General features: G+C 42.7%; 1 protein-coding gene and 1 long non-coding RNA gene across 2 annotated transcripts; one reads left to right on the forward strand and one right to left on the reverse strand.

The window, feature by feature from the left end:
- Nucleotides 1-23,001: 23,001 nt before the first annotated feature.
- LOC128474795 (protein N-lysine methyltransferase METTL21D-like) lies at nucleotides 23,002-24,739 on the reverse strand. Its single transcript, XM_053457193.1, has 4 exons — nucleotides 24,516-24,739; nucleotides 23,902-24,012; nucleotides 23,721-23,793; nucleotides 23,002-23,165 (listed from the first exon to the last, which is right to left on the reverse strand). Exons 1-4 carry the CDS (start codon nucleotides 24,737-24,739, stop codon nucleotides 23,034-23,036), a joined length of 540 nt encoding a protein of 179 aa, XP_053313168.1. The 3' UTR covers nucleotides 23,002-23,033.
- A 7,502-nt stretch (nucleotides 24,740-32,241) lies between these two features.
- Nucleotides 32,242-33,761, forward strand: LOC128475204 (uncharacterized). Its single transcript, XR_008346469.1, has 3 exons — nucleotides 32,242-32,351; nucleotides 33,157-33,235; nucleotides 33,742-33,761. It is a non-coding gene; the product is annotated as an uncharacterized LOC128475204 (long non-coding RNA).
- The last annotated feature ends 38,328 nt before the right edge of the window (nucleotides 33,762-72,089 follow it).

Below are 72,089 nucleotides of genomic sequence, written 5' to 3' on the forward strand. Positions count from 1 at the left end.
AAAAACAAGACTCCCCCTGAAAATGTTTGATTGGCTGAAATAGTTTTTAATGGAGTCATCACGGCGTTAACTGCCACGCTTCATAATTTTAAATAGTCTTCAGTTAGCTAAAACATCAATTTCAATTTTAAGTAAGTCACTTAAAGCCCGGCTTAATCTTGCTGAAATGGATTTTTGTTAAAAAAAAAACCTCCAAAAGGTAAAAAGTAAGATTTCATAAATAAATGGATATTTCGGTTCTGTTTCATTTCTAGCTTCCAAAGTCGCGCAGAATACACAGAAAACAAAATGATTCCTTTTTGGTGCAAAGTTTCAATGTTGATCTTATCACCGTGGCAACCATTGACTTGGTTCTTCTGCTTAGACCATTCCTATGGTTGCTATGGTGATAGAACTGATAGAACATTCCATTGGTTCCAACGTTCCAAACGTAGCAGTTGCTCTCAGTACGTTGATCAAATTAAACTGACCCGTTATGGTCTGTATCTGGAACATGGTGTGGTTTGTGCGTTCGAATGCGAACATAATCTCTAGGTAGAGGTCGGCTTCATTTGCCTTACGTCCTCCACTACGTTTTCCTAATCCAACAAGTAATAAAAGCATCATGAAGGTGCAGAGGCACCCCACGATTATCAGAAGAGTATCTAACATCTTCTCACTCGCCTGCTCTGCTGAGCAATGAGAAGTAACTGAGTTTCACCTGCTTTATATAACCTCCTATGATGACATCACAGAGGCTGATGATGCAATAGTGGGCGTGGCTGCATCAAGTGGGCAGGGTCTAAATCATTTCAGTTCCAACCACAAATGAGACAAGTCCCTTAAAGCCTGGCTTAATCTTACAGAAATGGATTTTTGTTTAATAAAAAAAAAACCAAAAGGTAAAAAGTAATATTTCATAAATGGATATTTCGGTTCCGTTTGATTTCTGGCTTGAAAAGTCGCGCAGAATACACAGAAAACAAAATGATTCCTTTTTGGTGCAAAGTTTCAATGTTGATCTTATCACCATGGCAACCATTGACCTGGTTCTTCTGCTTAGACCATTCCTATGGTTGCTATGGTGATAGACCTGATAGAACATTCCATTGGTTCCAACGTTCCAAATGTAGCTGTTGCTCTCAGTACGTTGATATTGCCCTTGATCAAATTAAACTGACCCGTTATCTTAGAACATTAACTGATAATTGCTAAATATCATACGTTATTTGTGGGAAATAATAATATTTTTAAATAAACAGCATGAACTATACTAAATGTTAACAGAATTTTATTGACACGTTAAATTGGAAGTTCAGTTTACAGATAACATGAAAATCCTCTGGTGGAGGTCAGTGTAGGATGATGGTCTTGGACTCCATGGTGTAGCCAGCGAGACAAACAGGCAGATGATGCAATAATAGGCGTGGCTGAATCAAGTGGGCGGGGCCTAAATCATTTCAGTTCCAACCACAAATGAGACAAGTCGTTGGCAAAGCAGGCTCAGGAGGGCCAACCACATATCCATACATGCGTGGTAGAGCAGCTTGTCAGCGTAACTACCAACATGTCAAGATCATGTCACAGGTGCAATCTCACCTCTCAAAGTCCCTCAAATAAATATAAAATATATTTTCTCCATTTGAGTTTTTCCTCATATTACTATGGCATTTAATTCCACCATCTAAGCGTGCCGACCCTGGCATATGTTGTGTACAGTCACCTACATAGACCTCATGTTCAATCTACATGTATGTACAAACACATGTATGGGATACATTTATAAAGGCCTTTTAAGAAAATTTTGTTTCTGTTCCTTTCTTTTTTTAACTTGATTTGTTAGATATTGGGACATACTGGGGAAAATGTTTTATGTAAATACAAAAAGGAGCACATGGGAGAAGACGATACCTGAGTCTAAGTAGCAATAGGTAATATCTATAATGCTGGAAGTGAAAAGTTATCCTAGGATGAGTGATGTTATTAAGGTGAGGGTATTAAACATGCATGGGATAGACATACGGCTCCTGAATCTAAGACAAGACCAACGACTGATTAAGGTTTGAGTCTTTACAGCAGGAGAAACGGGCGAGTAGACGGGGGCCGAATGGGGCCGATCTGTCGGCAGGTTCCATGATTCTATAATATTAGATTTAAAAGAGCAAAATGCGCTATGCGTTGCTTTGAGACCCTTTGTATCATATTTGTTCAACATTGTGGCTTCACAGAGTCACCTGTTAACCGCTACAATGTAGCAAAATAATGAAAGCATAATTCTGTATATTATGCTGTATGATGTAGCAAAAGGAAAAAAGAATGCATGCAATTTGTGACGTGTATATGTTCTGTTACACACACACACACACACTTTTTACGTAAAAAGTCTATAAGGGGAGGCCAAGGAACGGTTGGAGCCTCTCGAAAAAAACAAGACTCCCCCTGAAAATGTTTGATTGGCTGAAATAGTTTTTAATGGAGTCATCACGGCGTTAACTGCCACGCTTCATAATTTTAAATAGTCTTCAGTTAGCTAAAACATCAATTTCAATTTTAAGTAAGTCACTTAAAGCCCGGCTTAATCTTGCTGAAATGGATTTTTGTTAAAAAAAAAACCTCCAAAAGGTAAAAAGTAAGATTTCATAAATAAATGGATATTTCGGTTCTGTTTCATTTCTAGCTTCCAAAGTCGCGCAGAATACACAGAAAACAAAATGATTCCTTTTTGGTGCAAAGTTTCAATGTTGATCTTATCACCGTGGCAACCATTGACTTGGTTCTTCTGCTTAGACCATTCCTATGGTTGCTATGGTGATAGAACTGATAGAACATTCCATTGGTTCCAACGTTCCAAACGTAGCAGTTGCTCTCAGTACGTTGATCAAATTAAACTGACCCGTTATGGTCTGTATCTGGAACATGGTGTGGTTTGTGCGTTCGATTGCGAACATAATCTCTAGGTAGAGGTCGGCTTCATTTGCCTTACGTCCTCCACTACGTTTTCCTAATCCAACAAGTAATAAAAGCATCGTGAAGGTGCAGAGGCACCCCACGATTATCAGAAGAGTATCTAACATCTTCTCACTCGCCTGCTCTGCTGAGCAATGAGAAGTGTCTGAGTTTCACCTGCTTTATATAACCTCCTATGATGACATCACAGAGGCTGATGATGCAATAGTGGGCGTGGCTGCATCAAGTGGGCGGGGTCTAAATCATTTCAGTTCCAACCACAAATGAGACAAGTCCCTTAAAGCCTGGCTTAATCTTACAGAAATGGATTTTTGTTTAATAAAAAAAAAACCAAAAGGTAAAAAGTAATATTTCATAAATGGATATTTCGGTTCCGTTTGATTTCTGGCTTGAAAAGTCGCGCAGAATACACGGAAAACAAAATGATTCCTTTTTGGTGCAAAGTTTCAATGTTGATCTTATCACCATGGCAACCATTGACCTGGTTCTTCTGCTTAGACCATTCCTATGGTTGCTATGGTGATAGACCTGATAGAACATTCCATTGGTTCCAACGTTCCAAATGTAGCTGTTGCTCTCAGTACGTTGATATTGCCCTTGATCAAATTAAACTGACCCGTTATCTTAGAACATTAACTGATAATTGCTAAATATCATACGTTATTTGTGGGAAATAATAATATTTTTAAATAAACAGCATGAACTATACTAAATGTTAACAGAATTTTATTGACACGTTAAATTGGAAGTTCAGTTTACAGATAACATGAAAATCCTCTGGTGGAGGTCAGTGTAGGATGATGGTCTTGGACTCCATGGTGTAGCCAGCGAGACAAACAGGCAGATGATGCAATAATAGGCGTGGCTGAATCAAGTGGGCGGGGCCTAAATCATTTCAGTTCCAACCACAAATGAGACAAGTCGTTGGCAAAGCGGGCTCAGGAGGGCCAACCACATATCCATACATGCGTGGTAGAGCAGCTTGTCAGCGTAACTACCAACATGTCAAGATCATGTCACAGGTGCAATCTCACCTCTCAAAGTCCCTCAAATAAATATAAAATATATTTTCTCCATGTGAGTTTTTCCTCATATTACTATGGCATTTAATTCCACCATCTAAGCGTGCCGACCCTGGCATATGTTGTGTACAGTCACCTACATAGACCTCATGTTCAATCTACATGTATGTACAAACACATGTATGGGATACATTTATAAAGGCCTTTTAAGAAAATTTTGTTTCTGTTCCTTTCTTTTTTTAACTTGATTTGTTAGATATTGGGACATACTGGGGAAAATGTTTTATGTAAATACAAAAAGGAGCACATGGGAGAAGACAATACCTGAGTCTAAGTAGCAATAGGTAATATCTATAATGCTGGAAGTGAAAAGTTATCCTAGGATGAGTGATGTTATTAAGGTGAGGGTATTAAACATGCATGGGATAGACATACGGCTCCATGGACTTAGGTGGATTGTAAAGAGATCCTGCCCCAGAAAACTGCGCAAGTTTTTCAAAAGACTGAAAACAGCTTGCACTAACACCGCAAAAAGGAGTACGGATCAGAGCAAGGAGCACTCGGCCAGTAGAGTCCCTGTCCTCAAAAAGAAGAAAGAGAGTAGCAATACTCAGGAAGAAAGAGGGAGAGCGAGGAAGAGGACCAAACATACTCCTAAAGAGAGGGAGGAGAGCAGCCTGTGTGAGAGGGCAAAGGACACAACGCCCCAGAACCAGCACAGGCAGCTCCGAACATGACAAAAAGTGGTGTAGATACAGCGAGAAAAGCAGCCAGAATCTGAGGCAGCAGGAGAAAGAAAGAGCAGAGGAACATCTGGAGGAGCGCAGAAGGGGAAAGGTTCCCATGAAAAGACGCAGGAGTATGGAGGAAAGCAGTCTTAATGCGAAACGATTTCGGAGCCTTCTCCCCATGACGCTCTCCGGCTTTACCTTCCATTCAGTACTAGGAGAAGGATCATTTGGAAAGGTCATGCTGGCTTCTGTACCTAGAAAAGATTCCATGGTAGCGGTAAAAAGCCATCCGCAAGAAAGCCATAAACCCCCAAGATTTACTGAAAGAGAGGAGGATGCTGGAGATGGCTCGAGACAGCCCGTTCCTGTGTCACGGATATGCAGCCTTCCAAACCGAGAGCTGCGTATTATTTGCGATGGAATATATGGCTGGTGGAAGCCTCAAGTCATATATGAACAGGGTGGGCTGCCTCACCGACACCACAGCTGCATTTTATTCAGCTGAAATCATCTGTGGCATCCAGTTCCTCCACTCTCGGGGCGTTATACATCGAGACCTGAAGCCGGACAACATCTTGCTTGACGGAGAGGGCCATGCAAAGATCTGCGATTTCGGTCTTGTTGCAGAAGGTATTTTTGGAACAGCAGAAGCAGAAGGAGAATGTGGAACATTCTTGTACATGGCCCCGGAAATACATGAGAACCAAGCATACGGTGTTGCTGTGGACTGGTGGTCCTTTGGGGTGATTCTATTCCAGATGCTTAACGGGGCTTTACCATTCTATATAATCTATTCCATTTTACATGAAAGACCTCGGTATATCAAACAGCTCTCTGAAGAAGCTGGTGACATGTTGAAGCATCTTTTGAGGAAAGATCCTCAGTATCGCCTCTCGACTGCAGGATGTATTAAGCAGCATCCATTCTTCCAGAACATTGAGTGGGAGGATATTGAGAGCTGCCTTTCAACTCCCCCGTACCAGCCATCAACACCAAATCTCCGCTTGCAGACACTCCAAGAGATTCCATTAGTTTTGGACACCACAGAGGACTCATCATCTTATATGTCCTCTTCATGTGACATGTCCTCTGCATCTTGCACGTCCTCTTCATCAGGCAGCCAGAGTCTCTCTGGCTTTTCCTTTGTCACTCCAGACTGGATGGCCTGAAGGATGGACGGAGCCCTGGCCAAGTGTATCAAGATCGGTGGTTTCCAATTAACATCATAAAATCAGAATAAATTTGAGAAACACCTGCATTTTTTGTTATTGTTTCCTTCATGTTGTATAACTACAGGTACCATTGTTCACAGATCGCTCTACATGGCTGGGACCTTACTACAGAGCTTCTGCTTTTAAGATGTCATACACAGATTGTGTATTGTAAAACTGGATTTTAAGTAATCCACTTTATGTGGGCCCAATGTAATTTAAGTCATGTGATAGCATACCCTATAATTTCTAAAGGTTTCTATTTTCCCATAATAAGCAAATTATAGATTTTGAAATAACACCCACTACTCAGCGTTCAACCGTTATTACTGTTGTCCTTCGATTCCTTAGCATGTCTTTAATAACTTTCAAGTACTAATCCATCACATCCTTCCTCGGCATCTCTTATTTCCAGGACTGAGCCCGGTATCATTGGACCTTGAATGACGCATTTTGGACCCCTCCAATATGAATATATATTTCACTATGGATGTGTTAATGCCATTACCCTGACAGCCGTGCCAGCCAGTAACAATGTACTATCAACCTTATTGCTGTTGCACATTAGACCAATAGCTTGCAATCGCCAAACAGAAATGGCTCATCGGTAGTTGTTATCCTTAATTTCTGCCCATATGTAGTCTATGAAATAGGCATATTAAGGGGCAGGGGCCTTACCAAAAAGTTTGATTCAGTGGCCTATTGATGATCTATGTACATGGGGAAATGTTTACAAGCATCATGTTTTTCATAATCGATTAGTTGGACGATTATTGTTTCGATTAATCGGATAAAAAAATAAATGTCAATTTTTCATGTATGTAAAATAATTTATTAAACAAACAGGATGTTAAAAACAAACAGCAGAAAAAAAAAAAACTTTTTTATTTCCCAACCTGCCCCCCCAGTTATGCACATTTGAGCCCAGGCTTGCCACACTGCCTGCCAGATATGCCACATACCCCCAGATATGCCACCCTATATGCCTTATACCCTCTGATATGCCACTGTGAACCGTGATATGCCGTTCCGTCCTCCCCAGATATGCCTTATACCCCAGTATGCCTTATACCCCCAGATATGCCATTCCGTCCTCCCCAGATATGCCCTCATAGATTCAGACTCGTTCACAGCACACTGACACAATACTTTTATAAATAAGTACTGGGTTAATCTTCACTGTCCCCAGGATTTAGATTCCCTTTAGTCTGTCCCCCTTTACCTCTAACTGCGCCTTAAGTTAACTTTATTAAATAAAATTAACCCCCAGTCCTCAGCATTAAATTAACCCTAAAGACCCCATTAACCATAACTGCCCCTAAATTAACTTGTAATACCCCATCAGCCACAACTGCCCCTAAATTAGCAATAAACAAAAAGGGGGGGGGGCAAACTGAGGGGAATCAAAATCCTTGGGGCAGTGAAGATTAACCCTGTATTTATTTATAAAAGTATTGTGTTTTTTTATTCTGCTGTTTGTTTTTAACATCCCACGTTAATTAAATTATTTTAAATACATGAATTTTTTTTTTATCCGATTAATCGAAAAAATTATCGTCCAACTAATCGATTATGGAAATAATAGTTAGTTGCAGCCCTATAATCGGTTAGTTGGCCGATTATTTTTTTGATTAATCGAATAAAAAAAGTAAATGTAAATTTTTCATTTATTTAAAATAATTCAATAAACAAGATGTTAAAAACAAATAGCAGAATAAAAAAACTTTGATAAAAATGCATTTCTTGTTTTAATTTCCCAACCTGCCCCCCCCCATATTTGAGCCCAGGCTTGCCACACTGCCTCCAAGATATGCCACTCTGCCCTCCCCACATATGCTTAATATACCCTATACGCCTTATACCCCCTGATATGCTTTATACCCCCAGATATCCCATAGTGCCCTCATAGATTCAGACTCGTTCGCAGACTCGTTACAGCACACTGACAATACTTTTATAAATAAATACAGGATTAATCTTCACTGCCCCCAGGATTTAGATGCCCCTTCGTTTACCCCCCTTTACCTCTAACAGCACTGTAAGCAGGGCTGCAACTATCGATTAGTTGGCCGATTATTTTTCGATTTATCGGATAAAAAAATGTAAATTTTTCATTTATTTCAAATAATTTCATAGGATGTTAAAAACAAATGGCAGAATAAAAAAAAAAAAAAACCTTGATAAAAATGCATTTCTTGTTTTTATTTCCCAACCTGGCCCCCCAGTTATGCACATTTGAGCCCAGGCTTGCCATACTGCCTCCTAGATATGCCACAATGCCTCCCAGACATGCCTTATATACCCTATATGCCTTATACCCCGATATGTCACTCCGTCCTCCCCAAGTATGCCGTATACCCCTCTGATATCCCATAGTGCACTCATAGATTTGCAGACTCGTTCACAGTCAATACTTTTATAAATAAATAAAGGGTTAATCTTCACTGCCCCCAGGATTTAGATTCCCCTCAGTTTGCCCCCCCTTACCTCTAACTGCACCTTAAGTTAACCTCATTAACTTAATTAAATTAACCCTCAGTGCTCAGCATTAAATTAATCCTGAAGAGAAGACCCCATTAACCATAACTGCCCCTAAATTAGCCCTAAACACCACATTAACTATAACTGCCCCTAAATTAACCCTAAACACCCCATCAACCACAAATGCCCCTAAATTAACCCTAAACACACCATTAAATATAACTGCCCCTAAATTAACCCTGAAGACCCCATCAACCACAACTGACCCTAAATTAACCCATTAACTATAACTGTCCCTAAATTAACCCCAAACACCCCATTAACTATAACTGCCCCTAAATTAACCCTGAAGACCCCATCAACCACAACTGCCCCTAAATTAACCCCTTTCAACAGCCCAAATATTAACGTTATACTCACAGGACGCTATAGGAAATGGGAGGGACTGGTAAGTAGGAACTGCTGTGGGTCACAAACAGATTATAAAACGAGGGGTATTTTTCAGAGCATTTGCTCTGAAAAAACACTTGTTTTATAATCGTTAAAAGCCAATTCAACGAAACGATAATTAGTTGGCAACGATTTTCATTATCGATTAGTTGTTGCAGCCCTAACCGTAAGTTACCCTTATTAAATTGATTAAGTTAACTCTTCAGTCCTCAGCATTAAATTAACCCTAAAGACCCCAATAACCATAACTGCCCCTAAATTAACCCTAAAGACCCCATCAACCATAAACAAATGGCAGAATAAAAAAACCTTGATAAAATGCATTTCTTGTTTTTATTTCCCAACCTGGCCCCCCAGTTATGAACCATTGGTTGATGGCAGACGAGCCCCCTGCTGGCGACCAATAGAGTCGCTCGTACAGACTTTTAAACTCCTGGTGCCGTGACTTGGCCAGGAGAGACCGCTGGTCTCCCTGCTCTATCAGTTAAATGTCCGTACGAACGACCAATAAAGCCGCTTGTGCGGACATTTAACTGATAGAGCAGGAGACCAGCGGTCTCTCCCGGCCAACTTACGGCACCAGGAGTTTAAAAGTCTGTACGAGCGACCAATAGAGTCGCTCGTACAGACTTTTAAAATCCTGGTGCCGTAAGTTGGCTGGGAGAGACCCCTTGGCGCATCAAATGAGGGGCTGCATGTATTAGTAGCACAAGACTGGAGTGCACATGACAAATTAACTTGCTGCTTTTAATTTCTTTTTTGTAAGTGTGATATTCACTTATTTGTTTTGCACGTCAGATTTGTGATACAAATACAAATAAGACCTCATTTGCTGCAGTTAGGGGTGTAGTTTCTAAAAATATATAGTTTTGTTGGCATATTTTACCATCCCAGGCAGCTAGAGCTGTTTAATTGATGGCAGCCATGCATTAAATTTAAAGATGTCTTTTGTGATAGTCTAGTAAATTGACCTTTTAGCAATAAAATATTAGAAAAACAGTCTACGGTTCTAAATTCCTGTTTATTTTAGACTGGTTACCTACTACAAATATTAAGCAACACAGGTTTTGATATTAGAGTTTAGAAAAATAAAATTACAAACTAGTTTTTATTGAGTCAGAAGTGAAAAAAAATACACTTTTTTCCCCCATTTTTGGCTTTATTTTTCAAACCTAATGAGACATACACGTACAAAAATGGTATATTTGGAATCTGCTGGGTGCGCTGAAAAACAATATATGGTTTGTATAGTTTATTCCCAATAAATGTACTTCTAAACGTGTTTAACCCCTTCAGGACCGGGATTTTGATACTAACATGTCTCTAAAGGACTGGAGACGTTTTTGTGTTTTTGCTGTTTTTCTTCAACTCTAATTTCTCTCTTATCAATTAGTGCACCCACACAAATCATACAAGTACGGCTTTCTTTAGGGTTAAATTAAACCTAAAGACCCCATCAGCCATAACTGCAACTAAATTATCGCTCAACACCCCATTAGCCATAACTGCCCCTCACATTCAGAGAGCATAACAACATTGAGAATCTGCCAGTTTAAGAGTAACTTGTAACTGCCCATCTGAGTAACTACATTTAACACCAAGATGAAATCCTTTAAAACGTTTGTAAATCAGAGGGTATTTCAATCCATCACTTTGAAAGGGTGGTGGGTAAGTGGAATAGTGTCCCAAGAGAAGAGGCAGAGGTTAATGCAGTGAGAGGACAGAGTCTTGAAAAACAGACAGATTAGGTGGGCTGCATGGATCATATCTGCTGTCAAATTCTATTTCTAATTTGAAGAAGACCTTCCAGGTCTCTGTCAATGCAGGTGCTCCATAAGATTACGACGACAACTATGATTTGGTTCTCACGAGCTTGTGGGGACTAAAGGCACAAAACATCAAGAGGTAGACAACACGTAGGTGGGGAGAACATCTGAGCAGAGTAAGAACAGTTAAATAGCCTCCAACCACCACTGCTAGCCTCCAAACACCACTGCTAGCCTCCAAACACAACTATCAATCCTACAACCTGTAGATCTACCAGCTTATTGAACCTCCACACAATGTGACAACGGAAACTCCTCAAAACCTAGCATTTTAATGCATAATGCCAACAACAACATGAAACCCACATGTTGTGCACTAAATGGAAAAGTCCCTAGACAATGACACAACAGTGGGAATACCAGACCCTAAAGCTATTACTGTGGGCAAGAAAAAAATTCCCCACTGGACCATAATATTAACAGTGCAGTAGTGTCATGTATACCCCCCTCTATAACGTCTTACAATAGGGAAAGATGTTACTGTGGAAATTTAAAGATATAGCGCCTCAAATATTAGCCCATTGGTTAAAAACTGACATTTTTCATTCTATATGGGGTAAAAAAGAATTACCCCATTATACTGATATATTTACACTCCATATTCCTCACTTATCCCCCTACAATATCTTACAATATGATATAAATTTACTGTGGAAATTTTAAGATATAGAGCCCCAAATATCAGCCTATTGCTTAGAAACTGGCATGTTTCAAAATTCTATAAGGGGTAAATCTCCATTCACCAATATATTTACACTACCATATATCTCACACACATCCGCCTCTATAATATCTTACAATATGGTATTACTAAACTGGAAATATTAAGATATTGCGCCCAAATATGAGCCCAGTAGTTACTGATATTTTTCAATATTCTATATGGGTTAAAAAACAAACAAAAAAAGACAAACAATGCAGTGTCACACATACCCTCCCACTGTTAATATCTTACAAGGTGGAAAGATTTTACTGTGTAAACTTACAGATACAGCATCCCAAATATCAACTCAGTAGTTAGAAACTGACATTTTTCAACATTCTACATGGGGTAAAAAAAAAAAATTCTTCATTGGACCGATATAATTATACCACATATACCTCACACACAAATCCCTACAATATCTTACAAAATGGCATTTTACTGTGGACATGTAAAGATATAGCGCCACAAATATCTGCCCAGTAGTTAGAAACTGACATTTTTCAATTTTCTATATGGGTAAAAAGCATCGCATATACCCTCCTCTGTAATATCTTACAATATAAAAAGATCTAACTGTGGAAATGTAAAGGTATTTGGCTTCCATGCCTACAGGAGTCATCAAAGAGCTTGTGGGGGCTCGTTTTTGCTGTTGCTGGTCTGCCCGGGCATCCAGACAGACCACCAGCAGCAGAGCCCCGCACAAAACGGGAATTAACCCCTAAAATGCCGCCATTGCGGCATTGAAGGGGTTACCGCTGCACTGTCACTCTCATGGAGCTATCAGGCAGCAGGGGGGTGTTGTGTCAGGTCCCCACACTTGTGTGGGGACCCAATCAACACACCACCCCCTTCCCTGAAGCTGCCTGTGGCATCTGAAAACGCGATTGCTGGTTTTCCAGCAACCACGTTTTCAGCCTACAGCAGCAGCAGCGCCCCCTTGTGGTGACGCAGCCTCTTACATCCACAATTTTTTCACAAAATGTTTAAGGCTGACAAACACCTAGGCGCCAGGACAAAATTCTGTCGCCATGGCGAACTGGCGCCTGGGATTTGTCGAGCCCTGACATACACACATACCCACATACATATGCACATAAACGCATACACATACCCACCTGTATACATACATATGCACATAAACACATACCCACCTGTATACATACATATGCACATACACATACCCACCTGTATACATACATATGCACATATACACAAACCCACCTGTATACATACATATGCACATAAACACACACCACCTGTATACATACATATGCACATAAACATATGCACATACCCACCTGTATACATACATATGCAAGTAAACATATACACATAACCACATGTATACATACATATGCACATAAACATATACACATAACCACATGTATACATACATATGCACATAAACATAGACATACCCACATGTATACATACATATGCACATACCCACCTGTATACATACATATGCACATATACACAAACCCACCTGTATACATACATATGCACATAAACACACACCACCTGTATACATACATATGCACATAAACATATGCACATACCCACCTGTATACATACATATGCACGTAAACATATACACATAACCACATGTATACATACATATGCACATAAACATATACACATAACCACATGTATACATACATATGCACATAAACATATAGACATACCCACATGTATACATACATATGCACATACCCACCTGTATACATACATATGCACATATACACAAACCCACCTGTATACATACATATGCACACAAACACACACCACCTGTATACATACATATGCACATAAACATATGCACATACCCACCTGTATACATACATATGCACGTAAACATATACACATAACCACATGTATACATACATATGCACATAAACATATACACATAACCACATGTATACATACATATGCACATAAACATATAGACACACCCACATGTATACATGCATATGCACGTAAACATACACATACCCACCTGTATACATACATATGCACATACCCACCTGTATACATACATATGCACATATACACAAACCCACCTGTATATATACATATGCACATAAACACACACCACCTGTATACATACATATGCACGTAAACATACACATACCCACATGTATACATGCATATGCACGTAAACATATACACATACCCACATGTATACATACATATGCACATATACACAAACCCACCTGTATACATACATATGCACATAAACATATGCACATACCCACATGTATACATACATATGCACCTACCCACCTGTATACATACATATGCACATATACACAAACCCACCTGAATACATACATATGCACATAAACACACACACACACACACACACACATGTATACATACATATGCACATAAACACACACCACCTGTATACATACATATGCACGTAAACATACACATACCCACATGTATACATGCATATGCACGTAAACATATACACATACCCACCTGTATACATACATACATGCACGTAAACATACACACATGTATACATACATATGCACATAAACACACACACACACCACCTGTATACATACATATGCACGTAAACATACACACCCACATGTATACATGCATATGCACGTAAACATACACATACCCACATGTATACATACATATATGCACGTAAACATACACATACCCACATGTATACATACATATGCAGATACCCACCTGTATACATACATATGCACATATACACAAACCCACCTGTATACATACATATGCACATAAACACACACACATGTATACATACATATGCGCATAAACACACACCACCTGTATACATACATATGCACGTAAACATACACACCCACATGTATACATGCATATGCACGTAAACATACACATACCCACCTGTATACATACATATGCACATACCCACCTGTATACATACATATGCACATATACACAAACCCACCTGTATAAATACATATGCACATAAACACACACCACCTGTATACATACATATGCACGTAAACATACACATACCCACATGTATGCATACATATGCACATAAACATAGACATACCCACCTGTATACATACATATGCACATAAACATACACACATGTATACATAAACATACCCACCTGTATACATACATATGCACGTAAACATACACATACCCACATGTATACATGCATATGCACGTAAACATATACACATACCCACCTGTATGCATACATATGCACATAAACATAGACATACCCACCTGTATACATACATATGCACATATACACAAACCCACCTGTATACATACATATGCACATAAACATACACACATGTATACATAAACATACCCACATGTATACATACATATGCACAAACATACCCACCAATAAACATACATATGCACATTCACATAGATACATACATATGCACGTAAACATATACACATAACCACATGTATACATACATATGCACATAAACATATAGACATACCCACATGTATACATACATATGCACATACCCACCTGTATACATACATATGCATATACACACACCACCTGTATACATACATATGCACGTAAACATACACATACCCACCTGTGTACATACATATATGCACGTAAACATACACATACCCACATGTATACATACATATGCACATATACACAAACCCACCTGTATACATACATATGCACGTAAACATATAGACATACCCACCTGTATACATACATATGCACCTACCCACCTGTATACATACATATGCACATAAACATACACACATGTATACATACATATGCACAGAAACACACACACATGTATACATACATATGCACATAAACACACACCACCTGTATACATACATATGCACGTAAACATACACATACCCACATGTATACATGCATATGCACGTAAACATATACACATACCCACCTGTATGCATACATATGCACATAAACATAGACATACCCACCTGTATACATACATATGCACATATACACAAACCCACCTGTATACATACATATGCACATAAACATACACACATGTATACATAAACATACCCACATGTATACATACATATGCACAAACATACCCACCAATAAACATACATATGCACATTCACATAGATACATACATATGCACGTAAACATATACACATAACCACATGTATACATACATATGCACATAAACATATAGACATACCCACATGTATACATACATATGCACATACCCACCTGTATACATACATATGCATATACACACACCACCTGTATACATACATATGCACGTAAACATACACATACCCACCTGTGTACATACATATATGCACGTAAACATACACATACCCACATGTATACATACATATGCACATATACACAAACCCACCTGTATACATACATATGCACGTAAACATATAGACATACCCACCTGTATACATACATATGCACCTACCCACCTGTATACATACATATGCACATAAACATACACACATGTATACATACATATGCACAGAAACACACACACACATGTATACATACATATGCACATAAACACACACCACCTGTATACATACATATGCACTTAAACATACACATACCCACATGTATACATGCATATGCACGTAAACATATACACATACCCACCTGTATACATACATATATGCACATAAACATACACATACCCACATGTATACATACATATGCACATACCCACCTGTATACATACATATGCACATATACACAAACCCACCTGTATACATACATATGCACATACACATACACACATGTATACATACATATGCACATACACACATGTATACAAAGATATGCACATAAACACACACCACCTGTATACATACATATGCACGTAAACATACACACCCAAATGTATACATGCATATGCACGTAAACATATACACATACCCACCTGTATACATACATATATGCACGTAAACATACACATACCCACATGTATACATACATATGCTCATACCCACCTGTATACATACATATGCACATATACACAAAACCACCTGTATACATACATATGCACATAAACACACACCACACTTATGCACGTAAACATACACATACCCACATGTATACATGCATATGCACGCATACATGCATATGCACGTAAACATATACACATACCCACCTGTATGCATACATATGCACATAAACATAGACATACCCACCTGTATACATACATATGCACATATACACAAACCCACCTGTATACATACATATGCACATAAACATACACACATGTATACATAAACATACCCACATGAATACATACATATGCACAAACATACCCACCAATAAACATACATATGCAAAATCACATATATACATACATACACATTACCTAAAACTGGGAAAGACTCCTTACTGCATTAGGCTTTAAACTTTACCCCTTTTTTAGCATCTCTGGACATCTTACAAATACTTACTGCGCCCTCGCTGCCAGGAAGCTCCCATGGAAGCCGGCCTCCCCGGTGTGTTTCTGTTGGTTATAAGAGGATAAGATGGGCTCCTCCTGGACCCGTTTCCACTTGAAAAAGGCTCCACGTGGCATCCTGCGCTTACTGGTTTTTCCTGGCATCACCACTCAGCCCTGGTAGCATCTGCTGTACCGGATCATGAAGCCCATGTAAGTGCGACATGCGTTCTCTTCACTTCTGACAGGAATCTAGAACAGCGTCCATGTCCTGCTGCGCAGCAACTAAATCAGGGGCTGTGTAAGTCCTCAGTAGCCATTCAAATCTTCAGACCTCCTCCCTGCCGGATCCTGGTTGAAGAGGAAGCTACTAGAAACTTCCACCTCTGCTTATATACCTTCTACATGGCTGTAAACATGACCAATGAATGAGAAGGAATCAAAGCATCCCTGCATAGGCCAACCATCCTATCCCCCTTTTCTCATTGGTCCAAGAAGGCCCAAATCCTGGGAAGTAGAAATACACAGAAATACATCAGTCACTCAGGCTTTATAACTGAAATAAACTTTAAAACATCATTAAATTCAAAGTGCTATAAAGTTAACCATGCTTAAAAAAATGACATATTACCATATTTGCTCGATTATAAGATGACCCCCCCAAAATCTGAATATTAGTTTAGGAAAAAAGAAAAAGGCTGAATGTAAGATGACCCTGTAGGAAAAAAGTGTTCCTAGTAAATGTTAATTCATGTAAACTATTTTTTTTAATAAAATCTATGATTGAGAAAAAAATTTTGTTTTTATTTCCTTTTATTTTTCAACCCGCCCCGTTATGCACATCTGCACCCAGGCTTCCCACTCCTATATGTCACTGTGCCCCATGATATGCCTTTTAGCCCTCTATATGCAACATAACATACACACATACCCACCTGTATACATACGCACATAAACAGACATACCCACCTGTATACATACATATGCAGATAAACATATGCACATACCCACCTGTATACACATGGGCGTAGGAACCCCTAAAAATCTGGGGGGGATAGCATTTTTTCTGGTAGGGTATACCTGACCATTTCACCAACAGGGACTTTATGACATCACATTATAAATACATAGACATTAATATGAAGTTGGTCCCCCTTTGCCGCTATAACGGCTTTCACTCATCTGGGAACGATTTCCACAAGATTTTGGAGAGTTTCTGTGGGGAATTTTTGCAGCCATGCCTTTATGGGCCTTGTTTTGTACACTGGGGCAGTCATGATGGAATAGAAAAGGACCTTCCCCAAAACCGTTCCCACAAAGTTAGAAGCATAGTGCTGTCCAAAAAGGTATATCACCTACAGCTCATAAAACGTTCTACTGGATGAATGGGAGAAAATTCCCACAGAAACAGAAAAATCTTACAACCACAGATGGACCCCACTGGACACGGCCACAGAGACTACTATGATGTATTGAAGGATCCATCTAAGACTCCTAACACGTCATGCACACAGGAACATATCCACACACTTAAACACTTGAATAACATACACACGCACACAATAATACACCCCAAAACATTCCCACCCTAATATACCTAGACACATGCCCACCATAACACACCTGGAAACATACTATCATACCCATAAAAACAGATGTGCACAATAACAAACCCACAAACATACGCTATCACACCCAGACACGCAAACACATCCTTCACTTACTCTGCCTACCCCTAGATTAACTCGTGGTGCTTTTTATTAGTGATGCCCTAGACCAAGTAGCACCCCGAAATATTCTCTTGTGTCCGAATGCTGTGACATACAGTGACACACATACTCATTTTAACCAGAAATAGGCCTGGATTTAACCCTAGGTGCCCCTGAGTTAAACATGTGTTACAGGGAATCATAATCTTCCCTTTAAGTACGACATGCCTGCTCATACACACACATACACTATCCATACACACATATACACTATCCATACACACATATACACTATCCATACACACATATACACTATCCATACACACATATGCACTGCCCTTACGCATGCCTGCCCACAAAAACACACACATACACTGCAATTGCCTGCACATACACACTTGCCAGTACTCACACATATGCACTACCCTTATACACGCCTGCCCAAACATACATAAACTGCTCACACACACACACGCCTCCCCATAAATATACACTGCCTTTGCACATACTTACACAGACGTATACACTATAAGACAAATACACTCCTTATATACACACACATATACATTGCCCATACAGACGTACACATATACACTGCCCATACACACGTACACATATACACTGCCCATACACACGTACACATATACACTGCCCATACACACGTACACATATACACTGCCCATACACACGTACACATATACACTGCCCATACACACATACACTGCCCATACACACATACACATATACACTGCCCATACACACGTACACATATACACTGCCCATACACACACATACACATATACACTGCCCATACACACGTACACTGCCCATACACATATACACTGCCCACACACACGTACACATATACACTGCCCATACACATATACACTGCCCATACACACGTACACATATACACTGCCCATACACATATACACTGTCCACTGCCCATACACATATACACTGTCCACACACACGTACACATATACACTGCCCATACACACGTACACATATACACTGCCCATACACATATACACTGCCCATACACACGTACACATATACACTGCCCATACACATATACACTGTCCACACACATATACACTGCCCATACACACGTACACATATACACTGCCCATACACATATACACTGTCCACACACACGTACACATATACACTGCCCATACACACGTACACACGTACACACGTACACATATACACTGCCCATACACATATACACTGCCCATACACATATACACTGCCCACACACACGTACACATATACACTGCCCATACACAGATACACTGCCCATACACACGTACACATATACACTGCCCGTACACATATACACTGCCCATACACATATACACTGCCCATACACATATACACTGCCCATACACACGTACACATATACACTGCCCATACACATATACACTGTTTTGCACATCAGACCCCCCCCTCGTTTTGCACATCAGACCCCCCCCTCGTTTTGCACATCAGACCCCCCCTCGTTTTGCACATCAGACCCCCCCTCGTTTTGCACATCAGACCCCCCCCTCGTTTTTCACATCAGACCCCCCCCTCGTTTTTCACATCAGACCCCCCCCTCGTTTTTCACATCAGACCCCCCCCTCGTTTTGCACATCAGACCCCCCCCTCGTTTTGCACATCAGACCCCCCCTCGTTTTGCACATCAGACCCCCCCCTCGTTTTGCACATCAGACCCCCCCCCTCGTTTTGCACATCAGACCCCCCCCCTCGTTTTGCACATCAGACCCCCCCCTCGTTTTGCACATCAGACCCCCCCCCTCGTTTTGCACATCAGACCCCCCCCCCTCGTTTTGCACATCAGACCCCCCCCCCTCGTTTTGCACATCAGACCCCCCCCCCCTCGTTTTGCACATCAGACCCCCCCCCCCTCGTTTTGCACATCAGACCCCCCCCCCCCTCGTTTTGCACATCAGACCCCCCCCCCCCTCGTTTTGCACATCAGACCCCCCCCCCCCTCGTTTTGCACATCTCTTACCTTTCTCTTCTGCTTTCTGCTTGCTCTTCCTCCTCCCCTTCTGGTGGTTTGCCGCTCTAGTGCAGTGCAGCTGCGCAGAGCTGTTTCTGCTGAGCGCCGGGGCTGGGATATAAACGTCATATCCCATCGCCGGCACTCAGTGACAGACAGCACACCGGTAAGTGTTGGACTGGTTAGGGAAATCCCCAACCAGTCCTGCACGCTGCAGCTGCTGATCGGGCAGCTGTGCACCGAGGGCACTGGGGGGGATTGCTCTATTATCGGTCCCCCCCGCATGATTTCCTGGGGGGGATCTGTCCCCCCCGTCCCCCCCGGTTCCTACGCCCGTGTGTATACATACATATGCACATAAACATATAGACATACCCACCTGTATACATACGCACATAAACAGACAAACCCACCTGTATACATACATATGCAGATAAACATATGCACATACCCACCTGTATATATATACATATGCACATACCCACCTGTATACATACATATGCACATAAACATATACACATAGCCACCTGTATACACATGTACATAAAACATATACCCACTTGTATACATACGTAAGCATATAAACATACCCACCTGTATACATCCATCTGCACATACACATATATACATACATACACATGACCTAAAACTGGGAAAGACCCCTTACTGCATTATTCTTTAAACTTTACCCCTTTTTTAGCATCTCTGGACATCTTACAAATACTTACTGCGCCCTCGCTGCCAGGAAGCTCCCATGGAAGCCGGCCTCCCCGGTGTGTTTCTGTTGGTTATAAGAGGATAAGATGGGCTCCTCCTGGACCCGTTTCCACTTGAAGAAGGCTCCGCGTGGCATCCTGCGCTTACTGGTTTTTCCTGGCATCACCACTCAGCCCTGGTAGCATCTGCTGTACCGGATCATGAAGCCCATGTAAGTGCGACATGCGTTCTCTTCACTTCTGACAGGAATCCAGAACAGCGTCCATGTCCTGCTGCGCAGCAACTAAATCAGGGGCTGTGTAAGTCCTCAGTAGCCATTCAAATCTTCAGACCCGAGAACTACTCTCTGCCGGATCCTGGTTGTAGAGGAAGCTACTAGAAACTTCCACCTCTGCTTATATACCTTCTACATGGCTGTAAACATGACCAATGAATGAGAAGGAATCAAAGCATCCCTGCATAGGCCAACCATCCTATCCCCCTTTTCTCATTGGTCCAAGAAGGCCCAATCCTGGGAAGCAGTCTATTATCTGATGTGTAGAAATACATCAGTCACTCAGGCTTTATAACTGAAATAAACTTTAAAACATCATTAAATTCAAAGTGCTATAAAGTTAACCATGCTTAAAAAAATGACATATTGCCGTATTTGCTCGATTATAAGATGACCCCCCAAAATCTGAATATTAGTTTAGGAAAAAAAGAAAAAGCCTGAATGTAAGACGACCCTGTAGGAAAAAAGTTTTCCTAGTAAATGTTAATTCATGTAAACTATGTAAACCTTTTTTTTTTTCAATAAAATCTATGTTTGAGAACAATATTTTTTTTGTGTTTATTTCCTTTTATTTTCCAACCTGCCCTCCAGTTATGAACATCTGCCCCCAGGCTTGCCACTCCTATATGGCACTGTGGCCCATGATATGCCTTTTAAGCCTCCAAATGCCACTGTGCCCCATGATATGCCTTTTAACCCTCTATATGCTACTGTGCCCCATGATATGCCTTTTGACCCCTTATGTGCCACTCTTCCTCCAGAAATGCCTTATACCCCTATATGCCACTCTGGCATTTAGGGGTTTGAAAGGCATATTATGGGGCAGAGTGGCATATAGGGAGGTATAAGGTATTTCAGGAGGCAGAGTGGTGTATAGAGGGTTAAAAGGCATCTCTGGAGGCAGAGAGGCATTAAGGGGGTTAAAGGCATCATAGAGCACTCTGCCTACAGAAATGCTTTATGCCCCCCATTTAACCCCCACACACACACACACTTAACGGTGCTTCCGATTCCCTGCTGTGTAGTCGCTGCAGCGGGTAGACGTCTACGCAATTCGCAACTTCCGCTGCAGCCGGAAGGAGATGCGGTTAGCAGCGGGGGTTGTCTGCGTCCATAGCGCAGGTTGTCTGCCTGTAGTACCATAACACAAAGACCTGTATACAAAAATATTGGTTTTATCTAATATTGTCCCATTATACCCCCTTTTATCTGCAGACCGACATTGCCAGTCATGTGATATTTAGGGTGCCTTCCCTGCTCAAGCAACACACTGAGCTGACTCCTAGAGCCACGATAATGGAATCCTTTTTTCCCACAGGCTATATTAGTCAGAGCTCCAGAGCTGAGTGATTGAGACAGAGCCATTCTAACGTTTACCACGGGCAGTATTATAGAGGAACAGGCTGTTTGTTTAGTAGACCAGACAAAAACGACAGACCAAGGACGGATAAACTGATACTAGCAACAAAAATGTGTTTAACAATCTGCAGAAGCAGAAATATTTAAACCTATCAAGGGGGGCTCTATGATCTCACCTCAAAAAATCTTCTTTCAATTTCAGGGTTTTTCCCAGTGGTTCTTTGTTCGTAACAGCACAGGATACAAGTCTCCAGGCTACAGAGATCTTTAAGGGTCTTCAGCAGCAGACACAAGGACTGTATTAATAACAAAAATAAACAGGTTTACATGTGTTGATAATGACAGAATTTCAATATACCTGGTGAGATCATGAAATAAAATTGATGTAAGTCTTTGATTGGTCCATTGGTGAGACAGAGTTAAGTCCAAGACTTATGTCTTTATCCCTACTCCCCTAGCATACCGCCCAGTGGCCCTTACAATACATATACAGATTTTATACATTACCCTAATGAGGGAACTACTCACAGGACGGACATAATAAACATATAGCAAATAACATTCAGGGGTGTCACAGCACCAAGGTGGGCACATATGATACACACTATTCTAATACCTGAACCAGCCTGATTGCAGCAGGTTAATGCAGTAAGAACATTTAAACATGAGTCCCATAGGTATAGGCCTACCCAAAACCAAGATCAAGAATTGAGTCTTTAACACCAGGAGGGGACCCCCCCCAAAAAAACCCCAGCAGATTAGATGGGCTAAATGGAACATATCTGCCATCACATTTCCATTTTAGACAAGATCTCTTTTGAGCCATGTAATAAATACGGAAGCACCCGCACCTCTTCATAGTATATGCAGTCCGCCATCAAAATGTAGTTAGGTGAAGGCAGGAACTCTGTGACATCCTCACCCCTGAAAAAGAAAACATATCCCCAAGTATTAACAACATGATTAATTATTTAAAGGCGAATCATATCCTAGTAAAGAGAACCTATTGCCACCAAGCCGAGATATACAAACCATTTTAGTACCTTCGCTCGGCAGCTACCGGTGATTAGATCCTTGTTGCTTTCAATGTTCACGTTCATCAAGTCCTTCAAGTCTTCAAGATCCGTCAACGTGACGTCTGCCCTGTACAGAAAATAAATTGTACTTAGAATGAAAGAATAGTCGTGCCAAGTAAAAGATCAAAAGCATAGAATCATCAATGGATATTTTGGAGCTAAAAGGAAAAAAAAAATCTGCTTTTAGAATATTATCATGGCGGGTGGGAAATGGGCAGCAGCGTCCGATATTCTGAGTACATACAAAACAGGGGCATCCGTGAGGAAAGAGGGAAGCAGGAATTTCGGGACACTTGGTAGGTATGCGTTGGAAGTCATGCTGTAGTGTTTTATAAGGGAGCAGGCCATATTTTTTATGTACTGAATGAATCTATAAATGTATATCCACGTACACACAGGCACCTATATAACCTATATGTATTGATTATGCCAAGTTAATGAAAAAACATAACTTGGTTTCATTCATATTTCTAAAAGGGTTATAAAATTATAGTTGAGATTTATTACTCTCCTCATAAAGAATATATCAGTCATTTATTTACATTGTGTGGCACCAGATCTGCCACTTACCCGAGGGTTGCCGCCATGATCCCCACAATGCCGGTGCCAGACCCCAGCTCCAGAACCGATCTCCCCCTCAGCTTATGGAATCCAGGGCCCACAAACTCCTCGCCCTCCAGGAACTTGGATAGTACGATAGCGGCGTCCCACACCACGCAGCCTACGTCTCCGGAGCTCAGCTGCTGAATCGCCAGAACCGTCCCATCACTGCGCTCCAGCTTCCGCAAAAACATTGCCCTCGGGTCCGTCACGACAGGCCAAACCCCTCAGGTGCCCGCGTCCTCACTGTGCCAGCATTGACGCCCACAAAGCCCAAACAGCTGCTAGTTCCTACCCAGTAGGACTCTAAAGAGGTTGTCAGATCATGTGACTGATCACATGGTACAAAGTACTGCTGGAAACCGGAGACTGAAATGAGTGGAAATGCATTGAACTGATAGCGCGCCGGTGTCCGTTCGGGAGGGGGGATGTGTCTCTGGCGTCCGCTCGGTGTGTCTCTGGCTGTCACTGGCGTCTGCCCGGTGTGTGTGTCCGTCTGTCTGTGGCGTCCGCTCGGTGTGTCTGCCTGTCTGTCTGCCTGTCTGTCTGTCTCTGCTCGGTGTGTCTGTCTGTCTCTGGCGCCCGCTCGGTGACTGACACTTGCACAATGTGTACTGTATACGAGAATATAATATATAATAATAAAGCAACAGCCACGTTTCATATTAGAATTGCTCACGGATATGTAAATGCACATAACATGGAATGCACTTGGAACTGAAATTAAAATCCGTTTTTCTCTTAATATGTTTAAAGCGTTTTCTTCTTTATAAAAGCGTCTCTATCGCACTCTGCCGCCACTGTGTGTTTAACAGCCATGCACAGGGTACAATATCCAAGAAAGGCTGCATTGGCCACGCAGGGTTAAGATCCTATAAATCCAGGATGGGTGGAAGAAAACTTATAAAAAGGCAAATTGGTACCCAAGAACAACACAATATTATTGTCATAAATATATATATAAACGGGTAAATTATACTGCGTGAGAGAAAAAAATTCTAATCGACAATGTTGAATCGATTTTATGGAATATAAAATTAGGGTTTTTTCAGAGCAAATGCTCTGAAAAATACACTTCGTCTTATAATCAGACCTTGATTAGTGGTTGGATAATAATACAGCGCTGCAGGGGACCCGGATCCTCCTCTCTGACAGCCGGCAGGTGTCTGTGCGATGCGCGCAGACATCCTCCACTACTGCCGTCGACTTCCGCCCGGGCTTCTATGATGGAGCACCAGTGTGACATGACCATATAAGGGGTAAAAGGCATATTTGGGGGGCAGAGGGGCATATCTGGGGTCAGAGTGGCATATAGGAGGTTATAAGGCATGTCAGGGGGGCACAGTGGAATATCAGGGGATATAAGGCATATATCTATATCTGGGGGAATAATGCATAATGCATCTTCCTGATTTCTCTAAATTAAAGCTGCTGTTCTACTTAGACATTTTCCCCAACTATATAAATATAACTATATACATTCTCTAAATACTTATATTATTATGTACTACTATAATTTACATGTTAAATAAACATTTTCTTGTTTTAGTATAATATACCGTTTGTAGTTTATTGTTGAAACTGTAGTTATTTCACCAAAATAAATTGTGTTCTGTGCTCATAAACAAGGTGGAAAACAAATAGGACAGAAGCACACAGGGACTGATATGAAACAAGTAAACTAAAACTTTTATCATTAATACATTTTTATTGCATTAAAAAGAAAGCTTAGCAGTCCAGCATAACTGCTACTTTGCAAGGCTATTGAATTCCACATGACTGTTTACAGCATTGATAGGTTTATGATGTCACTGTGACACACCCATTTCCCACTACAGTTTTGGCATGGTGGTGCATCATCTCCATGGTAACAGGTCAATTGTTGTGTCATAGCTTTGTGATGTCACACATTCTAAGTGTATGCATTAGGGGATCACGAGCCCAGACAATCACTCTATTACTGAGAGCAGCGATTGTAGGTCACGTTTGGACCAACTGACTTATTCTGAGTTATTAACCCAGAAATTCTAGCTTACAAGCCAATCTTTTGTAGCAACTCCCTGTAGTTGTTATACTGCAGGACTATTGCTATTACTCATCTGTTGCGCATCCACTCCTCATCTCATTGTAACGGGTATGTTAGGGATTTTTGTTTCATTTTACTAATGGATAAAAACACCTAAATCACTCATAACATCAAACAAGGAGCATACACCCCGTGCACCATTAAGGGACAGGGTTATTGTACGAGTTTTTCCTATTTCTTTCTTTAACAGTTATTTCTGTTTTTCTCAGTTAGTCTACCCACTCAAATTATATATACATTTTGGGGGGCAAGTAGGGATTACCGTTTGTCTGTAGCTTCTTGTCGAAGCTGTAGTCATTAAACCAAAATACATTGTGTTCTGGGTTCATAAACAAGATGGACAACAAATAGGACAGAAGCACACAGGGACTGATATGAAACAAGTAAACTTAAACTTTCATCATTAATACCTTTTCATTGCATTAAAAAGAAAGCTTAGCAAGCCAGCATAACTGCTACTTTGCAAGGCTATTGAATTCCACATGACTGTTTACATCATCACCATGGTAACTGGTCAATTGTTGTGTCATAGCTTTGTGATGTCACACATTCTAAGTGTATACATTAAGGGATCACGAGCCCAGACAATCACTCTATTACTGAGAGTAGCGATAGTACGTCACGTTTGGACAAACTGACTTATTCTGAGTTATAAACACAGAAATTCTAGCTTACAAGCCAATCTTTTGTAGCAAATCCCTGTAGTTGTTATACTGCAGGACTATTGCTATTACTCATCTGTTGCGCATCCACTCCTCATCTCAATGTAACGGGTATGTTAGGGATTTTTGTTTCATTTTACTAATGGATTAAAACACCAAAATCACTACACGACTTAAACAGCTATGTTCCCATTTCTCAGTTCGTGTACGCACATGAATTATATACATTTTTTTTGGACAAGTAGGGATTTTCTCAAAATTCATATTCATATATGTGAAGCAATTTCTTTATGAAATAAAGTTTTATATATAAAAGATATATAAAATGAACAATTACCAAACATTTTATTGCTTAACATATCCCTAATTTACAAATCACCCTAGATTCCTGTTTCATTTTTTTTAACACCTTCCTTTCCATATCTAAAACATTCCCTACTAAGTACCATACTAACCATATAAAATAAAAAAAAAAATTAAATATAGTAAAAAAAACCCGTTCACAATCACTGAGAGCCGAGACAAAGGCAATGCTTGCAAGCATCACCTTTGTCTTTTGACTTTTTCCATGCATGTGATTGGCTGTAGCATGGAAGATCTGCCATTGATTGACGGCTCTGATCGGGGAGCCATCAGCAGCAGTGCCCCCCCCCATGCTCTTGTTGATCTCGTTGATGTGGGAGCGATTTAACCGCTTATGTACCAGGTACATCATGAGTTCTGTGCTACCATCTTTTCATGACGTACATCATTGGTCACAAGGGAGTAAACCTAAAGCAATTTTATGTATATTATGTTGAAAGTTTCTTTTGTGTTAGTTTTCAGTAGAAACGATGTCTTCGTATTCTGTGAAATATGTCCGTCTCCGGAACGGACAAAATTTGTCCAATATTTTTGTTTTTGGAAATCCCATTCGTCTGTCTGGTTGCAAAGAAATAAACGCCCAGAAGAAACATCTGAGCTGCTGTAAAACTCATCGGCTCCGCTATTCACATGTAACAAAGTAACTTTAACATGAAGCAGCAGCTGGAAATCTCTCTGTATAATGTGTTTGGTAGAGAAATATTCCTGCACATATTTATTATTATCATTATTATTATTATCTTTTATTTATATAGCGCCAGCAGTTTATGCAGCGCTTGATACAAGGGACATACTAAAACGAATGACAAAATGGAATGCCCATAGACTTTAATGGGGAGGAATGCCCATAGACTTTAATGGGGAGGAATGCCCATAGACTTTAAAGGGGAGGAATGCCCATATACTTTAATGGAGAGGAATGCCCATAGACTATAATGGGGAGGAATGCCCATAGACTTTAATGGGGAGGAATGCCCATAGACTTTAATGGGGAGGAATGCCCATAGACTTTAATGGGGACGAATGCCCATATACTTTAATGGGGAGGAATGCCCATAGACTTTAATGGGGAGGAATGCCCATAGACTTTAATGGGGAGGAATGCCCATAGACTTTAATGGGGAGGAATGCCCATAGACTTTAATGGGGAGGAATGCCCATAGACTTTAATGGGGAGGAATGCCCATAGACTATAATGGGGAGGAATGCCCATAGACTATAATGGGGAGGAATGCCCATAGACTATAATGGGGAGGAATGCCCATAGACTATAATGGGGAGGAATGCCCATAGACTATAATGGGGAGGAATGCCCATAGACTTTAATGGGGAGGAATGCCCATAGACTTTAATGGGGAGAAATGCCCATTGACTATAATGGAAGGTAAAAGAATAATTGATTTTGAATTTAAAACATATCATTTAGATCTTTGGCACACATTCTCCCCTAGCACAGACACAGGATCTAAAACTCAGATTATGTGGGATTATAGTGATTGAGTGAATGTGAATTGAGTGAATGCCCATAGGATATAATGGGAGAAAAATTAAACTTGTTTTTTAGAGAAAACCATCTTAAATATCATATAGAACTGTGTCATGTATACTCCCCTAGTACAGTTATAGGTTCTAAACCTCATATTAAGTGGAATTATAGCTGTGTTCTATGGAATGACAGGTGAATGACAGTATTGATGGAATGCCCATAGGATAATGTTATCTCTATGTTTAATGCTGTGACGGAACCCTCCATCACTGGGACTACTGGAGAAGCCTGACTGCCAGCCTCCTCCCTATTGACTATGGGCCCTGGGTTTGTAAAGACTTCTGTGGCTACCCCCAGCAGTATCATCTCATCACTTGCTGAGGGGATTATCTCCAGCAGACAGCCAGGATCTGCAACCAGGGAGTGACTGCCATTGTTTCAGTTTAATGTTGTATAAATCAGCCCCCCCCCCCCATTGTATTGTTAATCTCGTGACTGCCCCTGTTGTCTCTGGGAGGCAGATTAAGGGGGGCGGTTTGTGTCCCAATATCTTATTTTATGTAAATGTGTGTTTTGATGGATATATCCAGCCCTGTGTGTCCAAAATAAATCAGTCTTCGTTTGGTTTTACCCTACACTGAGTCTCGGCGAGTGACTGGGGAACTGGGGAAAGTGTTGTCCCAGGCTAAGGGAGCACAAGACAGCGGAGGTAGTCGGTCGGACTAGCCAGCCCGTGACATTGGTGGCAAGCGGCGGGATTGCTTCTTAGTCTGAGGGACACTTACTTTCTACCGGGATTAACCGACAGGACGACAGACTTCGGTCGCCTTGACGAACACATGGATGTGGTATCAGAATTCCAGGGGCTGCTGCGGGTCATCCTCTCCTGCTACACCACTACTCTGCCTACAGAACAATACCAGAATCTGAGGCAACTGGTTCGACGGTCACTATGGCAGAGGGCTGTTATATGCCGGGGTTAGTGTCTTCCAAGCTCCGAACAAAAGATTAGAGACCAGCGGGAACTACGGATGTCATTCCCTTAGTGCAGAGAATTACATCACATGCCGTTTCCAGTATCTTAAGTTCTATTAAGGTTTGGGGACCAGGGCATTTTTATTTTTGTAACGGTTATAAGTTGCACCTGCAACCTGTAGCTTTCAACTGCTCGCAAAAATATATTTCTTTCCCCAGGTAACTAGAGTTAATAAATAATAGTTCCTTTTTTACACTTGAAGTATTACATTGCATAGCCTATATTGGTGTTAATACAGGTATTTTATTTTTGTATCTCTCATGTGGTACATAGTTGGAATTAAAATTAATACTACTAAAATAGACTGTCCCAAACATGACATGTCGGAATGGAAATGTAGGTGTATTTTGGCTTTTATGAAAAGTTTTGTGCATCTTGCTATAAACTTGTGCACCGAAAAATGCACCTGCCCCTTAAACCCGCCGCAACTGCGACCGGGTCCGCCACTCAAAGGGGCTCGGAAGCCCCCGCCAGGGCCGGCCTTACAGGTGTGCGTCCGCACAGGGTTTAAATTAAAACATCGGGGGGGGGTTGTTTTTTGCAACCCCCAATACTTACTCCTCAGATCAGTGATTGATATTCGCTGAATATGCGCGGAATTCTTCTATTGTTTTATGTTAGTGTTTGTGCAGGCATGTTATGACTGTGTGTGCAGGCATGTTATGACTGTGTGTGTATGGGTATGATATTGTCTATGTGTGTTTCTCTGGGTATGATAGCATGCATTTGTGCTAGTTTAAGTGTCTGTGCATGTGTGTTAATGTATGGGCCTTGTTGTGTTAGTGTGAGTGTCTGTGTGTGTATTAGTGCTGATTGTCTGGTTGTGTTAGTGTCAGGGTGTGTGTTAATGTATGGGTCTGGTTGTGTTAGTGTGAATGTCTGGGTGTGTGTATTAGTGCTGATTGTCTGGTTGTGTTAGTGTCAGGGTGTGTGTTAATGTATGGGTCTGGTTGTGTTAGTGTGAATGTCTGGGTGTGTGTATTAGTGCTGATTGTCTGGTTGTGTTAGTGTCTGGGTGTGTGTTAATGTATGGGTCTGGTTGTGTTAGTGTGAATGTCTGGGTGTGTGTGTATTAGTGGTGATTGTCTGGTTGTGTTAGTGTGAGTGCCTGGGTGTGTGTGCTTTAGTAAAAAGATTGTGAGGAGAACCGGTGTGCCCTAAAAATAGTGTGTGCTAAATAAGTAAATCTCTTAAAAATACTTCCCTTTTGTTTTCTCACAGCTGCCTCCTTAAAAACAACTCTCTCCAGGTGTTGTAAAGTATAGGTTCCATTTCAATAGGGGGCGCTCATGTAAGAAAAACAAACGAAACAACAATAGTGTAGACTGTTCAGTCAATACGGTGTTAATTATATTGCGTTAGTTGCACTCACAATAGTGCTGAAGATTTGTGTCTGTTTCTCATTCCCCTCTCATAGCAGCTTGTGAAAAAGGTAGTAAATGGTTGCAATCACGGGATCCAATGCACGTAAAATTATGTGCAAGGTGCGCTCAGGGAGGGGGGTAGGGGAAGCCCACGGTGTCCAGGATCTCTTCTCCAAATGTCATGGAATTTCAGGTCCAATCCCCCGAACGCTGTGATACAGTGCGGCAACTTCTTCCAGCCAGGGAGCGGGAAAACCACCCCCAAAGAATAATCAACTGCTGCTTATATTTAAAGATATAGGTTTATTACGGGAATATGCCTTTAAAATAATTTTATTTAAATTTAAAAAAAAAGTACTTTAAGATATATAAAATATAAATATGTAAACGTCAAACGATTCAGTGAAATAAAAAGTCTTTCCTCAACGCGTTTCGGCTTTAATGGCTTCCTCAGGAAAAAAGTATTTGATCGCTTCTTCCACTCTTTTTATGTGTGTTAATTCGTTGTATTTTCTTCTATATACGCTAGATGGCGGTGTAACGTTGTTTCCCAGAACATGAGGACGTGTTGTACGCACATGTACACTAGGTGGCGCTGTTACGTCATTCCACAATACGTGAGGACGTATTGGAGGCTGGATGTGCGTACTGCCGTCATTCTGTTTATACGCGTCCCCATAGAAACGGCTTCTCCTTCTCCGTAGGGCTGTCTCTTTTCTTGGTGTTGCATCATGTCCTAGTGTCCTGCTGTGCTGTGCAGTGCAGATGTTAAGAAATGACATTTGAAGACGGATTAACATGAACGCTAAGTATAAACGCTATAGGATGTAAACGTTTAAGGATGTGATTGCATTAAACGTGGATATATGAACTATAACTAAACATACTATGGGTTTTGTTTATACATAAATGTCTATATGAATCCACAGAAAAGAGAGCAATATGCCAAACAATAATACAAAATATGAAATATTGGAATTGTGTATAGTAAAAAGTAATATTGAAGAACCCATGAATGAATAAGTAGTCTGTGTCTATTTATTTCAAATGGGGGTTAGGATCCCTTAGGTGAAAGCGTGAATATCCAAGTTTATGTTCAAGCCTCCTTTTTTTATATGTTCCTAATTTAAAGATCCACTTAGTTTCCTTTCTTGAAATGTTTTCTGCACTATGCCCTCCTCTCCAATTTGGGGGTACAGTGTCTATTCCCATGATTCAAAATTGATTAATTGAGAAAACAGGACATGAATTACAGTATCGCGGGACACCGTGTTTAATGCTTGAATTCATAATGTTCCCAAGATGTTCCTAAATTCTTCCTTTAAGTGGTCTGGTTGTTCTTCCCCCATACTGTGCACCACATGGACATTGTAATAAATAAATTACAGATTTGGTGGTGCAGGTGATGAATTTCTTAATTTCGTATGTAGTCCCTGTCCTATTACTGATAAAACTGTTTGTTTTCCTTGGTAGGTAGGTGCACATCTTGCACCTACCGCATGGGCAAAAAACAATGGGTTTCTTGCCCAGAAAGGTATTAAAATTAATTTCTGTTTTCTTTGTTGGGAGGAAAATGTTTTTCAAATTATTTGTTTTTTTTGTATACGATTTGAGGTTTTTCCGGTAAGAGGGGACCTAAAATGTCATCGCTCTTCAGGACATGCTAGTGTTTCCGCAATATCTTTTTAATGTGGTAAGCCTTAGTATTATATTCCTTAATGAATGAAAAACTGAAATCTTTCTTGTTCATATTATGTTCGGGCTTTCCTTTTAGTAGATGAGATCTGTCCATTTGTTCCACTTTCTGTTGACTTCTCGCTAATAACTCTATTGGATAGTGTTTCTCCCTAAATTTACTTTTAATATCTGTGGTGTGTTTTATAAAGTCCTGGTCCCGTGTACAGTTCCTCCTTATTCTCATCATCTGCCCCGTGGGGATGTTATCTAACCATGCTGGGTGATGACAGCTTGTGTAATCAATGAAACCATTGGCATCGGTAGCATTTTTATAATTTCTGGAGCATTGCCTTCTGTGAATAGTTCCACATCCAAGAATTCAACACTTTGCTTTAGTATGTTGAAAGTAAATTTTAGGTTGTATTGGTTCTGGTTGATGTATTCTATAAATTGATGTAATTTATCCAGTGTTCCCCTCCATATAATTAACACGTCATCGATATATCTCTTCCACTGCACCAGGTCTGCTTCAAATGGATTGTTCTGCCATATCTGTTCTGCTTCCCATTCGGCTACGAAAAGGTTGGCGTAACTCGGCACGAACCTGGCACCCATGGCTGTCCCACATAGATGACGGTAAAACTGGTGTTCAAACAAGAAATAGTTATATTTCAAAAAAAAATCGATACATTCCAAAATGAAATCCTTCCGATGTGTTGCATGTTAACTCCATGTTTAATGCTATCTCAATGAGTAGTGTTATGTCCATGTTTAATGCTATGTCCATATTTAATGTTATCTCTATGTGTAATGTGTGACAGTGTAAACCCCAGGGAGATGCTTAGTGTGGCATTTGGGTACAGGTGCTATCCAGATCGTAAATATGGGTCCCTAGGGTGGAGCAATTGGAGAGCAGGGTGGGAAATGCTCCGTTTCCCCATGCTGTGGAAATTCCATGCCGAGTTTTCCAGGACGCAAGAAGTCCACAGGATCCGGTCCGGGATTCCTATGGGGCCGGCATCAGGCACAGGTGCTGGACATTAAAAACCCCTGGAGCTTGATACTCAGAGAGACTGTTGGGGGAAGTGGAAGTTCCCTGTGCTCCCAGGGCAAGGAGAGGCCCCGAAGAAGACAATCCCTGAGCCAAGTGAGGCAATACCTGCCTGGACATTTCTTTTGCAGGTTTCACAGATATGCAATACTTTTATCCAGCAAAAAGAAACTTCACGTCCTGATCATCAATAAGTCGTCACAAACACATCAAGGCCATCCTCCATAAGATATGTATTTCAGCCAGCAATACACAAGGGCACATACCATGCAACAGTCAAACAGTGGTTTTTGGGGTTTAAGCGGTTAAAATAAGGAGGAAAAAAAAAATGAGCTGCTGTTCCTGGCTCTAATTGCCCTAGAGGACTTAGGTGCTTAGGACCCCTAAAAGTGACATGTATGGCCCTCATGCTATAGGGTTTGTCACATATGGTGGAGGATGCGGGCAAAGCACTGCTATGGTCTGTGGGCAGAAAGCAGGAACCAAAAAAAAAAAAACGAAAAAAAAACGAGCTGCTGTTCCTGGCTCTAATTGCCCTAGAGGACTTAGGTGCTTAGGACCCCTAAAAGTGACATGTATGGCCCTCATGCTATAGGGTTTGTCACATATGGTGGAGGATGCGGGCAAAGCACTGCTATGGTCTGTGGGCAGAAAGCAGGAACCAAAAAAAAAAAACGAAAAAAAAAAAAATGAGCTGCTGTTCCTGGCTCTAATTGCCCTAGAGGACTTAGGTGCTTAGGACCCCTAAAAGTGACATGTATGGCCCTCATGCTATAGGGTTTGTCACATATGGTGGAGGATGCGGGCAAAGCACTGCTATGGTCTGTGGGCAGAAAGCAGGAACCAAAAAAAAAAAAACGAAAAAAAAACGAGCTGCTGTTCCTGGCTCTAATTGCCCTAGAGGACTTAGGTGCTTAGGACCCCTAAAAGTGACATGTATGGCCCTCATGCTATAGGGTTTGTCACATATGGTGGAGGATGCGGGCAAAGCACTGCTATGGTCTGTGGGCAGAAAGCAGGAACCAAAAAAAAAAAACGAAAAAAAAAAAAATGAGCTGCTGTTCCTGGCTCTAATTGCCCTAGAGGACTTAGGTGCTTAGGACCCCTAAAAGTGACATGTATGGCCCTCATGCTATAGGGTTTGTCACATATGGTGGAGGATGCGGGCAAAGCACTGCTATGGTCTGTGGGCAGAAAGCAGGAACCAAAAAAAAAAAAAACGAAAAACAAAAAAAAAAAAAGAGAAAAAAAAAAATTCACTTTATTTTAACCGCTTAAACCCCAAAAACCACTGTTTGACTGTTGCATGGTATGTCTCTAACTGAACTATGCTGGTGCAGACTGACCAGCCTAATCACCCACTACCTCAACCTCCCAGCCAGACCCAGCTACGCCAGGCTCTGGAAAACCTCCCCCAGACAACACACAAAACGTCCAGGCAGGTATTGCCTCACTTGGCTCAGGGATTCTCTTCTTCGGGGCCTCTCCTTGCCCTAGGAGCACAGGGAAACTTCCTCTTCCCCCAACAGTCTCTCTGAGTATCAAGCTCCAGGGGCTTTTAATGTCCAGCACCTGTGCCTGATGCCGGCCCCATAGGAATCCCGGACCGGATCCTGCAGATTTCTTGCCTCCTGGAAAACTCGGCATGGAATTTCCACAGCATGGGGAAACGGAGCATTGGCCCACCCTGCTCTCCAATTGCTCCACCCCAGGGACCCATATTTACGATCTGGATAGCACCTGTACCCAAATGCCACACTAAGCATCTCCCTGGGGTTTACACTGTCACAAATGCTATGTCCATGTTTAATGCTTTATCCATGTGTAAGGCAGTGTCAGTGTTTAATGCTATCTCCATGTTTAATGTTATCTCTATGTGCAATGCTATGTCCATGTTTAATGCTATTGTCAGGAACCACTTTTTCGCTGCCTGAACCATGGCTTTTTTTATACCTGTGGTGTTTAAATCTGCTACCACTAGTGGCCGCCCTCTGGAGCACTCAGAACTCAGGTGTGCCTTGTTACCTGGGTTGAGCCCTAGCCAATACATCCAGCTGGCCCTTGTTACCTGTGATTACCCTGCCTTTATGAACCTGCCCTGCCCTTCAGTCAGGGCCTTTGTATTGAAGTCTATGGATCTTCCTGCTGTGGCTCGGCACCTGTACTGTTCCTGGTTCCCTGCTTTGTGTCCTGAAACTGGTGTTCAAACAAGAAATAGTTATATTTCAAAATAAAATCGATACATTCCAAAATGAAATCCTTCCGATGTGTTGCATGTTAACTCCATGTTTAATGCTATCTCAATGAGTAGTGTTATGTCCATGTTTAATGCTATGTCCATATTTAATGTTATCTCTATGTGTAATGTGTGACAGTGTAAACCCCAGGGAGATGCTTAGTGTGGCATTTGGGTACAGGTGCTATCCAGATCGTAAATATGGGTCCCTAGGGTGGAGCAATTGGAGAGCAGGGTGGGAAATGCTCCGTTTCCCCATGCTGTGGAAATTCCATGCCGAGTTTTCCAGGACGCAAGAAGTCCACAGGATCCGGTCCGGGATTCCTATGGGGCCGGCATCAGGCACAGGTGCTGGACATTAAAAACCCCTGGAGCTTGATACTCAGAGAGACTGTTGGGGGAAGTGGAAGTTCCCTGTGCTCCCAGGGCAAGGAGAGGCCCCGAAGAAGACAATCCCTGAGCCAAGTGAGGCAATACCTGCCTGGACATTTCTTTTGCAGGTTTCACAGATATGCAATACTTTTATCCAGCAAAAAGAAACTTCACGTCCTGATCATCAATAAGTCGTCACAAACACATCAAGGCCATCCTCCATAAGATATGTATTTCAGCCAGCAATACACAAGGGCACATACCATGCAACAGTCAAACAGTGGTTTTTGGGGTTTAAGCGGTTAAAATAAGGAGGAAAAAAAAAACAAAAAAAAATGAGCTGCTGTTCCTGGCTCTAATTGCCCTAGAGGACTTAGGTGCTTAGGACCCCTAAAAGTGACATGTATGGCCCTCATGCTATAGGGTTTGTCACATATGGTGGAGGATGCGGGCAAAGCACTGCTATGGTCTGTGGGCAGAAAGCAGGAACCAAAAAAAAAAAAACAAAAAAAAATGAGCTGCTGTTCCTGGCTCTAATTGCCCTAGAGGACTTAGGTGCTTAGGACCCCTAAAAGTGACATGTATGGCCCTCATGCTATAGGGTTTGTCACATATGGTGGAGGATGCGGGCAAAGCACTGCTATGGTCTGTGGGCAGAAAGCAGGAACCAAAAAAAAAAAACGAAAAAAAAAAAAAAAAAGAGAAAAAAAAAAATTCACTTTATTTTAACCGCTTAAACCCCAAAAACCACTGTTTGACTGTTGCATGGTATGTCTCTAACTGAACTATGCTGGTGCAGACTGACCAGCCTAATCACCCACTACCTCAACCTCCCAGCCAGACCCAGCTACGCCAGGCTCTGGAAAACCTCCCCCAGACAACACACAAAACGTCCAGGCAGGTATTGCCTCACTTGGCTCAGGGATTCTCTTCTTCGGGGCCTCTCCTTGCCCTAGGAGCACAGGGAAACTTCCTCTTCCCCCAACAGTCTCTCTGAGTATCAAGCTCCAGGGGCTTTTAATGTCCAGCACCTGTGCCTGATGCCGGCCCCATAGGAATCCCGGACCAGATCCTGCAGATTTCTTGCCTCCTGGAAAACTCGGCATGGAATTTCCACAGCATGGGGAAACGGAGCATTGGCCCACCCTGCTCTCCAATTGCTCCACCCCAGGGACCCATATTTACGATCTGGATAGCACCTGTACCCAAATGCCACACTAAGCATCTCCCTGGGGTTTACACTGTCACAAATGCTATGTCCATGTTTAATGCTTTATCCATGTGTAAGGCAGTGTCAGTGTTTAATGCTATCTCCATGTTTAATGTTATCTCTATGTGCAATGCTATGTCCATGTTTAATGCTATTGTCAGGAACCACTTTTTCGCTGCCTGAACCATGGCTTTTTTTATACCTGTGGTGTTTAAATCTGCTACCACTAGTGGCCGCCCTCTGGAGCACTCAGAACTCAGGTGTGCCTTGTTACCTGGGTTGAGCCCTAGCCAATACATCCAGCTGGCCCTTGTTACCTGTGATTACCCTGCCTTTATGAACCTGCCCTGCCCTTCAGTCAGGGCCTTTGTATTGAAGTCTATGGATCTTCCTGCTGTGGCTCGGCACCTGTACTGTTCCTGGTTCCCTGCTTTGTGTCCTGAAACTGGTGTTCAAACAAGAAATAGTTATATTTCAAAATAAAATCGATACATTCCAAAATGAAATCCTTCCGATGTGTTGCATGTTAACTCCATGTTTAATGCTATCTCAATGAGTAGTGTTATGTCCATGTTTAATGCTATGTCCATATTTAATGTTATCTCTATGTGTAATGTGTGACAGTGTAAACCCCAGGGAGATGCTTAGTGTGGCATTTGGGTACAGGTGCTATCCAGATCGTAAATATGGGTCCCTAGGGTGGAGCAATTGGAGAGCAGGGTGGGAAATGCTCCGTTTCCCCATGCTGTGGAAATTCCATGCCGAGTTTTCCAGGACGCAAGAAGTCCACAGGATCCGGTCCGGGATTCCTATGGGGCCGGCATCAGGCACAGGTGCTGGACATTAAAAACCCCTGGAGCTTGATACTCAGAGAGACTGTTGGGGGAAGTGGAAGTTCCCTGTGCTCCCAGGGCAAGGAGAGGCCCCGAAGAAGACAATCCCTGAGCCAAGTGAGGCAATACCTGCCTGGACATTTCTTTTGCAGGTTTCACAGATATGCAATACTTTTATCCAGCAAAAAGAAACTTCACGTCCTGATCATCAATAAGTCGTCACAAACACATCAAGGCCATCCTCCATAAGATATGTATTTCAGCCAGCAATACACAAGGGCACATACCATGCAACAGTCAAACAGTGGTTTTTGGGGTTTAAGCGGTTAAAATAAGGAGGAAAAAAAAAATGAGCTGCTGTTCCTGGCTCTAATTGCCCTAGAGGACTTAGGTGCTTAGGACCCCTAAAAGTGACATGTATGGCCCTCATGCTATAGGGTTTGTCACATATGGTGGAGGATGCGGGCAAAGCACTGCTATGGTCTGTGGGCAGAAAGCAGGAACCAAAAAAAAAAAAACGAAAAAAAAACGAGCTGCTGTTCCTGGCTCTAATTGCCCTAGAGGACTTAGGTGCTTAGGACCCCTAAAAGTGACATGTATGGCCCTCATGCTATAGGGTTTGTCACATATGGTGGAGGATGCGGGCAAAGCACTGCTATGGTCTGTGGGCAGAAAGCAGGAACCAAAAAAAAAAAACAAAAAAAAATGAGCTGCTGTTCCTGGCTCTAATTGCCCTAGAGGACTTAGGTGCTTAGGACCCCTAAAAGTGACATGTATGGCCCTCATGCTATAGGGTTTGTCACATATGGTGGAGGATGCGGGCAAAGCACTGCTATGGTCTGTGGGCAGAAAGCAGGAACCAAAAAAAAAAAAAAGAAAAACAAAAAAAAAAAAAGATAAAAAAAAAAATTCACTTTATTTTAACCGCTTAAACCCCAAAAACCACTGTTTGACTGTTGCATGGTATGTCTCTAACTGAACTATGCTGGTGCAGACTGACCAGCCTAATCACCCACTACCTCAACCTCCCAGCCAGACCCAGCTACGCCAGGCTCTGGAAAACCTCCCCCAGACAACACACAAAACGTCCAGGCAGGTATTGCCTCACTTGGCTCAGGGATTCTCTTCTTCGGGGCCTCTCCTTGCCCTAGGAGCACAGGGAAACTTCCTCTTCCCCCAACAGTCTCTCTGAGTATCAAGCTCCAGGGGCTTTTAATGTCCAGCACCTGTGCCTGATGCCGGCCCCATAGGAATCCCGGACCGGATCCTGCAGATTTCTTGCCTCCTGGAAAACTCGGCATGGAATTTCCACAGCATGGGGAAACGGAGCATTGGCCCACCCTGCTCTCCAATTGCTCCACCCCAGGGACCCATATTTACGATCTGGATAGCACCTGTACCCAAATGCCACACTAAGCATCTCCCTGGGGTTTACACTGTCACAAATGCTATGTCCTTGTTTAATGCTTTATCCATGTGTAAGGCAGTGTCAGTTTTTAATGCTATCTCCATGTTTAATGTTATCTCTATGTGCAATGCTATGTCCATGTTTAATGCTATTGTCAGGAACCACTTTTTCGCTGCCTGAACCATGGCTTTTTTTATACCTGTGGTGTTTAAATCTGCTACCACTAGTGGCCGCCCTCTGGAGCACTCAGAACTCAGGTGTGCCTTGTTACCTGGGTTGAGCCCTAGCCAATACATCCAGCTGGCCCTTGTTACCTGTGATTACCCTGCCTTTATGAACCTGCCCTGCCCTTCAGTCAGGGCCTTTATATTGAAGTCTATGGATCTTCCTGCTGTGGCTCGGCACCTGTACTGTTCCTGGTTCCCTGCTTTGTGTCCTGATCAAGCGGACTCGCTGCTTTGTGTCCTGATCAAGCGGACTCGCTGCTTTGTGTCCTGATCAAGCGGACTCGCTGCTTTGTGTCCTGATCAAGCGGACTCGCTGCTTTGCGTCCTGATCAAGCGGACTCGCTGCTTTGCGTCCTGATCAAGCGGACTCGCTGCTTTGCGTCCTGATCAAGCGGACTCGCTGCTTTGCGTCCTGATCAAGCGGACTCGCTGCTTTGCGTCCTGATCAAGCGGACTCGCTGCTTTGCGTCCTGATCAAGCGGACTCGCTGCTTTGCGTCCTGATCAAGCGGACTCGCTGCTTTGCGTCCTGATCAAGCGGACTCGCTGCTTTGCGTCCTGATCAAGCGGACTCGCTGCTTTGCGTCCTGATCAAGCGGACTCGCTGCTTTGCGTCCTGATCAAGCGGACTCGCTGCTTTGCGTCCTGATCAAGCGGACTCGCTGCTTTGCGTCCTGATCAAGCGGACTCGCTGCTTTGCGTCCTGATCAAGCGGACTCGCTGCTTTGCGTCCTGATCAAGCGGACTCGCTGCTTTGCGTCCTGATCAAGCGGACTCGCTGCTTTGCGTCCTGATCAAGCGGACTCGCTGCTTTGCGTCCTGATCAAGCGGACTCGCTGCTTTGCGTCCTGATCAAGCGGACTCGCTGCTTTGCGTCCTGATCAAGCGGACTCGCTGCTTTGCGTCCTGATCAAGCGGACTCGCTGCTTTGCGTCCTGATCAAGCGGACCCGCTGCTTTGCGTCCTGATCAAGCGGACCCGCTGCTTTGCGTCCTGATCAAGCGGACTCGCTGCTTTGCGTCCTGATCAAGCGGACTCGCTGCTTTGCGTCCTGATCAAGCGGACTCGCTGCTTTGCGTCCTGATCAAGCGGACTCGCTGCTTTGCGTCCTGATCAAGCGGACTCGCTGCTTTGCGTCCTGATCAAGCGGACTCGCTGCTTTGCGTCCTGATCAAGCGGACTCGCTGCTTTGCGTCCTGATCAAGCGGACTCGCTGCTTTGCGTCCTGATCAAGCGGACTCGCTGCTTTGCGTCCTTCCAAGCGGACTCGCTGCTTTGCGTCCTTCCAAGCGGACTCGCTGCTTTGCGTCCTTCCAAGCGGACTCGGTGCTTTGCGTCCTTCCAAGCGGACTTGCTGCTTTGCGTCCTTCCAAGCGGACTCGCTGCTTTGCGTCCTTCCAAACGGACTCGGTGCTTTGCGTCCTTCCAAGCGGACTCGCTGCTTTGCGTCCTTCCAAGCGGACTCGCTGCTTTGCGTCCTTCCAAGCGGACTCGCTGCTTTGCGTCCTTCCAAGCGGACTCGCTGCTTTGCGTCCTTCCAAGCGGACTCGCTGCTTTGCGTCCTTCCAAGCGGACTCGCTGCTTTGCGTCCTTCCAAGCAGACTCCCTGCTTTGCGTCCTTCCAAGCGGACTCCCTGCTATGCGTCCTTCCAAGCGGACTCCCTGCTTTGCGTCCTTCCAAGCGGACTCCCTGCTTTGCGTCCTTCCAAGCGGACTCCCTGCTATGCGTCCTTCCAAGCGGACTCCCTGCTATGCGTCCTTCCAAGCGGACTCCCTGCGATGCGTCCTTCCAAGCGGACTCCCCGCTTTGCGTCCTTCCAAGCGGACCCCCTGCTATGCGTCCTTCCAAACGGACTCCCTGCTTTGCGTCCTTCCAAGCGGACTCCCTGCTTTGCGTCCTTCCAAGCGGACTCCCTGCTTTGTGTCCTCATGAAGACCATTCACCTACACCTGAGAAATCCAACAAGCCTGTTACCAGTATGAAAAAGGAATCTTCTAGGAAACGTGAACCCCTTACCACAACCGAATTGCAACAAAGGCGTGATGATGAGGCTTGCTTTTACTGTGGCAAAAAGGGACACTGGATCACCCAATGTCCTCTGAAACCTCCCAAACCCTCTGTACTGATTGAACAGTCTACGTCACAAGCACAGAGCTCTCCTAAAAGGGGAAGTAGCTTTATTCCCCAGGACAGTGAACCCATGGAGTATATACCACCCCTGGTGATTCCTAATGCTTCTCAAACTCCAGTGGATGTCCAGCTGAAGCCTGATGACTGTTCTGTGATGGAATGCAGCTTCTGTGATTCTACAGTCTGTGGCAGTGTGGGTTGCTCCCATATGGATGAACTTCCTATTGCTTTCTGTTCAGCCATGATTGCAACTCCTATCACTCTTACCTCAGCAAAGTGTGATACACCAGAGACTACCATAGCCCCTAATATCTCCTCTGGACTGATAGCAAAGATACATGACCCTATTCCATCTCTGAGGAGGAAGGGACCTTCCATCAGTGCTTCCCATACCAAGTCTGCTTCTCCTGTTTTGAACCAGTGCAGTTCTGGTACTACCCCCCTGCCCCCAGTAGTGCCCTGGGTACAGGGCAGCTATGTGACCCCTGGAACATGGAAAGAGAAAGCACTGAATCATACCTTCTCATCAACTTCTTCAGCATCCAGTCCCAATTTGACCTATGATTGCACCACAGATAACCTTTCCTTTGATTGTGTTATTACCTCTAATGGCAATATAATCAGAAATGAAGACCTGGAGATCTGTGAACAAGCTTTACCGAAAAAGAAAAAGAAGAAATCACGTTAAGTACACCCTTCTGCTCAGTTTATTAAAGGTGTACAGATTTTGTTCAGACTGTTCGCATTCAGTGACCGCTCCTTGGGGAGGGGGTACTGTCAGGAACCACTTTTTCGCTGCCTGAACCATGGCTTTTTTTTTATACCTGTGGTGTTTAAATCTGCTACCACTAGTGGCTGCCCTCCGCCCTCTGGAGCACTCAGAACTCAGGTGTGCCTTGTTACCTGGGTTGAGCCCTAGCCAATACATCCAGCTGGGCCTTGTTACCTGTGATTACCCTGCCTTTATGAACCTGCCCTGCCCTTCAGTCAAATGGGTGTTTTGATGGATATATCCAGCCCTGTGTGTCCAAAATAAATCAGTCTTCGTTTGGTTTTACCCTACACCGAGTCTCGGCTAGTGCCTGGGGAACCGGGGGAAGTGTGTTGTCCCAGGCTAAGGGAGCACAAGACAGCGGAGGTAGTCGGTCGGACTAGCCAGCTCCGTGACATTGGTGGCAAGCAGTGGGATTGCTTCTTAGTCTGAGGGACACTCACTTTCTACCGGGATTAACCAACAGGACGGCAGAGTTCGGTCGCCTTGACGAGGACATGGATGTGGTATCAGAATTCCAGGGGCTGCTGTGGGTCATCCTCTCTTGCTACACCACTACTCTGCCTACAGAACAATACCAGAATCTGCCTCCTCCCTATTGACTATGGGCCCTGGGTTTGTAAAGACTTTTGTGGCTACCCCCAGCAGTACCATCTCATCACTAGCTGAGGGGATTATCTCCAGCATACAGCCAGGATCTGCAACCAGGGAGTGACTGCCATTGTTTCAGTTTAATGTTGTATAAATCAGCCCCCCCCATTGTATTGTTAATCTAGTTAGTGCCCCTGTTGTCTCTGGGAGGCAGATTAAGGGGGGCAGTTTGTGTCTCAATATCTTATTTTATGTAAATGTGTGTTTTGCTGGATATATCCAGCCCTGTGTGTCCAAAATAAATCAGTCTTCGTTTGGTTTTACCCTACACTGAGTCTCGGCTAGTGACTGGGGAACCGGGGAAAGTGTGTTGTCCCAGGCTGAGGGAGCACAAGACAGCGGAGGTAGTCGGTCGGACTAGCCAGCTCCGTGACAAATGCTATGTCCATGTTTAATGCTATGTCATTGTGTAATGCAATGTCCATGTTTAATGTTAACTCTATGTGTAATGCTATGTCCATGTGTATCATTATCTCCATGTGTAATGCTCTGTCCATGTTTAATGCTATGTCCATGTTTAATGCTATGTCTGTGAGTAGGTCTACATCCATGTTTAATGCTATCTCCATGTGTAATGCAATGTCTACTTTTAATGCGATGTCTATTTTTAATGCGATGTCCGTTTATATTGAACTTATGTTACGCAGTCTATTAAAGGGAAAGAGCTTGCGGTGGAGGCATAATCATCCACAGAAGCTTTGTGCTTCCGTGTTGTCAATTACGTTTTGCCTTTTCTTTTCTACAGGTATAAATACACAGTTAACCTCTTAGTGTCCAGAGGGAAGGACAATCTTTCAAGCCATGGTTCCCCAGAGGTTTCCACCCTTAGGGTGGTTTTTCCTCTCCTGCGCGCTGAAAGGTGACTCTTCGTGAGTCTCGAGGTAGCTGTCACCATGATCATTGCTTTCAGGCCTAATTAATTGGACTATTAATTTTGTAATTAATAATAAACAAATTAAATGACCATCAGTTTCTGTTGTGTTTTTTATACTATTGACTAAAAGTAGCTGTAACCATATGTAATAACAAAAATGAATGGAGTTTATCCAGACCAATGGTTCGGGCCCAACCAGTGTGTATGCTAAAGAGCTGAAGGGCTGGCTTCCTCAGGGCCCTTTGCCAGGTATTTCATGCTTTATTAAAAAACACCAATGCACAGGTGTACAAAAAGGACAATGTATACATTTAAAAGGTTACAAATTTGCATCCGTGCGTCTCATGTTTAGACGTCACTTACATCTTCACACACATCATAGTTAAACATTTAGAATGAGTAATGTTATACAAAATACTAAAACCCCATATTTTTCATATATATCTAAACCCTCACTTAATCAGTTAAATTGACAGAACATACCCCCAACAACAATTCAGGTGTCCAGATTGTATATGCATTTCGAGCATTTTAATTGGGCTTATAAGGTGTATATTGCTGTTTTGGAACTGTTTTTTTTTACATTTAGTATGTTGGGTTTGTAACTGGAAATTTTAAACGAAGCCATGAACACCACCCAATCTAGGATATGTCACTAGTGGTTTCAGGACACAGTCCAAGCAGACATTTGGCCACCAATCACTGCCGAAATTAGCTATAGAAATACTTCGTTGAATTTTTTTTCACCAACCCTTCTGTGTTTTTTAGAATTTTTTTGGCACAGGTTATGAGTTATGGCAGAGAAATCCAGTATGTGTTTTTTAGATTATGGAAATACCCTACATGCATAGGTTTTTTTACATTATTTTTTTTTAAACTTGCCTGGAACAAACTTTTTGATAGCTGCGTAGAGTTTTTATGTAGGTCATGTGCCATCAAAATACCCTACATTTTCATCTTGTTTTATTAAGTTGCAGCAATCCTACGGTTTTTTGTTTTTTTTATCTCAATTCAAATCTCCATTTATTCAAGGTATGCGTAAAAGACAAGTTATAGTGTGTACATTAGAGGAATGAGAGACACCTCCCGCGTTTGCACAGTAAAACAACGGTCCGCTAAAACAAATCGGTAAGCATACCAGGGTCCGAAAGACTCTAGAATGAACAGTGAACAAGACCAGATACGGAGAGGAGATCAACATACTGTGATCGTGTCAGAAAATATAGTATTACAAAAATACAGCAGTATTAATAAAAAATAAACATAACTAAAACAGAATCAAAACACTCCAGGATGTCATTGCAATCCTACTGTTAAAGCAAAAGCAGAACGATATATATATATATATTATTGAAAACATTTCCAATTCCCTATTTTTGTATGATACAGAGACCTGGTAGAGAGGGACAGGGAGGGCAGTGGTACCTAAGGAGTCTGTCCTAATACCTTTTTTATAGCAGACTTTTTGTGCGTTTGGTGGGGGGATTGTACAAAGAAAATGCCATTTTTGTCTTTGGATCAGAGGATGTTTCTCAAAATCTTTAGCTGGAACTGTAGAAAAGTGTAATTCTTTCCAGTTCCAAATTTATCTTAAAGTACCTATGTATTAAACACGGAAACTTGGGTCAGGTAGATCACAACTTTTGTATACCATGTTGTGGTTTTGCCTAACACTAGGTAGGGCTGTTGACTTTGATCAGAAAGGTATACCCCACCACGTTTTATTGTTATTGATAATGCACTGTGGTTTTGGGAACTGTGCATCACCCTTACCTCTGACATGTACCAGCACCAAACTTTCATTGTGTATGGAGGAGAGAACATACTCTACATGTCTTCACAGAGCACTTTTGTTTTGGGTACACCAATTGGTGGATGGAAGCTTTTTAGGCTGGGGTGTCATATATATAAAAAAAATTAAAAATTAACTCCAGGCTGGTATCGGAATTATCTACCTGGATACCAAAGGTACATACATTTCTAGTTTCCTATTTTTCCTTCTTGCTACATAACCCTGCACCCACTGATCTTTATACTTTTTTAATCTGGTCCATGCTATAAGCACATAAGCTTTCTAGACCTCAGAGGTCTTTTCGTCACCATTTCTTCTGTAGGAGAGACCTCTGATGTCCAAACATACACCTTTCAATAGAAATCATACAACGTATGATACAATTCCCCCCCCCCATACAACGTATGCAGTTAAGTGTCCATTTTGCTTGTGGAGCTCAGTGAGAATGAACCAAGACTTTGCTACACTTTTAATTTTATTTTAAATATTTTAAATACACGATGGATACTTAACATAGACACAACTGTACAATGGAACTGACAACATGTTGATATTGTTTTAAAGATACAACACCTGGCTTCTTCGAAATATACATAAATAAAAATTAATTAATTCAATCTGAATCCCGTTGTGAGCGATGTATTCCTGGTTTTCATCACATTGGTTACAGATCTTCAATTTTATCTGGCAAGTGGGTCCAATACAAAAGCCCGACAAATGGAGATATTATTATATTGTGGAGCCTTGAACAAGTTTTCTAGTGTGAACTCTTAATTCAACTCTTTCTTATTCATTTATTGAATATCAATGCACTTATTTCACTTTTTTCAATTGTTTTTTCTCTCTCTAATTAATGATATAATTCATTATGTTTAAACAGTTTGGTGGTTTCATGGGAACGTGAAAGTGGCCATATCAAGTCAGGACTCTAGGAATGATTCTTAGAATCATGTTGATGCATTGTCATCTTTAAAGAGTTTCTTCTGAATCACTGTCATCGGGAAGGTTCATACAGGTTATCAGAGAAATATAGAGAAGAGCATCTCTGGATAGCTTCACCTTACTGATGGGAATCTCCGAGCGTGGTTTCTCCTTCTCTGTAACATAAGTTACATGCACCGGGCCTTTGAAGTCAGTTGTGGAGATGTTGCCATGTGTGTTCCGATTCACGTTGACACTTGAGACTTCTGTTTCTTCTGCGTACTCTTTGTAAGAGGAGTCACAGCCACCCCAACGCCTGTGCGAAGGACAAAGAACCATTTAGACAAGTGATATTCACAGAAAATGTTCCATCTGAAGGAGAGACCCGTGACTTTCTGAAAACCTTTGTAACTTTACATCGTTTTGTATCTTGGTCCAATAAAGTATCAACTTTGACGTAATACCCTACTATCACCCTTTCAACTGTTGAGCTGAGTAAAAACACATTAAGAACAATCTCGATGCTCGCTTGACAGCCTTATCACACCAACATCAGCACTCACTGAATAAGACTGCAAAGTAAAATCTAGATCTAGGCTTTCCTGTGTATTTGACATCACAGCAGGCACAGACCTCCCTAATACCCCTTTGGCCAACCTGTGTGACCTCTGGAGACGTTATTATGTGAAGTCATGTCCTGGTACTCCAAGATTACGCTCAGTAAAAGGATGAGGAGGTAGGTTATGTGTCCCTCCCAACAGGGCTGGCCTAAGGGGTGTGCGACCTGTGCGGCCGCACAGGGTGCCATGGCAACAGGGGCGCCTGCCCGGGACTTAAATTAAAACATCAGGGTTTTTTTTGTTTTGTTTTGTTTTAACTTTATTTAACATCCTCCATGTTAAATAAAGTTTTTTTTTACTTTATTTTACATGGAGGATGTTAAATAAAGTTAAAACAACAAAAAAAAAACAATGGTTTAATTTAAGTCCCAGGCAGGGGCGCAGAGCAGTCGCTCGTGAAGTTTTCAGCAACCGCTCGGCACCCCTCACTCTCCGTGGCGGTGCCGGCGTTTCATGCTGAGCACCGAAATATGGTGTCATATTCCGGAGCCTCAACAAGGTAAGTAAGGATAATGAGAAGTAGGGAGAGGGGCGGGGGCGAAGGCAGTAAGATGGAGCAGAGGGGGGGAAGGCAGTGAGAAGGGGCAGAGGTGGTAGATAGTGAGAAGGGGCAGAGGGGGGAAGGCAGTGAGAAGGGGCAGATGTGATAGATAGTGATAAAGGGGGAGAGGGGATAGATAGTGAGAAAGGGGAGTTTTGTGACAAGATTTTTTATCCTTTCTTTTTTTGGGATGGGGGGGCGCCAGAGGAGTAGTCCGCACAGGGCACCAGAACACCTAAGGCTTGCTTTGCCTCCCAAATATGTATAAGACCAGGGCAAAACTAAAGACATAGCTACATTTAAGCATAAATACCGCTTGAGGGCATACATATAATTACAAGTAAATTACAAGTATATAATCCCCCATCCTTAAAATCACCCTTATCTGTCTGGGTCTTCTGCAGAATCTTTATCAATGCCACATGACGTACCTTTTTTATGATTGCCAGCAATAAGATAACGGCAAATACCAGCATTATACTTCCTGCAATAGACACCATGATGATCTCATAGGTCCTGTTTGTATAGTCTGCTATAGAAAGGGCATAAAAATGTAGTCATTTTCCTCTTCCCGTACTGCCACTCAAGAGTAATAACATGACCTTTTACAAAGAAAGAGAATATCGAAGTCCCTGCACGCCTGAGTTAAAAATCACACAGCAGGCCAAGCATAGTCAGAAACCATTAAAGTCCATTATTTTACACATTTATAGAAAGTGTTATTGTATGTGAATTAGCGCTCCTTTTAACTTTTCTCAGAACAGCTGAGCTCACGAACATTATTGAAACATACCCCTGCTTGAGTACGGGTGACTTAATTCAGAAGTGTTGTATTTGAGTGCCAAGCTAGTTCCCAAGTATATGTATAACTTAATATTAAAATTAATCAATCCTTGGTTAAGCCTCTACTACTTCATCTGGAAGGCTGTGCCATGCATCAACCACCCTCTCAGTAAAACTTTTGTTGTGTCATGTTTTGTAACAGCTTTCTAGAATGTTGCCCAAATTGTGGTTCTCTCTCTCTCTTAAGCATTTCATATTTCAGCCCACAAAGAAAAAACTCCTTTTTCAGAGTTTGTGTCTGCAACCATCTCGCTTCCAGAGTTATCCAGAGCCATTCTGTAAAACAGCAACTAAAACATAATATAAAACATAGTAGAAAAGGTATATATATATATATATATATATATATATCCCATAGAACATCACTGTGGAATATGATGGTGCCATATAAGATAATTATAATAATAAATATTATTATTATTAAAAATGAAATTCAATAATTGTGTATTATCGATATATAATTACTTTCTTAAGATATTTATAAGACAAAATATTGCGCTACAATAGCATCAAAAAGCAAGGATAGTTTAGGGAGGATAGTTTAGCAAGGATGTAAGAAGGATAGTTTAGTCACCTTTACACTATTTTTTTGCCGTAACCAAACAAAATAAGTGACATTATTTTATTAAACAATATTTCCTTAAAATATATAAAAAATAGCATTTTTATTTGTATTGCTAATTGAATTAGAGGAAAATGTGTGTTTGTTAAAAAAAATTTAAATAAGATAAGACGAGCGTTCTAGAATATCAACCTCAAAGCAATACCCATACCATGGGAATGGGTGGTGGATTAGAGAATATCCTAAAATAAAAACGTTACTCTAATAAGAAAGCGATGACCCCTATACTTTTTTTTCCCATGTATACGACTAAAATGGCAGGTCCTGAACAACATATGTGTATTAGTAAATCTTGTATGTAATGAACGTAAATCACAGAGTGTATTTACCTGGGAAAGAGATGATTCTGCCTCTATAGCCCACAGGACTCTGATTTTGTTTCTGGCCTCTTTTATCTTGGGTGGTTTATGGTATAGAGTTAGCTCCTTGAATCATTCTTAACGCTCCTTTTTTTCCCCCCTCTTACATTTTTTCTAGTATAAATTCCATTGTAAAAATGCCAGCGGCTAATTAACAGAGATTAGATCTCCACCTAGAGGGGACTGAAGCTGGATTGGAGTCAACGTTCTCCTGCCCTGGACCAGAAGGTTTATGTTGGCAGAGAGCTAAGAAAAAAATATACAATATATATATATATATATATATATATATATATATACACACACACCCAGTATATATACTATACTGTTCAAAGGTTTTATTTATTAAGTTAACAATTTTGTAACTAAATGTAGTATTAGAAATATCATTACAACATTTGTGTCATTTATAATTTTTGCCACAAACTCTTAATTGCCATGGGACACAAACGCAGACATTGATAGGCTGTTGCCATAGATAGGTGGCCGCTTTTCTTTTTATTTCCCTGGTGTTTAAATCTGTTATTGTAGACATAAGTGATTACAATCATTTGGTATTGAAAACTTACAGCAATCAAAACGTATGTATACTGTGGGAATAAAATAAGCCTGTATCCGTGATCTGCACGCAAACTTTGCACATATACAATAATTCAATAATACAATCTCAATTCCTTGCAACCGCCCCCAGGACATGTTGTAATTTCGTTCTTTTATTATTGTTCAGGATTCCCAGCCTGGAGTATTTGGGGTTTAAAGCAGTGCACAGTGCACTTGGATCACTTGTCTAAGGGTGAGAGGCCCATTTTATCGATACATGTGGTTGGGATGTATCCACTGTGTTACACTATGGGAAATGGCTTATGTATTTTATGTTATGCGAACCGTGGTCTAAGATATACAGGAATTAATTATGGGGATATCGATTGAATAAGAATGTGTGAGAATGTATGAGAGGGCCAAAAATGTTTGGGTGACAAGCTTAGAAATTTCCAGGTGTGTCAATATCACATATACCGTATTTACCAGATTATAAAACAAGGTTTTTTTCCAGAGCAAATGCTTATACCTCCCTATATGCCACTGTGCACCCTGATATGCCACTCCGCTCCCCATAAATGTCCTGCACCACCCTGAAATTCATTATACTCCCTGATTCACCACTCTGCCTCCCCCAGATATGCCACTCTGAAATTCATTATACCCCCCATACACCACTCTACCTCCCCCTATACACCACTCTAACTCCCCCAGATATGCCATTCTGCCTCCCTGAAATTCATTACACCCCCATACACCACTCTGCTACCCTGAAATTCATTATACCCCCATACACCACTATAACTCACCCATACACCACTCTGCCTCCTCCCCCTCCCATACTCCACTCTGCCTCCTCCCCCTCCTATACTCCACTCTGCCTCCTCCCCCTTCCCGTACTCAACTCTGCCTCCTCCCCCTCCCATACACCACGCTGGCCCCTCCCCCTCCCATACACCACTCTGGCCCCTCCCCCATCCCATACACCACTCTGGCTCCTCCCCCTCCCATACAGCACTCTGGCTCCTCCCCTCCTATACACCACTCTGAGTCCTCCCCTCCCATACTCCACTCTGACGATTTTCATTATCGATTATTATCGATTTTATCGATTAGTTGTTTCAGCCCTACTGTTAACATAGCACAACACAAAGAGTGCAAATGGAAAACGCAGAACAGGAAAAAATGGAGCAGTGGTTCATATAGTAAGAAGCACAAAGCACTTCTGAAAATGAACATGAATGTCGCTGTCTTTGAAAGACCATTGGTTACATATCTGTCATCTCTTCTCCAAAACGAGAGTAGCAGATGGTCCACATGTGCAGAGGATGCATGCCCAGGAACATTTTCTCCCTCTTATTGCATGGTTTTATGCTGCCTCTTTTGCCAATGGTATCATGCAGCATGCCTTTTACAAAGCACCTTAAAACTGCCAACATAATACAAGTGTCACCAGTGTTCAAAATGACAAAGATCTATATGATATGTCAGATGGTTTTATTGCAGAAAAAACTGTTTGATTTTTCTCCCATTATATCCTATGGGCATTCAGTCAATTCTGTCATTCACCTGTCATTCCATAGAAAACCGCTATAATCCCACATAACCTGAGTTTTAGAACCTATAACTGTACTAGGGGAGGATACATGACAAAAATCTATCTATTTCTCTGAAAAACAGGTTTGTTTTTTCTCCCATTATATCCTATGGGCATTCCCTCAACACTGTCATTCAACTGTCATAATTCACAGCCATAATTCCACCTAATCTGACACTTAGATCATGTGTCTGTAACAGGGGAGTATGTGTTCCAAAGATCTACATCATATGTCTGATGGTTTTCTCTGCAAAACAAGTTACATTTTTCTCCCATTCTATCCTACGGGCATTCACTCAATACTGTCATTCACCTGTCATTCCATAGAAAACAGCTATAATCTTGAGTTTGGGATCCTGTGTGTGTACTAGGGGAGCATGTGTGCCAAAGATCTATAGGATATGTCAGATGGTTTGCTCTAAAAAAACAAGTTTAATTTGTCTCCCATTATATCCTATGGGCATTCACTCAAAACTGTCATTCACCTGTCATTCCATAGACAACAGCTATAATCCCACATAGTATGAGTTCTAGATCCCGTGTGTGTACTAGGGGAGTATATGTGCCAACGTTCTATATGATATTTCAGAGGGTTTTCTCTAAAAAACAAGTTTAATTTTTCTCCCATTCTATCCTATGGGCATTCACTCAAAACTGTCATTCACCTGTCATTCCATAGAAAACAGCTATAATTCCACTTAATATGAGGTTTAGATCCTGTAACTCTACTAGGGGAGTATACATGACAAAGATCTATAAGATATGTCAGAGGGTCTTCTCTAAAAACAAGTTTAATTTTTCTCCCATTATATCCTATGGGCATTCACTCAAAACTGTCATTCACCTGTCATTCCATAGAAAACAGCTATAACCCCACAAAGTATGAGTATTAGATCCTGTGTGTGTACTAGGGGAGTATATGTGCCAAAGTTCTATATGATATTTCAGAGGGTTTTGTCTGAAAAACAGGTTTGATTTTCTCCCATTCTATCCTATGGGCATTCACTCAAAACTGTCATTCACCTGTCATTCCATAGAAAACAGCTATAATCCCACATAATCTGAGTTTTAGATCCTGTGTCTGTGCTAGGGGAGAATGTGTGCCAAATATCTAGATATGTCTTAAACTTTTATTTAAAAATCAATTATTCTTTTCCCCTCTATTATAGTCTATGGGCATTCCTCCCCATTATAGTCTATGGGCATTCCTCCCCATTATAGTCTATGGGCATTCCTCCCCATTATAGTCTATGGGCATTCCTCCCCATTATAGTGTATGGGCATTACTCCCCATTATAGTCTATGGGCATTCCTCCCCATTAAAGTCTATGGGCATTCCTCCCCATTATAGTCTATGGGCATTCCATTTTGTCATTCGTTTTAGTATGTCCCTTGATACAATACATTCAAGGGGTCTGACGAGACAAGAATTGACAGACTAAGACAAAAAGATACATTAGGTAGAGAGAGCCCTGCTCGCAAGCTTACAATCTTGAGGGATATTTATAATATTCAATTATTAAATCAAGACCTATAGGTGCAACGTGGGTCCAGGTGCAATTCATGGGATGAGATTTACAGCAGCTCGGATGTTTTTGGATTTTAAAGGATTTAGAGAAACTCTTTTTTTTTAGTTAAAATTACGGCCAATTTTCATTTGCCCAATGTTGCATTCGCATGAAAACGCATTTGTATGGAAACGAATGCACAAGTCAAATATTATGCAATATTATAGTTATTGTAGTTTTAATGATTCTAATGTTCTTGGTGTCATCTTCGTTTCCCAGCTTCAGTGATGGCAGGTAAAATGAAGATTTATTCGGATCTACCTGGCCGGTCTGATAACTGTGAAGATGAAAAGGGTGAGAAGAAAGCGCCGGATGATTCACTTCCGGAAATCACTGGAATTGCAGAGGGCTCTCTGACTTTTGACAGTGAATATAAATACCGGGAAGTGCTGGACCACATTTACAATGAACTTGCGGATGATCAACCTGAAAAGGACAGATTAAGGTTTTGTGATTTCTTTGTAATATTCTGTATGATTTGCTGTAATCATTAATCAGCAATGCCTTTTCTTCAAACATATATATAGCAACCTGAAACTTCTGAGTGTATAAATAATGTATTTTCCCTACTTCTGATAATGTGCGCTTGACTTTGATCGCAATGCGGAGAAATCTAGTGTCATCATCATCTTCATCCTGTGCATTCTATACTCAGAGCTGTACATTTTTTAAAGTACCGTATTTGTTCGATTATAAGACAAGGTTTTTTCAGAGCAAATGCTCTGAAAAATACCCCCCGTCTTATATGCAAAGTCGTCTTCTAATCAGACCTCAAATAGAGGCCTGACTACAAGACTAAGATCCAGATCCCCGCAGCGCTGCAGGCGACCCGTATCATCCTATCTGGCAGCCTATCTGGTATATATATATATATATATATATATACTGTAAACATACTGTACATACTGTACATACAGATATATAAAGAAACATACATACTATGCCCCTCTCCCTATTAACTCAAGGAGTTATGTCTCCCCTGCAGCTCACACTTTTTGTGCCATGCATTGGTACTATAGCGGGGTCATGTGTAACGCACCTTGCATGACCCTGCTACACTAGTGATGCAGAGCACAAACAGTGTCTCTGCATAGAGTGGGTACCATGTACCCATGGCGCCAGCTTCAACATGCTTTTGCTTTCAGCCTTGTTGTCACTAAGTACAATCTATATATATATATATATATATATATATTTGCCTAGTATTTTTCTTTGATTGACATGATGAGAAACTCCTACATAATTAGCTGTATCATCTTCAATGTCAGGCTCCGTATTTAGTGGTGGGAGTTATGGTGAACAACAATCATTCCTGGCTTACTTTAAAGTGATGGGAGTTAAAATGTATCACCATTAGTAGCTTGCTCAGTATATAGTGATGGGAGTTATAGTGTACAACTGTCAATGCCTGCCTCTGTATATAGTGGTGAGAGTTGTGCTGTACCACCATCAGTGTTTGGCTCAGCATGTAGTGATGTAAGCTTACTGTACCATGGTCAGTGCTTGGCTCAATCTATAGTAATTGGAGTCAAGGTTTACTACTGTCTGGGTTAGTACATTGTTATTCTCTAGAAATAGCTGAGCCTCAATTATCAGTTCTTGTTTATTTATTGGGTTTATCAGTATAGATTCATTTAACCTCCAGTTATTTCTAATATTATAATCTAAGTTATTAGATATCTACAAAAACACCGGGGCATGATCCGATCTTGGAATCTCTCACTACATTTAAATGTTTTGCTTTTATCAAGAAACAATCTATGCGTCAATATGTTTGATACATATTTGAATAAAAGGTATAATCTCTCTCTGTTGAATGGAAAACTCTTGAACAGTCATACAGAGAGTTCTGTAACAGAAATTCTTAAATTCCAGGAGAGGAACTACCAGATCCTTTTAAATCTGATCTAGAAAAGCTACGGTCAGCATTAAAATCGCCTCCCATCAAGAGAATACCACTCTGAATGTGTCGATTTTAGTAATCAAAGATTCAAAAAAACGTAGCGAGAACCAGTTAGGAGCATATACATTAACAAAAGTGTTAATTTGGTTAATGAGCCAGCCCTGTAGTATGTAGATTTTAATTCGAGATCCAGCCCTGTATGATGCATAGCTTAATCCCTAGGCAAGCACAGCATTTCCCCGTCTTCCTTTAAGTAAGAGAATACATATAAAATTACTTCCAAAGTGCCTTGGAAAAAGTGGGGCCCTAAAGTGTTCCTTTAAATATAAGCCAGAGAGGTAAGTGTTAATTAGTTTAACCATTGCATTGTGTATTATTTCTGTGTTATTAGAATTTGTCATGGTGTGACCTCACTGAGTCGGACTCGGTGGAGACAGAACTCTTATCGTTGCTGCGTGAGTAGATAATCCCTGGATAAACTGAGGAAGTGCCATTTGCCCATCTGTGATGCCCTCTGCGAGTCTCCTCACACTCTTCTGCCATCTGCCAGTCTCCTGAGACTCCGCTACTGTTTCCCGGGACTCCGCTACTTTCTCCCCGGACGCGGCTGCCACCTGAGAGTCTCTCCAGACTCGGCTACTGTGTCTCCGGACTCGGCTACTGTCTCCCTGGACTCGGCTGCCACCTGAGAGTCTCCCCGGACTCGGCTGCCACCTGCCAGTCTCCCCAGACTCGGCTGCCACCTGCCAGTCTCCCCAGACTCAGCTGCCACCTGCCAGTTTCCCCAGACTCGGTTGCCAGTCCCCACAGACTCGGCTGCCAGTCTCCCCAGAATCCGCTGTCATCTGCCAGTCTGCTCTGCTGTCTGCCATAGTCTGCTGCCATCTGCCAATATCCCCAGACTCTACTGCTTTCTGTGAATATCCTCAGACGCCACTGCTACTTACCCGTCTCTGCTACTGTCTAACAGTGTCCCCACACTCCGCTACCTTCTGCCAGTCTCTTCAGACTCCGCTGCTTTCTGCCAGTCTCCCCAGACACCAGTGTCATTTACCCATCTCTGTAGCTGTCTGCCAATCTCTTCAGAGTACACTGCCGTTAGCCAGTCACACCAAACTCCACTCCCATTTGCCGGTCTCTGTTGCCGTCTCCCCGCACTCTGAAGCCATCTTCCTTTCTCCCCAGACTCTGCGGCCATTTGTCTATGTCCACTGCCTTCTGCCAGTCTCCCCACACTCTGCTGCCTTCTGTCTGTGTCCCCAGACTTCGCTACTGTCTACCAGTCTCTCCTGCCCTCTGTCAAAGTCTGGTGCTTTATGCCAGTCTCGCCATACTCTGCTGCCCTTTGCCCGTCTCTGCTGCCTTCTGCCACTCTCCCAAGACTCCACTGCCATTTGCCCGTCTTCACTGCTATCTGCCAGTCCCCCACCTAGTCTCTGCCATCTGACAGTCTGACCAGACTCAATTGCTATTTGCCATTCTCCGCTGCCACACTCTCCTGCCATTTGCCTGTCTCCATCGTCTTCTGACAGTTTTCCACACTCTGCTGTCTTCTCCCAGTCTCTTCAGAATTCGCTGCCATCTGCCAGTTTCCCCAGACTGCTCTGCCATTTGTCTCTTTCCGCTGCTGTTTCCCAGTCTCCCCAGCTTCTTTTCTGTTGATTGTAATGGACGAAAGTAAAGATTCATTACAAATAGACGCATCGCCCACCATGTGCCCTTTCAATGTGCCCGCTTTGTATGGCAGGATTCCCCATTATTCCTAGCTGAGCGTTACTGGGATTTGCTGCTTCAGTGTCACTTTGCGCTGGTCTCAGATTTGATTTGGTCTCCCATGTATTATTGTCACGTTCTACCCAGGCTGCGGAGCTGCATATCTCAATCTTGCTTCAGTTTCTATGTTTTACTTCAATCCGTTCCTGGATTTCCATATGCTCTGTTCTGATCTTCCATTCCTTGCTTCTAGTTCTGCTCTTTGCTTCAGCTGTTTCCTTTATAAGGTGAGCCCCACCCGTTATGTTTGTCTCAGTCTGCAGCCTGCAGTCTACAGGTATGTCTCATTGCTATGTGTTGGGATTTCACGTTTGGTTTGTTTAGTACCTCCGTAGGAAGGCTTTAGCGTTAGGACCCACCGTCATTGGAGTACTTTGGCGTAGTGGTGGGCTAAGCATACTATGGCCATAAGATGTGACGCAATCTCCAATAGTTATCATATAGTCCTAGGCTAGTTCCTGTATTTATGTGTGTCAGTCTGTGAGGTAACCTGTGGGGTGTCCTGTCCCCCCGGCAGCGGGGTGTCCTGTCTTTTTCATTTCTGATCTTGAGTATTCCTTCTCCTGTTCCATGTTGTGCCCTGTATCATGCATATCTTGTCTGTCTGGTTATGTTTATTCCTTGTCTTGTTCCATGTAGTGCCCTGTATCATGTATATCTTGTCTGTTATGTTTCGTGCCTGGTCTCCCTGTCCCTTACGCGTATGTTTCAGCTATTATTCTGCTTAGCTTCAACACTCCCAGCCAGCAGCAGTCCTCACATGAGTCTTGTCATTTGTCATGCCTGTTCCAGGGTGCCTGCAGGATTTATCTTTGTTCTGGACTACATCCGCTATTATATCAGGGCGCTGGTATGTGGCTGCACAACCCTAGATGCTCACCACCCAGGTGAGTGCGGTCGCCCTGCACCAGGCCCTGTCCTGTGACTCTGCTACTGCATCCTGAACTCCATCTTTGGACGCCCTGGATCATTACAGTCGGCTGTATGGACCCAGTTCCTGACAATTATATATCAGATATTTTATTCGATTGCAGCTCCCAAAATGACCCGAACAGGGACAGCAAACATAGCGTTAGCGTGCCGGGGAAACGCTGCCGATCGGTGACCCCCAAAAGAAAATGACAATTAATGTAAATCCGCAACTCCATATGTTAAGATCAACTAGAGGAGACGGAAGCTGTGTTTCTAAAAGAAAATACGGATATAACTGGGGGCTTTTCCTCTAACCCGGTATTGGGATGGTTTTTTTCCTTACCTTGTAATGATTTTCCTTTAAAAGTCAATATTAAGCGACTTTCTGTTAAAAATATTAACACTTCACAGTCCTTGGTCCTGTTGCAGAGCAGAAACCAGGTGGGGAGCTTCTTAATGCTGGTATAACTAAAGAGGATGGTGTTTCTGGCTTCAATAAACTATCATCGCAGTAAACCCCTGTCTGCGTGTGCTTATTTGTAATAATTACTGAATGTGTCGGCATCAGACGGTTCGTTCTAGTAATGACGCCTTTATTGTATGGACTGTAAATAACTGCAGATATTATTAGCACCGATATTTATAATCTGGGTATAGTGCCCTCTTGTGGTGGATTTGGGTACCGATTCCTAAAATGTTACTTTGTTTATGTTATGGGGTTAAATATCCCCTACGGTTATATTGGGGGATGGACTGTATGGGAACCCGGGGGGGGGAAAGCATTTCAGAAATGGGTCACAATGTGGTATGTTATATACATAATCACCCCTCCAATTGCTTTATCTCCTCCTTCCCTGCCAATCAACACACCCTCAACAGTGACTCTCCCTGTCCAAACTCGTAAGTGCAACTCTGCCAAAGATTTTTACTGTCCCTGGAAGATTCCTGAGAAAATCAACATGTGTTTCTATAATAAAACATGTCCGTAAAAACTGCTGTGAATGTGTTTATTTTATGTGATCCAGACCGGAAGACTAGCCGAGCATCACCAAACCACCCAATGTTTCACTGAAAAGCTGCGGTTTACACAAGAAACTCAAAATAAACACAAAGTATTTTTTTTTTATTTACATAGAATTATAAACACATCAGCTTTGAGATATTTCACACATCTAAACTCTCAGAAAAACACATAAGGTTACAGAAGGATTCCCACTAGAAATGGGGCATTTCGTGAGACGTTCATCACTTGGGCACATGAATTGCATCCACATTGGGGAGATTTACTTGGTTCCTTTGGCTCCGGTGGGCATCTTAGCAGAAGACCTCAGGGACGGTTGTCCGCTCTCAGCCGGTGAGCCACCTGGGGGTCAGAGCCAGAAGTAAATTATACATAATTCTTCATTAGCGAGTCGTTCAAATAAGTGTCTGTTGGGTTACAAAAAAACACAAATAATTGAGACGACAAGTCCACTCCTGCAGCTGCCGGCCGCAACAAACTAACCTCGTGGCGCAGTCCATAGGGAACGGCACCGCTAATGAGAGGTTTGTGTGTTCAATCCTGACCTCAGGCCTTTAGGCTGCTCAACAAACTGGAGAATCTAATAATGAATAAATGAATCGATCGCTCTTCTTAATGCAATAAAAACAGCCACCCATCATTATATCCCCCCTGTCCACGTTATTAACGCGGTGAGAGACCGCTTAGACATTCCAAGGCTGGAGGGTTACCATAACAACTGCAGCCAGAAATGGAATGGCGCCTTAATCCGTTTAGCATACCTGTCCCTGTGGAATCTTCTTGGATCATTCAGAAGCAACAGCAGCGAGATGAGGTCCAGCATTCCGTCGTAGCATGAAGGGCAGCTTGACTGTAAATAAAGTGTTACATATGAGTATAAAACATACAAAATACCCAATTTCTAACTAGAAAGCAACATATTAATTTGCCAATTCATTTGATCTAATCCTACACAGAACCATTAAACAGATTACTTTTTATATCTGAAACGGTCGCTATTAAAGGCCATGAAGTTGTGTGAATGGCAGGGATCATCGCGTGCCATCAGTCTCGGGATTGGATTAAAATCAGATTAAAAGACAAATTTTTTTTTTTTTAATGCCGCAAACTCAAACTCAAAAGTGGCGCACCGTGTACAGCGCAGGACCAGCAACGACGAGGGCCGGAGTTCGAATCTGACCAGAGGCAGATGACGGCCGACTAAATCAAGGTAAGAATCAAGTAATAAAACTTCTCTCTGGTAACTCCTTCCCCCAGGGAATGAGTACACCAACTGAAAAACCTGCCTAATAAAAAATAATTATTCATATTTATGCAAGCTGACAATCAAGATTTGCATAATCACTATGTACCGCCCAAATCAGACACCTGCGTAAAAAGGGCAAAGACATGGTAATTAGTGGGTGGACCCACGCATGACATCATACCATTTGACAAATACCATTGGTCAGATCAGCATAATACATCATATCACCGCCCCTTTGTAGGCAGTCCAGCACAATGACACCCCCCATTTAGGGGCATTCCTTAGTTTGAATGACAGGAGCTTTAAAATATGTCAATCACCCACTTTGACAGGCAGCGCGACCAATAAGAGAGCAGGAAAGCCAGTACAGTTTTCTCTGTTCCACCCACATCTACATGAACATGTTATTTTACTCCGTATCTGCCGACTTTTGAGCATTTTTCTATTTATTCCCCCCCGTTTTAACAGCTAGAATCAGACCGTGCAGGAAACGCGCGGACTGCGCTCAAAAAAACGAAACAATGACCCAAAATAGAGCAAATGTTTACCTGATAACTTGAGCCCGGTGGGCGGAGCAGCGAAAATTTGATCGGCTGAGGAAAGGCCGGGTTACCTGCAGAAAGAACTTGGCTGTGGTAGAGAGCGGGTGTGTGGCTGCAGAGCTCTGACTCCGCTCCTGCAGTGTCTCAGGGCACGAAGTCGGTACCTACTCCGCCTGGGACTCGCTGCATGCTCCTCAGCCGGCCAGCACGAGCTTGTGGGTAAGCGCGCCAGTTGCTGGTTGTAACCTGCACTCGGGGGGCTCCCCAGGTTTGAGGGGGCGGCAGAAGACATGGATGGCTTTGAGGGAGAGGCTTCTATGGCCTCCATGGTATCCAGGGCCAGCAGACCTTACCAGCCCACCACACAGCCTGTAATGCAGAGCACCGGCCCAAGAGGCTTCAGCTGCGACCTGGAATACATCCGAAAATGGTAAGGGGTCGGGTCCCATCTGCTTGTAATGGTAGGGGTCCATGGTAATGGTAGGGGTCGGCACCCGTCTGCTTGGGTTATCGGTAACACTAATCCTAAAGAGGGTATAACAGGTGCAGATGGGTCAGTCCTGGAAATAAACTTGGAACCAACTTATTTTAAGGCTAAAAAGTGTTTTAAAAAGAAAATTCTGTTTACTGGGGAGTTTCAACTTACAGAACCGGCTTACAACATTGCCTGGGACCCGAATTACGGTGCAAGTGTCTGGTGGACCCACCCTTGGGTAATTGATTAATTGGATGTGGGGACCCACCCTGCCGGGCAGTGGACTAATTGACCTGCGTGCTCAATCCGTTACTTTACTCGGTATTTAAGCACAGACGCCGTATTGGGTTTTTAAACTGATTTCACAGAACTTACCCGAGTTCGAGGCGGTTTTGGTTCCGATTCGCCCTTCAGAAGGCCGGTGCCGGGAGCTTTATGTATCAAACGCGGCTAAGGAGTAAGCAGCCAAACCTTTCACTGCCGGGGCATTGCTGTAATAAGTCTGTTTTACCGGTTACAGAGTTGCGCTGTGACCTCGATGCTCGGGACCCGAGGGTTTGGTAAGGATGCTGAGTTGTGGTGCCGGCCGGGAACCTGTATAATGAAATGCAATTGTGTTGCTGAAATTTAGTGTCTGCTTTGGTGTCTATGCATCTGGGTGAAGGTGTGCTGTATATATACTATGTGCGGGTATGTATTATATATGTGTACATATTCTATACATACAGATAAAATCGTTATCTCACCTGGCTGAGCGTCTCTGCCTCCCGGGATCTCCCGCGCCGTTGGAGGGCCCTGTAAGGGAAATGCGGTAACCCGTAAGCACGGATGCCGCCGGCGAGTGTTGAATATCGTATATAACGGGGCGGACAGTCGGTTCCGCTCGGGTTATCTGCCGGCCGGGATCTCTCCCCGGGAGGCCGGCGTGTGATCCGTGGCCACGCGCTCTACTGACCGCCTAAAGGCCGGGTTTGGCTTCTGTAGCCCCTTAAATACGGCCCTGGAAGCCCAACCGCTCAGCTGCCGCTCGGGAGAGAATAATCAGGAAATTAACCCAAAAAGTGCCGAATTACCCCTTCACACAGCAGCCCCCGGAGCTGGATAACAAAGGATTAAATCGCACTGTTAGAATTAGAAACGATCAGTTCTGTTTTTTTCCTCCAGTTTTTTTTATAGAGATTTTTTTTTTCTATCAAACAGCGGCCGTTGTGTGTAAAGAAGGATTTCGGTGCAAACGGTAAAAGTGGATCAATCGGCAGGAACGTTCCATTGGTTGCTATGGGGATTGCTCCACTTCTGCCGCTGCACGGGAATTATTCTTTATACACATTGCCCGCTGTGGATAGAGAAATCAAACCCTGCTTAAACTGGGAGAAAACCAGTATCCTGAAGTATAGAAAATACTAAAACCAGATGCGGGGGCTTTCCCTTTAACAATGAGCAGTGTTTGTCATACAGGTGCAAGGGCCTCATCTTTTTGCCCCTGCCACTTAGTGAATATTGCCCCCGGCATAATATAGCAGAATAGGGAGGGGGGGGTGTATTTAATTAAGCTGCCCGTGGGAATTAAATGCCCCTGTAGGAGGGCATTAGAAGCGACAGAGAGTTTTGCATTTGGGAAGGTCCGGCCGGCTCGGGGTTAACCCCCGGAATGTGCATTCAGAGGCTCCTTCTCTTCTAAACGATGGGTCGCCCCGTCTCGTGCTTCAATCCCAGGATTTTTTTCCCCCGTTATTATAAACAGCTATAAAATATGCATTATCAGGGGTTCGGTTCTGAAAAGCTGGGAGAAGATGAAGCTCTTGGGCTGACGTTTCTTCCCTGTCTGAGAGCCATCCGGCCGTCTACTCGATATTCCTTCTGCAAACACTCAGTCGTTGGGCTTGTCTTATTTTCAGGAGCCGTATACACATCCCCTCACTGTATAACCTCTACCACTTCTGCTGGGAGGCTGTTCCACTTGTAAATAAGTGGTAGAGGTTATACAGTGAGGGGATGTGTATATACGGCTCCTGAATATAAGACAAGCCCAACGACTGAGTGTTTGCAGAAGGAATATTGAGCAGATGGCCGGACGGCTCTCAGAGACAGGGAAGAAAATTTCATATACACTCCCCTGTCATATGTATAAAATAAAACTAGAGGCTCAGAAATAATGCAATAAGTTTTTTTTCTTTTCGTTACAGAGAAGGTGGTAGAAAAATGGAACTGCCTCCCAGCAGGAGTGGTAGTGGCAAATACAGTGAGAGAATGTAATACGCTTCTGCTGGCAGGCTGTTCCACTTATCTACCACCTGATTTCTCATTAGAGGTTATACCTGCGAGGGGATGTAAACATGCAGGGGACGGGGATACGGGGCCCCGAATCTGACTGATTAATGTCACATGTTACAGCAGGAATAATGGGCGACTAGCCGGGGGCCGAATGGCTCCGATGTGCCATTAAATTCTGTTTGTACGACGAGTCGCTCCGTGAGTCCTGCTGGATTCCAGCTTCTTATTGAAACCGAGAATTTCCCGGCAGATCAGCCCCGTTCCCATGTCTACTCACCCGTTATTGCTGCTGTAACCACTCCAACATTAACCAATCAGATTCGGGGCCCCGTATCCCCGTCCCCTGCATGTTTACATCCCCTCACTGTATAACCTCTACAACTTCTGCTGGGAGGCTGTTCCACTTATCACCCTCTCAATAAAGTAAAACTTCTTGCATAACTTCGGAGTCTCTTCTTTTAGAAGGCTATTATTTATACATATGACAGGGCAGTGTGTATGCATTATGCTGGGGGTGGAAGATTTTCAACTTGCTGATATTACTCTGGATTATGAACGGCCGTCTCAAGCGAGCTTCTCCTGCAAAGAGAACCCCGCAGGCCCTGCATAATGCGTAGTTTAATCTGTGTGACTGAGTAAGAAATCTTCCCGTTCTCTGTGGATTGTTCGGCGACACCGGAGGTTCCGGGAAAGGAGAGCCTTTCACTTCCCTGACTCCGCTATGCATCGTACGGGCCGGCGCTGGCAGGAAGAGCTCACCGGGGCCGCCCTTCATAATGCTTGGAGTGATGGGATTGGGGGCTCAACTCTCCTGTAAACCTCTGCGGACAGATTGCTTGAGTGTTGCTCCTGATTTTACTATACATTGTGCAGGGCCCGCTCAGTTCCCTTTACAGGGGAAGCTCCCAGGGGCGAGCGCTTCATAATACATCGTAATGTAAAGAAATGTCCAAAACCTTCCTTGTGGGGTGTATTCACTAAACCTGTTTGTTAATCCCTGATGTCACTCTGTATTCTGAAGGGCAGGCATCAGGGGATTGAAGTGTAAGCTTCTGTGCTCGCAAATACACCCCCTATGTACAGAATGAGATGAGGACGTTATCCCGCAGGAAGCTCCTAAACCTGTATAAATCATATCTGTGCATTAAGCCTGGGCTATTAGCGCGAGAGGCTGAGAGGCTCCGATGTGTTTCTGCGTCACGATATTTCTTTGTATTCTGTGCCGGTGAAAGGGAAATATGGAATAACCATAAACCGTACGGGGCCCTCCCTGTGCCGGGGGGCTGTGATCCGCCGGGCGTCTGGCCCTCCCTGTGCCGGGGGCTGTGACCCGCCGGGCGTTTGGGTGATGCAGGATTGCAGGTCCCGGCGATGTCACAAATCTGCTTATCCAGTGAAGTCTGTCCCTCTATGGACTTTCACTTGTCTGTGTGTCCAGCGGGGTTATTAAGACCGAGCTGTTCTATTGTTTAGCGCAGGCTGTGTAAGGAGTCGGATAGAACGGCTCAGGATCCGAGTCGTGGCGCTGTTTGGGAATCTCGTTTCATGCGATTTAATGAAATGTGAGAATTTACTCCGTTCTGCAGAAAACGGAAAGAATGGTTTCTCGTCTCTGCGTTTTTTCTGGGGATTTCCTCGTTAATACAGAATATTTTCGGGAGAAGCAGCGTATTTTTAGAATCGCTCGGCACGTTAGTGTCTCGGCGGATGGACACACAGAAGGCTGCGTCTTCACCGCGTTTAGAAGGTAAATGCCGTTTAAAACCCTTTCATGCAAGCCGTTTCCCCTCGGCGTCCGTACAGGGCGATACGCAGTAAGTATTCGAGACTTTACGGACATTTGGAGGAAAGTCGGCAGGTACACACACTCCTTGGTGTCGCCTTATTCTAGTCCTGGCCCTTCCCGTCGGTGCGCCGGCGGCCACACGGGAAGCTTGAGCGCGGTTTAGGCAGAGGCTTCCTTTGGTTTAATGATCTTCAGAAAGCTGTGGCTGACAAACATTGCTTTTGTTCTGTCTGCAGAAGAACCTTATCTGCTGCCCCAGTTTATTAAACCCCCGGGGGGGCCGCCGTCTTATTTAACCCCTCGAAGAACGGCAGAACCTGAACTCCTAAACCCAACTTCCTCGGCTTGGATCGTCGGGTCCGTTGGAAAGAAATGTTTCCAAAAACTCGACTAGAATAGAATATTCGACTCGAGCCGGAAGATAACTGCAGCCTGCGTCCATCCCGTAATCTGCTCAGCAAACAACCGCTTACAGGGCGGACGCCGGCTGCAGTTATCTTCCGGCTTGAGTCGAATATTCTATTCTATTCTATTCGAGTTTTTGGAAACATTTCTTTCCAACGGACCCGACGATCCAAGCCTAGGAAGTTGGGTTTAGGTGTACAGGTATCTTCCACACGTTATATCTGATGCATATCGTTTATATCCAGGTTTGTCTAATTCCAGGCCCCGAGGGCCATTACTAGACCAGGATACTGAACGCACACATGATGTCATATGTTAAGAGCTGCCAGTCCTGGATATCCAGAAAGCCTGGCCTGTTTGTGGCCCCCGGGGCCTGGAGTTTGAGCCCCCCCATCTCTAGTAAATGCCAGTCTGATCTCCCCTGTCTCCTGTCTGTAGATCCCAGCTCTTCTCTTCTTCATCTCTTCTCCCCTGCGAGGGACTCTATTTCTTGGAGCTCGTGATGTTCGGCCTCCGCCTGCGTGCCAAGGTGCCGCGCGTCAACTGGGACCCAGCGGTGAGTTTCATAAATCTCTCTGCACTCTGCTTTTACTGTAACGTGCTGTTTGGTGCGTTTCGGGTAAATGTAATCACTGATGTCTCCTATTCTGTGCAGCTCTGTAAACCAACATTTATCACGAGCCGTAATGTATGAACTCCGGCAGAAAATGCACCAAGAAGGGAGTCGTTGCCTGATTAACCATAACCATAAAGACCTCATTAACCATAACTGCCCCTATATTAACCCTAAAGACCCCATCAACCACAACTGCCCCTAAATTAACCCTAAATACCCTACTAACCATAACTGCCCCTAAATTAGCGCTAAAGACCCCATCAACCACAACTGCCTCCAGATTAACCCTAAACACCCCATTAACCATAAATGTTCCTAAATGAACCCTAAAGACTCAATCAACCACAACTGCCCCTACATTAACCCTAAATACCCCATAAACCATAACTGCCCCTAAATTAACCCGTAATACCCCATCAGTCATAACTGCCCCTAAACTAGCCCTAAAGACCCCATCAACCATAACTGCCCCTTAATTAACCCTAACGATGTAATTAACCATAAATGCCCCTAAATTAACCCTAAACACCCCATTAACCATAACTGCTGCTAAATTAACCCAAAAGACCCGATCAACCAATCCGGCCCCTAAATTAACCCGTAATACCCCATCAGTCATAACTGCCCCTAAATTAACCCGAAAGACCCCATTAACCATAACTGCTGCTAAATTAACCCATAATACCCCATCAGCCAATACTGCCCCTAAATTAACCCATAATACCCCATCAGCCAATCCTGCCCCTAAATACCCTATCAACCATAACTGCCCCTAAATTTGCCCTAAAGATCCCATCAACCATAACTGCCCCTAAATTTGCCCTAAAGATCCCATCAACCATAACTGCCCCTAAATTCACCCTAAACACCCCATTAACCATAACTGCCTTTAAATTAACCCAAGTGAGGTCTCAACAGTGCTCTGTACAACGGCATGAGCACCTCTCTCTGTCTACTGCTGATACCTCTGGCTATACAACCAAGCTTCACGAAAAAAAAGCGTTCTTTAAAAAAAAAAAAAAGAAAAATAGACAGGTTGGGGCTTTAAATTTAAATTTTTGCAATTTATCTAAATTAAGAGTTGTGTCAAAGAACCAATATACTTCATTTTTACAGTCACCTTGGATAAACATTATGTTTCTTGTTTTCTGCAAAATTATTATATAGTGAGAACTGTTTTTCACAATTTTTAAATTTATCCACTTAAATTATCTAGGTGTTAAAATATATTTCTTTTCTGTAATGTTATAATTTATTACAATAAGCCCATGTTCGCTTGGTATACAAATTGCTTTAATTCCACTTCTTCTGTATTGATATTAACTTAATGTTCATTCTATGTTTGCATTCCATATCAACAACTTTGTCAATGATGAAGCGTTCATCAAACATCTTTCTATACGTTACCCATGAAGCAAAGTTATTAATATCAGTTTTAACATATAAGTACCATATGCATGGCTTTCAGTACACTTCACAAAACAAAAGACTGGTATTTATTTGCTCAAACCTCAGTAATTTAGTCAGTTTCAATCATTTTGATTAATATGACTGTAAAACAGAGATCCAAAAATGCTGGCCCGTTTGGGATCTTTGGTGCCGGTAGATCCGGGGCCCTGTTCTATCAGCATATTGCTCATGAAAACACTATAATTTACTATCAAAAACAGTAAGGGAACTTCGATATTTCAAAAACACATTTGAAATGTAAAAAAACAAAACAAAGATGGCCTCCCTAATCCCGCATGCCAAGTCGCACGGCCGTGGGCATGAGGTCATCGTATTCTGACAGCCTATATATATGGGGCAAATGGCAGTTATTAGCTATCAGTTCTTGATTCCCAGTGGTGTATACTATTGGTACGAGAACAGCGTTTTATTTGGAGACATGCCATTCCTAGCGGCTTGGAAACGTAGGCGACAGGATGAAGACCCGAAGAACCCTGAACCACCGGGAAAAGAGGAGGGAGAGAGGACCGAAGATCTACCCCGGGACGACCAGCAAAAACGGAAGAAACTCAGCTCCCAAGGAAGCGAGACGGACCGCGGAAGAAAGAAGAGGAAGAAGAGCCCTGCAGGAGAGCCCAGCGGATCAGATGATGGACCCAGGAAGCCCCTCAGCCTCACAGACTTCACCTTCTATTCTGAGTTGGGAAGAGGTGGATTTGGCAAAGTAAGTAACGTGTTTATTTTATCTAGGGGTACAGAAAGAGTTTTTAGGGGAAATATGTAACAAGAAACCACATAAAACATGCCTTTGTCTTACTTACTGGGATCATTCTAGGTAGGGAAAACAGTGACACTTTAATCCAATAAATCAGTTTGAACACAGCCCATATTATAGACGGTACGGCCTCCAAAAGCTGTTTATTTTCACTCATTCCAAACACACAAGCTTTACACTTAAGGCTGGGAGACGATATCCTCGGGTTTGGATTGGAGAGCAGCAAAGGTAGAGCTTGATACATTGTATCCGGTGTCTATCATACAGGAGAAGCACACTGAGCAGTTACTGGACACTCCACGCGGTGGCGGCGGCAGTTAGGCAGGTTGGAGATACTGATTGGCTCATGCAGCTGTCACTCACGTCATACATCATTCATTCATTAATATGAAACGATCTTAACTTTATCTTTGTAACTAAATGGAACGGTAATGAGTGAAATGTTCAGTATATACCAGAGACTGCCAGGCCTACTGAGTGTCCATATTGCCAGATTAAGGAAAAGTGGATGTGCAAGCGCATTGGTGTCATTTATACATCAGGATGTGCCGGGTATTAAGATAAAATGATGTTTATTTCCGCTATAATAAAAGACGCAGAAAATGTGCATGTGTTGTTTTTTTTAAAAGCTAAAGGGGTATCCTGAAGTTATAATGTGAAGGGTGAGGGGATTCCATGTAAAGTCAGGAAATTTTACTTTACCAAGAGGGTGGTAGATAAATGGCCTCTCAGCAGAAGTGGTAATACATGGTATAGGCAGATGGTTCCTGAATCTAAGGCAAGACCAAGGACTGATTAAGCTGTGAGTCTGTACACTAGATGGGCCGGATGGGTCAGCTGGTAGATTCTATGTTTCTATGAATCAGGTAATTTTATCATAGTAACAGATTTAAATGAAAATGCTTAAAGGACTAAAATCAATGCTCTGGGGTCGGCTTTCTACACAAAACTGCAAATGGAATAATTAGGTAAACTACGTCTGAGATAAAATGAGATGTCGATGTTAAAAAGGCATCTGGCGCCTATATTATTCTGTTCATTAAAAGCTGGTCTCAGGTTGTCTTTGCAGATTAAGACATTGAACCTTTTGGGCTGGGTTAAGTATTCTACGACTAGTTTTAAAATTAGATTTACGCATCTATATTGTAGTGGATGGAGTGAGTGGTAGATAGGTGGAATAGCCTCCCAGAACAAGTGGTAGAGGACAAAACAGTGACATAATTTAAACATACATGGAATAGGCATATGGCTCCTGAATATAAAGTAAGACCAAGGACTGATTACGGTTTGAGTCTTTACATTAGGACGTTGGATGGGCTGAATGGATCTGATCTGCCATCAAACTGCACCTTTCTATGTTGATAATGAGCTTCACATTTCACACATCAATTATAACTGTGTCACCCCTTCCTGGTTATCTCAGGTCATGCTCGCGTCATGGAGGAGCAGTAAACATCCGGTGGCTGTTAAGATCATCAAACGCAGCTCATCGTGGAAAGAAGGCATCATGCGGGAAAGACGAGTCTTGGAGCTGGCAGCAGAAAGCCCATTCCTCTGCCACGGCTTTGGTGCTTTTCACACCCAGGTACGGAATTCTCTGTTGCTCTGCAGCCTATTCCCGTCCTTTCACCTTCTACCATGCGCCATTTCTACAGAAGATCTGCATGTGTCACTGTACTATTAGTCTCTGCATGACTGTAACTGTTTTTGCTCTATGTTCAAAATAAGCACCGCGTCTTTCTCGTCATGGAGAACGTGAGCGGAGGCAGCCTGTCAAACCACCTGAGGAGGAACGGCCGGATGGGAACCAGTGCTGCAGTGTGAGCAACAGAGTAGACATAAAGCCAATGATCATTTCCATGCTGTCTAAATGGCTCCTCTAGCTTTAATCCCAATGCAGTGAAATCAGAGGCTCTCCATCGCTGTAAATAACCCTTTGCTAATATTTAGAAACTACTCGCTAAACTGTTTGTGTCCTTCTGGCAGGTTCTACGCTGCAGAGATCACCTGCGGTCTTCAGTTTCTACACAGCCATGGAATAGTTCATCGGTTAAAAAAAAAATATTTCTGCTCTCAACTGTCCATTCTCTTGCTCTTTTGTTGAGTCTTATGTCTTCCATCACCCCAAGTTCCCTTCATCTCACCATTTATTCCATTTCAAAATCTTTCAGAATTCTTAAGAGGAAAATGAACATCTTCTTTCTCTGAATCATTTAGGGACCTGAAGCCAGCGAACGTGTTGATGACCAGCGAGGGACACCTGAAGATCTGCGATTTCGGCCTCGTTGTGGAGAAGATCATCGGCGCAGCCAAAACCAAAGGCGTAGTTGGGACCAGAAAATATATGGCCCCCGAGGTGAGAATTTATTAATTAGATTAATGCTATAGTTGATCTAAACCTTAATTACCGTATTTGCTCGATTATAAGACGAGGTTTTTTTCAGAGCAAATGCTCTGAAAAATACCCCTCGTCTTATAATCGGGGTCGTCTTCTAATCAGACCTCAAATAGAGGTCTGATTAGGAG

This window comes from Spea bombifrons, chromosome 2 (genome assembly GCF_027358695.1).
Source record: "Spea bombifrons isolate aSpeBom1 chromosome 2, aSpeBom1.2.pri, whole genome shotgun sequence".
Classification (NCBI taxonomy): Eukaryota; Metazoa; Chordata; class Amphibia; order Anura; family Pelobatidae; genus Spea; species Spea bombifrons.

Excerpts from the sequence above, each read along its gene's own strand:
- LOC128474795 (XM_053457193.1), bottom strand. The coding sequence starts at position 24,739 with ATGTTTTTGCGGAAGCTGGAGCGCAGTGATGGGACGGTTCTGGCGATT. Across the intron at positions 24,013-24,515 it reads ATCATGGCGGCAACCCTCGG|GGCAGACGTCACGTTGACGG; the intron begins GTAAGTGGCAGA and ends TTTTCTGTACAG. Across the intron at positions 23,794-23,901 it reads CGAGCGAAGGTACTAAAATG|GGGTGAGGATGTCACAGAGT; the intron begins GTTTGTATATCT and ends TTTCTTTTTCAG.